At 40.5% G+C, this 72,089-nt stretch overlaps 2 long non-coding RNA genes across 2 annotated transcripts; one reads left to right on the top strand and one right to left on the bottom strand.

Annotated features, from left to right (window-relative positions):
- Nucleotides 1–8,537: 8,537 nt before the first annotated feature.
- Nucleotides 8,538–13,212, top strand: LOC111839879 (uncharacterized). Its single transcript, XR_002837206.2, has 4 exons — nucleotides 8,538–8,816; nucleotides 9,204–9,296; nucleotides 11,727–11,823; nucleotides 12,082–13,212. It is a non-coding gene; the product is annotated as an uncharacterized lncRNA (long non-coding RNA).
- A 19,528-nt stretch (nucleotides 13,213–32,740) lies between these two features.
- LOC111839824 (uncharacterized) lies at nucleotides 32,741–53,261 on the bottom strand. The gene is made up of 2 exons (XR_002837196.2): nucleotides 53,127–53,261; nucleotides 32,741–33,519 (listed from the first exon to the last, which is right to left on the bottom strand). It is a non-coding gene; the product is annotated as an uncharacterized lncRNA (long non-coding RNA).
- Nucleotides 53,262–72,089: the final 18,828 nt, after the last annotated feature.

Below are 72,089 nucleotides of genomic sequence, written 5' to 3'. Positions count from 1 at the left end.
CCCCCCCCCCGGTCTTGGATGCGGGGGCTATGTGGTCTTGGACGCCTGTTCAAAGATGACCTTGCTCATAATGATCAACCCATGCGAACAAGTGCAACAGTGTCACGAACTGCAATACATTACAACACTGTTGTGCAGCAGGGTAGTGTGACGCAGCTACATCGAATGGAGAACCTGCTGAAACAAGCTGCATCACAACCTTCAGTTCTCCATCACTTTGTCTTTCTAACTCGGCTGACTGTAAAGATTTTCGTGATGTTATAGATATTATATACACAATAGGTGGCTGGGTGAGGCCAAAATGGATACAAGTTTATTGTTAAGACCCAAGATGAGCGAGCAGCTCTTGCGATGGTAGGTGTCCATGCCCTATACATCGGGACATTTGCTGTCCTAATAGTTCACGACTGATGCTCAGTCACACGCAGAAGCTGGTGGTTTGAAGGTTCAGGTGTGTCAATACCTGGGGAGTCGGAACTTTGGGGCTTCCTACTCCCCATGAACCAGGTGTGGACCCCCCCTGCAAAAGCAATTATTAGCTTGGGGATTTCCTCTTTTATTATTGTTTGTTCGTCTAAGACCATAATAAATGCCACTGCACCTTTATTTTTCACCATGAGCATTTATCCATCCCTCCGTCCATCAGAGGAAGGCTTAGCTGCTGGTCACATGCAGTATTCAGCATTGGCCCACAGTTTTACTCAACACGCTTTTGTTTCAGGAGCTACACCAAAGTAAAAACAGGCTGTGCCGTCTCACCTTAGAAAACTTTCACAAAAAAAGCTTAGGGCAGTGATTAGCTTTGCTTATTTACCTCCTGCATAGTGGGACTGGCATGTACAGCTGGCCCACCCCCACACCCAGACATTATTTATTTAGTTTTCCCCATAAGCGCTAAAACCCCATCAAATATGCAGTGTATTAATAAGATTATTCCTGTTTAAGTGTCCAGTGGAAGAGAGATACAGTAGTACAACCTGAACCATGACAGCCTAGAAATGAATGAGTAATTCATAATCATTCTGCTTAATTTCCTCTGCATTCAGACATGTGAATTACACTATTCATTTCATTTTAAAAAGCTTGGGCTAGTATTACATCGGGTCATTAAGTCAGCCTTGTTGACTGACAGTAGAATATCCTAATTGTGTTTGAACATAGACAGAATTTTGTATCCCATCTAACGGTTTATCATATGTTTGAGTTATTCACAAAATCTAAATATAATATCTAAAGATCAGAGAAATACTGGTTTTAAAAAAAAAACATCTGATACAGGACCACTGATGTAGGTTGGAGCAAAAACCTTTTTATTTTGTTATATATTAAGAAGTCACACTGCATCACTGGAGTAGTATTCAGATGCATTAAATATAACATAAACCTAATAAAATATTTCTAAAATATTTCAGTCCCTGCTGCTGCTGATTGTCCTCTGTGTTGTGTCAGTGACAGCAAAGGGACACAGGATGGGGTTCTGTGTTTTTTCCCCCTTCTCTGGCCAAGATTCCCCCCACATACTACGGCATATTACCATATCATAAGTCACTCTTGGTCAGATGCACTAACTTTCTAAGCGATTGCAGAAAACATCATCTATGACCTATTTAAGCATCACTTTGTAAAGTCACCATTACACAACACTACATTATTATTATTATTATTATTATTATTATCTTGCACAAAATGACATCTATTACAGTGCAGTCGTAGAAGATCTTTGCAATACTTCCTAACCTTTCAACATTCACAATACGACTAAGTACTTTAACTTTAACTTTTTTTCCCACTGTCATTATTATCTGAAAATAAGATGAATATAAGTTGGGAATTTGAAATATGCAGAGAGAGAGAAAGATAGAGATGTATTACAAATATAAAGGGTTATACAGACTCAGTACAATTCTATACTAGATTTTTTAAGAAAAAAAATTATTGAAATAATTAACATATATATTGATTTTAGTACAATTACAGGTTTGTCAAAACTGTCTCTCTCTGCAGTATTAATAGATCAGCAGCAATGTACTTCATTTTAACTTTGTTGTACTTCTATTATTTTAGGTGGTCTATTTCCCCACAGGGGATGTCGGCAAGGACAGTTGTGAAGAAAAAAGGAATAGAAGAAGATAGATCAACCAAAAGCAACCAGAACAGACACTTTGATCATAATAGTACAGCAGCAGAAAATGGCTCTGGGATTCACGTGCCCCCCTCAAAAGTACATTTGTGCAATTTTTATTTTTAAATACCTGCCTTTTTTGGCAAAAATGGAAGTTGAGTAAGTATCCTCAACACCAGTGGCAAAAAATAAACACCATTAAATACGACTCCTAATTTTTAAACGTTATATACAGACATGATGTAGCATGTAATCAAGACACATGTACCATGTACCATGAATTTAATTGTAAACATTTAGGTCAGCCATTTTACAGTTTTGCTGTTTGTCAGACAGCTCAGGGATAGGTTTGCACTTTTTCAGTGTGTGCTGCATGAGAAATGACAGTAACTGAGAACACAAGTAGATTTCTGTACTGTCTACATTATTGGTTAACTTATCAGATCGCCTTGTTATTAACACGAGACCAGCTCTGCAATAGTCCAGACCAGACTTAAATTTATCAGGTCAGCTACATGTTGGACTTGGGCATGGTTGTATCGAACCAGTTCCCCACTGTAGTAATGAGTTTTCCACCCGAGTAATGGACCTGGTTTTACACTGTCCTTCTCATTTAAGGCCATGAATTTCAGTCTAAGGTCAGAGCACACAATCTTGGGTTTCAATTAGCAAGGCCATTTCTATTGGAACTTTAATTTTAAAAAGTTAAATCTCCATTTGAATTTTCAAAAAATTCACATGTTCATCCTTGATTCCTTTGAGGTATAGTGTGTTTAGGCCTATTCATTTAGAGAATTAAAGGAAAAAACAACACTGAAATGTGGCATGCAGTAATATACGTTACACAGTCGTATAACCTTCATATAACTTTTAAATGCAGCTTCTCTCTGATGGGTTATGGCTGGAAACAGTAGATAAGGGAATATCCAATTTGTTCTCCTGTGAAAGTGGTATACATTGTGAATGTATCAGTGTGCTGCTTATAATGATTAGAACATGAGGCATCACGGTATTGTCATGCGATCGTATAATCTTAACAGACAGGCAGACCTTGACACGCTCTAATATGCCCCACAAATGCTATGCTGTTAAGGTGCTTAAGCACCTATGAAATGAGATTTTGTCTGACTTGAGTGTTCCCAGTATTAATACCAAGAATGTAAAAATGGTGCCCCTATAAAGACCCCTAAGTAAAGTTTATCCTGAGACAGGACCCCTGATTAGCTTGCCACTTAACAAAATCCCTCCACTGCTGTCTGTGAGGGTCACCACGGTTTCCAGAAACCCATTTCTGGAACGCTTGGTCTTAATGACGGTTGGAAAAGAACTGTACGATATTCTGCTGACCCCAGCTGAGAAAATCTGGCACCTACACATTGCTAAATCACACACAGCAATGGATAAACCGTAGTGATAAAAGTGTCAGGTGCTAATTGTGAGGTGGTCCTGGGCCAGATTCACCACTACTGACATTTCCATGTTGCGATCACGTTGCGCTTGCTTGGCGGCTAATTGCTACAGCGCTGTCACTCGCAGAGGGGCCCGGGCCTTGGCATTTGCATTTAACCTTTCGCATCTGTGGAAGGGGATGCCGGTGACACTCCCATGCACCCCCCCAGCACCAAACATTCTGCCAGACTTGTCTCATTAGCTACTAAACATTAATTAACTACCACGAGACTATCCAACTTTAAGCATTAGCATTACTGTGATAATTAACGGTAATTGTCATAACTTGAGTGCGATTTGTTATAATTGGCTGGGCAAGAAGCCTATGTCAGTGTGTCACAAACACTTTAACTGGAACACAAAGCATTTAAATAGTGACATTCATACATGTAAAAGATACACTTTCAATTCACACCCACACATATAACAAATGAAAATACTCCTTCATATATATAATGTAATTGTGCCCATAAGGTTCCTAGATTATTTTAAACTTTCTGTGACATGTTTTACCACATATTGTTGATAACTTTCATAATTTAAGTATTGACTCAACATGCATACATTGCTGTTACGGACGGTTCCAGTCTGACCCTGGTCCTCTCTCCTCTCCATTTGGCCAGCAGGCATTACTGGCCATTTTGCTTTTCCCCCCTGTCCATAGTACAATCCCTCTACCCTCATGTGTTTCACTGTTCCCTGGACTGCTGCATAGCCCAGACAGACCGGTCCAGAGTCTGTGAACTTGTGGGTTCTGGGTTTGCCGGCTGGCTTGACTAGTTTCTCTTGCTAGTGTTTATCAGTTTCCTGACTTTCCTCACATTTTACAATGTTTTCTCTCGGTCCTGTTTGCGTTTTGGTTTCTTTTAAATTGTTCCTAATTTGTGATTTTTGTTATTTGCTTTCTGCCTTTTTTTTTACACACGACTTGCCTGTATGTTATAATCCTAATGTTAGATTCCTAGTTTCCCTTTTACTCTCTTAGTTCCACCACTGTTTCCTCATGCCTCATGATAGGAGAACATTGCTAAACCTAAAATCCAGGAGCAACTCTTCTTAATTCCCACCTGTGGCCCACGACACACAGCTGACCCCGAATACATTTTAAAGACGGCTCCCTAATCAGGATCAGCTGGGTGGTCACTCAGCCCCAGGTGAAAACCAGGCCCATACTGACACCCTGCTTCACATCCACTTCATAATAAATATACATACAAACATACATGTAAACACTTCAGCTTGCATCATAGTTATAATGTATTAAAATCAAGCCGTTTTCTGTCCCCCTCTAAAATAAATTAAAAGTCTTTTTCTTTGGTAGTATTCTATATGAATAGAATAAGAAAAAGTCATATGAATAGAAAAAGTCATTGTGATACAAAGACAGCCTTGAACTGAGGGGATTTCTATACTCCAAGCAGTATACAGACCTGTGTCTGGTTTAATAAGCGTATCTCAGCAAAATCTTTGGAGAATAGAGTGTTTGCCTGTGAGTTAAAGCCTTTGAAAACCCACTTATAAAGTGGCAACAGTGATAAAGGAATTAATTTTGCCTGCTGTTTGTTTTATGTGATGTCGCCAAAATAGGAGTGTACTTTGAGATTACATGCATTTACTTGACCGTTTCAGGCGTGGCTTTTATTCAATGTCTTGTTCATACAATGAATCCAATGAACTCTTGTTTTAAGGCTTATAAATGATATCAAAAAAAAAAAAAAACAATTTCTCGCACATGACATTCACCATTGCTTGAAATTGTGTTTGAAATGTATATCTTATTTAATTTTTTTGAACATGGTGTAGTATCGCAGAGTGGTATCTAAAAGCATTTTACTCATGTCATGAAATGGAATCGCCAAGCGAAAGAAATAACTCCTTTAGATCTTTTACACACCTCAATAGACTGGAACTCATACCCACTGGAAGGAAATCCAGTCAGGGTGTAAATTTGACTTCAGATGCTGCCCAGAATGGATACCACCCTGTATGTTGTATAGATCACTACTGTAGCTGCACTGAGCTAATTTAGCTGAATTTGAACTTTGCTATGGTACATTAACATGTGTGCCACCCCTAAGGATACTTTGTACCGTGTCAGACTGCATTCAAGCTCACCAACATTTGAACTTCACTGAAATTCACTGCACTGGGGGAGGATGAAACAAGTCACGCGTGAATGCTGAATTCACATTGCCCGAAAATAGTCAACGAGAAGGCCCCATCTCAAGTTACGTGCTTCAAAAATAGTCAGTGTAGTGCGTCTTTCCTTGTCATATCTGAACACGTAGGATGCATGTCACGTCAACAGGTTGGTCACACATGAATGTGACTGCCTCTGAGTCACCTCTAACCCTATACCTATTGCATCATATCATGCATTCAGCCATAGATACTTTTCTGTTGCTTATCCAGAGATGCCCAGACCTCCCTCTCCCCAGCCACCTGCTCCAGGTTCTCTGGAGGGACGTCATAGTGTTGTCCCTAAAGCCAGTGTCATTAACCCGGGATTGGTCCACTAAGACCTCTGCCACCCTATCCACCAGACCCCCATGGCTCCCCCTGCAGGTGGTGGGGGGGATTGTATGTGATCATTGTCTTGTGTTAACTGTCTATGTATCTGCTGTTTATATAACAGCCAATGAGACTTGGCCAATAAGCCTGATTCCGATCTGTCATTGCCTCTTAGTGTCATCTGCACTGATGTGAACACCTGTGGTTGATCTAAATGCATATGTTCAGTCCGCATTACAAAGGAGAAAGTTTCATGCCATCTCACACGTCAGTATTAATTGCACCCTCCCCTCCTGCCTGCCTCTTGGTAGGAAACATAAGCATATTTAAATGCTGTCCTTCACGAAGGAGCTCTTTGCTCACAGAGGATGCTCTTCCCTTTGCTGTCAGATTCCATCAGCATTGCACCCATGTTTATGACTTACAAAGGTTATATGCATAATTCCTAAAGGTGATCCCAGGCTTTTCTTCAATACTGGACAAGATATTCAATATTCAGTATAAAACTCACAGCTACAGGAACAAATTATAAATTAGCCATGTCCTGTATCTACACTTGAATATTTAAGCCGCAGAAGAGTATCAATAAAAAAAAGGTTATGGGTAAGACAGAAGGGTGGAAAAAACAGGTAATTATTAGTTGTAGATTGTCATAAAACATATCATCTTCAGTAAGTCTTCCTGCCTTGCTTGAAAACTGTAACTATAGTGACCATCATACTGAACAAAAAATTGTTCATATTTTTATATCCCTTCATTCATCACCTGTGATTGATGATCCGGTACAGCAGTGTTTCCCAACCCAATTCTCAGAGACTCACAGACAGTCCACATTTTTGCTTCCTCCCAGCTCCCTGCCAGACATTCCACACTTTAGCCCAACCGGGAGCTGGGAAGGAGCGGAAACGTGGACCATCAGTCAGTCCCCAAGGACCAGATTGGGAAACTGCAATAGAGAATCAGGAGGAATCTGCAGCCTGAACACCTTGGGGGGGATAGTGGTCTATCTCATGGCAATATTTTCACATTTTCCTACCAACATGCTAGTCCTACCACTTATAAGTACCACCAAGGCAGTGATTATAGTCTACTAAACAAATGTCTGGCTAAAAACGTGCAACAGCAAGTAGGAAATGTAGCATTTAAGCAAATTTAACAGAGTTATGCAATTACATTATAGCCCTATGCTTGATATTTAACAGGAAGTAATTCTGTAATCGTGATGCAATTATTCATCCACACATATTCTGATGGTACCACTGCACATCAAGGCTAAAAGATAAGTCCAATGATACTGCTCTTGGGATCTGAACCTACAAATGTATGCATCCTTCCATTCATTTTTCATAACCACTTACCCAGTACAGGGTCACGGTGACCCTGCAGCCTATCCCAGGAAGCACAGGGCACGAGGCAGGGGACACCCTGGAAAAGACGTCAGTCCATCACAGGACACACACTCTCAGACACTACTGTTATTTTAGAGATACCTATTCACCTAACTACATGTCAATCTGCAGGAGGAACACAGGAAGAGCATGCAAACACACAGAGCTAAGGGCAGCACTTAAACCTCTGTATGTGGCCACTGTTACACCTCTAAAATGTATGTATAAGCTCTACATACAATCCCCTGATCTTGTGACTAGTTATCACAGTAGCCAATGAGTGAAGATCCATGAATTCAGGTTGAATAATGTGCTAGGAAAATTGCATACTCTGTAACCTGGAGGCTACCCGTTCCAAAAACCTCCCTCAACATTTTTGGACAAAATAAACAAAACAACTTTTCACTTGAAGAATTTCTTCCCACATGCAGTGACCCTACTAAGTGGAAGCTGGATTATTATTATTATTTCTTCTAATTATTATTATTATTATTAGTAGTAGTAGTACAGTAGTAGTAGTAGTAGTAGTAGTAGTGTTAATGATGACAACAACAATAAACAACATGCATCCATGTTTTACACATTCTCATATACTTGCCTCTTATACTGTACATTTACCTCTCTTACCAGTCTGTTATTTATGTGTATTATCTGATATTTTATGTTATGGCGGCACGGTATGGTGCAGGCAGAAATGACGTTGACGATCCACTAGCAGCTCCAAGACAAAAGAGGTTTATTAACAACAACAACAGAACACACTGGGAGGGGCACAAATTAAAGGACCACGAGGGGTCAAAAGCAAATTGGGAAAACAAGAGATAACGACAAGTAACAAAGGTGGTAAGCAGGGCAGCACCAGGAACAGAACTAAGAGAACAGGCAGAGTAACATTGGCACAGCACATAACAAAATGGCACGCTGGAGAACAGTTCAAGGCAGGGCAGAAAACTGAGGCAAACAAGGAACAGGTGTAAGACATAAAAAATTTACCAATCAACACAGGCCACAGGACAACAAGCCACAGAAAAGAACAATCAACAAGTACTGGCACAAGAACATGGACAACAGGTGGAACTAATAACAATTAAACACAGAAACTAGGGCGTTTTACAAATACCAAAAATTAGAAAACAGGGAATAAAACACTATTAACAGAATGCAAGGATAATTAAACAGAACCAGAAAGGAACAGAACAGAACACAAGCAGGGAAAATCTAGGACAGGAAAACTGATATAGAAAACAAACACTAGGAAAAACTATAATAAACAGAACAAGTAAGGCTGGCCTCAAACCCAAGACTGCAGGGCTACAGCTTTTGTGCTACACACTCAACCCCCAAAGGTATGCAGCAGTCCAAGGAGCAGGGGAACACCCAAAGGTTAGACAGGGGAGTTAAAAGGCGGGCTGGCCAGCGACACCTGCTGGCCAAACATGATAGAGACACGAAGGGTAGGGTCAGACAGATGCTGATTATGACAATTTTATCATTCTTTTTTTTGTTTACTCATTTGCATATTGGCTGTGAGATGTCTGACCATGCACCAGAACAAATTCCTCAGACATGTGATTCTGATTCTGAAAGGATTCAAGGAAAACACTGGTTCTGTTTAAACACCTTTGTCTCTTGGTAGTAGAAGGAGAAAATGAAAACAATTCCTCCATGATGGTGATGTATGGTATTTTTTTTTAAACATTTACCTCCTTGGCTTCTCCTCCCTTCCAGGCAAGTGGACTTCATCAAAAATCAGCCCACCATCATCAGCAAACTCCTTCCTTTGGGAAACTATGAGAGAGCAGCCACCATGCAGCTCAACAGGGCTGGTAAGGCCGATGGAGAGGCATTCTTTGCCTGGAGGGGTATTTTTAAAGAGAAATTGTAAGGTTTTTTTTTTTTTTTTTTTTTAAGTTTTTCAGTTTCTCCTTGACGTGACTTCATTGAGAACATTCCCATATTATGCATTATTATGCTTAGTCGCTTCATCCAAAATTGATTTATACCAGTTAAAATGTTACAATATAATCAATTTCACAACCAATTCACTGTAGTTGAATCAGTTGTTTGAATCAGTCTGCCAGATGGATGCCACAAAATCTCAAAGATATTTCTTAATATTAATATAATGTTTAAAAGAACACTGGTCATTTACTGTAGTCCTCATCTAGTATCTCTTGGACACTTGGTATGATAATGGCCTGATTAAAGCAGTATTTCCCAGTCTGGTCCTTGGGGATGCCTAGGCAGTCTGCGTATTCGCTCCCTCCCAGTTCCCTGCCAGACAGTCCATATTTTTGCTCCCTAAAACATAGACTGTATGGGGGTCCCCAAGGACTGGGTTGGGAATCTATTGATTAAAGGATTCTCCATTCTCCTACTTTACGGTTTGCCACTTTTTTTCTCTCAGATCAGGTGCTTTGTTCACTTTACCCACTTTGGCCTTTGCTTTGGACGTCATTGATTAAGTCAGGTCTTACGGGCTGGATAATCGCTTGTGCTTGTGGAAAGTATAAAAGAAACTGCCTGCTGCCAATCCAGTGAGGTACACACCTTTCTCGTATGTTTATTGTGGTATAGTAACTATTATTTTTATAAGACTAGAATCTCCATCGGAATGGTTAAAATCCAGCTTTGTGGAGACTGAAAACAAACGCGCATGAAGTGTGCCTTATCTCAGGCCTTATCAAGTGAAGTCCTGCAGGTTCTTAATCACTCCTCAATTTCCCAGTTTCCGCTTTGCCTCCATTATTTCACATGTCTTAATATGCCCCTGTTTCCATCTTCGGAGGGTTATGGATGAGTCCTAGCTGGCTCTCGAGCCGCATGAAGAGGTGCCATATGTTGAGCATTGGAAAGACTGGGGCAGCATTGCAGCTTGAGAAGAGCACTAATCTATTCGGGTCAAGTTGCCAATAAGCTTCAGAGATCCAATGCAATTTCACAACAATGTTGAAACCACTGCATAAATATGACAGATGCATATGCGGTTATTGTAATATAAGTTGACTGCTATTGCATTGCTGTGCTTTAAAGTTTAATTATCAGGATAAGCAAAATGTGCTGTTCCATACTTGGATGATTATGTTCATCGGTATGTAATGAATCCTCCAAAGTAATTAGCCTGCTTATTGCATTCTTGCAGAAAATGAATATTTGTTTTCAGCCGGAAATCAGCCCCTGCAAAACGCAGTTTTTCTTTTACTTTACTGTGAATGATCTAGTCATCCTGGTCCAAGAAAAATAAAAACTGTAGTGGATTTTATCCCCAGAGTTTTACTATGTTCTTGCTATCAAACAAAATAAAATTGGCTTGGGGGGCACAGACAACTACTTTCTTGTTTATAATCTTTCTGTCCTTTCTTGTTATGCACACATCATCTTGATCTATGCCCTGTTCTGAACAAAGCACAGCTGGCTATATGTTTTATTCCCATACAACAAAGCACACCAGTCTGAGAGAGCTCATGATCCTGTGCTTTACTTATGTAGAAAGAAGGTCATAATGTCTTTTTGAGGAAAAGTCTCACTTTAAAATGCTCTAAAGCCTTGTATATTTCATATTCTTACTTTTGTCATACATTCCATGTGTTTCATTTGTCAAGGATTGCCTGGTAAGGGCTAATATGGCAGAAAGTTCAAAAGTCCTGTCTATCAATATTGGGGCATTTAATAATGATGGAGACTATGACAGAGTAGCCTTCCTTTGGCTCTGTAAGCCCCATTGTCCTTATTCCACATCCGTTTGCATGGGCACTTTCCACTCCTGCAGCTTACCCTTGGTGTAGGACGAAACAGAGTGTCTCTAGCTCACAAAACCAACTTTCCATGAACCATTTTGAGCCTGCCTGGTAGCCTTGCCATGGGACAATGCAATTATCCCCTGCCGCAGATAATCACCATCATTTCACAAGGCACAATATCCGTGCACGTGTGCAAACCAGGTGCATGCAGGATTACAGTCAACACAGTTAAAGACCTCCATCTTCTTATTTTTTGTGTCATGAAGGATTTTCTCCCCCAGTTTAATGGTGGGGTCTGGCTGTAAACCTGCAGGATCATTCCCAAGGTCTAGGTTTGAAAATCAAGACCATGCTTCTCACATCACCTGCCTAGCCCAGTAGTAATGGGTATATGATTTACAGACATAATCCGTGGTACATTGCTGTAAGCTTACCTGACGTTCCAAAGAGTATTTTTGGCTTCTAAATTCCCCTCCTGTCTCGTATTAACAAAGGCTCTTGTCAACTTTTATTAAGACAGTGTGAAAAGGAGCTCGTTCTTCACCTCCAACTCTTATCAATTAGGCCAAGAGAAAATGTCACCCTGGCAATGCCTGGACCGCCTGGAGCAGACGTGAGTTTGCCGTTTGTCACCTTCCCCGAGTATAAAACATGTCAACAACGCTCTCTGTAGCTCTCCATCCCTACTTTCAAATAGGTCTCTGGAGGACCTGTATATGCTGCTGTTCCCTCCCCAAAATGTCAAAGTACTCTGTTGCTACATTAAATCTGTCCTTTTTTTCCTTTCTTGCCTAACTTGTAGGACGCTTGCCGAGTGTGTCGTCCAAAAGAAAAAAAAAAAAAAAACTAATATTTTTTTCTTTTTTTGTAGGACCTAAAGTGACTTGTAGCAGCTACTGTCAAGGACACTTCAGATGTGCATATCACCAGAAAATGACAGGACAAAGAACTGTTTTTGTCATGTCTGTTGTGTATCTGAGGGAGAATCTCTAATTGATCTATTTCTAGTGTTTATAGCAACAAGCCAATCTTGCTCATGATCAGCCAATATTATTATCAAGCAGGTGTTAGCTCAGTGGTTTCTCTAGTTGAAATTAAATAGTTTTGGATGTTTTAGGAAAAGCGACAGTGGACAGCTAAGCGGAGAAGTAAAACCAAAATCATTTGAAATGTTTTGGAAAGTGGCTGCTTTGAGTGACGTCATTGTGCAGAATTCATGGTGACAGCATTCAGACCAGAGCGATCTGTCATGACACCAAAGGAGGTGGAGAAACAGCTTTCAAACTAGGGGAGAGAAGACAGTAAATGTGGCAGCTGGAGGATTTAAGTACAGAGACTGCAGGTCAAAATGTGAATCAGAATCAGAATTAGAATGTGTGTACATTTTTATATGTGCAGATTTTATTAGTTTATTACACAGATTTTTTTAATGTGTATTAAAAAGAACAGAAAATAGGAATGCCCTAATGTGTATAAACTTTCTCATTTCCGTGTTTGTGACCTGGGCTGCACAGACTTCCACAGCTGGCGGACCAGGAAATCGGCACCACATGTGATATTTGTTGACGTTGGTCCCACTTTCTAGCTTCCCTGTCCAGGATCCTCTTTTTGGTTTTATAGTCCTTTGTGCTTCAGCCAACCTGTCTGGGAACCATCCATCTGATCAGCAGCTCCAAGTCCCGTTACCTATTTCCTGTGCTGTGGTGTCCTCTGATCTCAGGGACCAGTGGGCAGGTGACCTGGCATTGTGGATGGACGGCCCAGCTCAGGTGCTCCATCTTGGATTCTGTCTGTGAAAGCCAAGAAACATGTTTTCAACCTAGTGCCCTGGGTCCGTGTTGAGCCAGGATACTACATTCTGAATCATGAAAATAGTCAGAAATGCATGTTTGGGTTTCCGCATATTTTCTTGCATATTTCAGTTGCCTCAATCATCAATCAGGTCTTATCTTGCAAATGTAGAGATGTTGCTGTTTGCCCTCAGGCAGGTTATTACTATTATGTTGTGTTTACAAGTTTCTTCAAAATAATCAAAAATGTAAGCAAATATTGCAAGGAATAAATCTTCTGTCCGAGCACAAAGACTCAATTTGAAGTAATTTATTTCTTGTATCGATTTTTATGTTCATACTGCATACATTCCTCAAAGGACCCTTTACGCCTGTCTTCCATAAAGCTTTATTGAGTCCCTTTAAAAGAAGAAGAATAGGGACTTTATTACTTTTGAAAAAAAAATGGTGACACTAGAATGCATCAAAACTGTCTTTTACCATTCAGGTACATGAAGAAAAAACTATATTTTAATCCACTTAATTTAACCAATTGATATGTTTTTTATCTTAATAATATATATACCTGAAATCTAACTGAATGGAAAATAAAGATGGGAAAGTGAGTGTGATAGTGCTTCATGTTACACCCACTGCATGCATGTGCCACTTGTTTTGCGTGATAAGGCTGATTCATACACAGAGATCCTGCTCACATCACCAGTTTGTCTCCATCTGTCTGAATTAATTATGACACATCATAGATAACTGTGAGTTTAGCCATTGTAAGCTGAGCTTTATTTTCTTTTACTGAAAGTAAAGTCCTAGAACGATTAAATAAAGAATCTTTCTGCTTTAAGGTACTCTGCCAGCAGCCTGCCTTGAATCCTAATCATGGCAGCACTAGTGTGGAGAATTTCAATAAATATTTGAATAACCCAATCTTTAAGTGCCCTATCTATAGTTTAGTTTTTTTTCTCCCCAAAAGAACACATGGGCTTTTGTGTTGATCAAGGTCTTTCAGCAAGCATGTTTCTGCACTGGATGATAATAAATAAAGCACTTATTCGCTTCAATCAAAGGAGAAAATTGAGTTTGCCAGGCACAGCACACAATGCAGTCTACACAGAAGGTCATACCTGGGGACAACGAGTGCAAATTGTATTGTTAGAGCCACATTGCAATGAAAGTTCCTTCAGAACAACAGAGAGGTCTGCTCGTTTACAGAAACATGCAAGGCTGACTAATCTGCTCTTTTATCCTGTCTGTTGTCTTGTACTCTTACAGGGTTATGTCCTTTAAAATAATTCACCAGTTACTCTTCACCAGTATTGTTGTGAACAGACAAGAATGTGAATGCATATAATGTGCAATGCCATCAACACTTTCACCTCACTGTTAGCAATGCATACAGTAAGTGCTTGCAGAATGTAACCCTTTAAATCTGTCAATAGATCCCAATTACTCAGACAATGAATTGCATAATGGGAAATGAGTGGGAGACTGGCAAGTCTACATCAATGTCCACTACCTTTCACACAATAGGGCTGATCAGCTGAGCCAAGGTTCAAGGCTGACCACAGTCCTTTACTGGCTGAGTGGTTTCTGATGAATGGATGAACCTACATAACTGTCACTTCAATTGAACTTGCAAATCTTACTCACAGCTATAGCTTATATATGTTATTCTTTCACACTGCTGGATTTTACTGAAACAATTCCGGTTGCTTGAGGTACTGTATAGCATCAGGGTAACTCCATTTTCTCCACTTGTTTCGCTCCTTGATTTTGAATTGTCGTACGATACTGCCAGTGTGCTACAGGATCTGTCAGGGTTTCCGTCCATTTATGGCTTCTGCTGAAGGGGCTGTTGTGAAAACTTTCCACTACAATGTGGATGAAGGCAGGCACCCATATATCTTCGCAGACACATGCAGGGGTCAAGAGAGCACAACATGTCTTTGTTTAAGAATGCAAAGAGGAAAAAAGCACTTTGTACACCTTGGGGTCAAGCTATTATACAGTGAAAGAGTGAAATGGTGCTAGATGGTAGTTGGGCCAAGAAAATGGCCAGTACTTCAACACCTTTGGTAGGAAGCCACTCAATCCCACTTTTCTGGATTAGCAAAGGAACATTGTTCCCTAGAGTACTTGTGACACGCTTCAGAGTGGACAGACGACTTCCTGATCTGCTGGCTTCTTGGCATGGGAAAAACGAGCCACTTCTAGATCTGTTGCCTTGCTTGTTTACTTTCTCTGTAGATATCATAATACTTAAATCATGGCTCATCTAGATCCACATATCACAGATGTTGTGTGAAGTATCACATTTTCCATCAAATAAACACGTCTGGTAGGAATATGACATCAAATATGTCATCAAAACTGATCAAATAATTATTTTTAATCATATTAAACTGGTCGGTTTCACATGACTAAAACTAACCAAAACTACAATAATGCAAATTGTATGCAAACTGGAGAGATTCGTTTTCAAAATTATTGGGAGTACATTTTGAATCAACAAATGTATTGGGATACCTGGCCATTACATGTCATGGAACTTTTATGACATTCCATTCTAAATCCATAGGCAACCATAGGGAGTTGGTCTCCCATTTGCAGCTATAACAGCTGCCACTCTTCTGGCAGGCTTTCCACAAGACTTTGGAGTGTATCTGTGGGAGTATTTGCCTGTTAATTCAGGAGAGCATTTGTGAGGTCAGGCACTGATGTTGGATGTGAAGGTCTGGCTCACAGTCTCTCTGGTTCATTCCAAAGCACTGGGGCACAGTCATGATGAAACAGAATAGGACCTTCCCTATATTATTTGGAAGCATAGAATTATCAAAAATGTCTTGGTTTGCTGAAACATAAAGAGTTTCCCTTCACTGGAACTAAGCGGCCTAGCATGACCCCCGAAAAACAACCTCATATCATTATCCCTCCTCCACCAAACATTGGCACAATGCAGTCAGGCAGGTAACGTTCTCCCGGCATCCGCCAAACCCAGACTCGTCCATCAGACTGCCAGACAGAGAAGCCTGATTTGTTTCTCCACAGAACACGTTTCCACTGCCCCAGAGTTCAGTAAGTATGTGGTCTGCCACTTTGTGGCTGAGTTTCTGTTGTTCCTAAATGCTTGTACTTATATGTCATTTAGTTGACTGTGGAATAGCTACTGCGGTAGAAATTTCATGAGCTAACATATTGCAAAGGTGGTATCCGTGCTTGAATTCCCTGAGCTCTTCAGAATGACCCATTTTTGCACAAACGTCTGTAAACCTGACTGCATGGCTAGGTGCTTGATTTTATACACCTGTGGCAATGATTTCAATGATGAATTCAATGATTAACAAGTGTGTCCCAATACTTTTGTCCATACAGTATATCAGTCAAAATCTGGGAGAAAGTGTTAGAATGTATTTAAATATATGTGAAGACCATATCCAGTACAGGTTCATGGTGAGCCTACAGCCTATCCCAGGAAGTCCAGCGATAGATGAGGCAGGAGACACCCTAGATGGGATGTCACTCCATTGCAGGGTTCACATCACATTCACATCACATTCACAGTCATACACTATGAGCAACTTCGAGTCCTCAGTGCACCAGACTTCATGTATTTGAATTGCAGGACTAAAGTGCATTACTCACTGGAAACCCCAGTTAATATGAGAAAGCATGCAGACTCCGCACACAGAGGTGGGGGGTGGAGAATAAAACCCCCAACCCTGGAGGTACGAGGCTACTGTGCTATTCAAAGCTGTGTGTGTCCCGGATGTTACCCTGCTTTGTGCCCTATGCCCCCCCCCCAAATCCCACCTACCATCTCCCCTGCTCCACCGCAACTTTGCACTGAATCAATGGTTGGAAGTTGGGTGGTATTTCTGAGACATCTAAAAGCATTAATACAATCCACTTCGTCCAGATTTGGTCCACGAAACCCAGCAGATGGTCCATCATGCATTATCATTTGTCCTTAATGCTTTTTGTAGATTGCCGTGTATCAGGAAGTCGGACAAAGGTCACTATGCTGGGTGACCAATTACAATTATTTATTTATTTATTGCACAAACTTTCTTTGAATCCCAGAAACTGCTCTTGGACATCTAACCAGTAGCAGTTTTTAAGACTTTCCATGGACTCTCAGGCTCCTGGGGTGGGGGTGGGGGGGGGGCTCTCTTTCATATTCCTACTTTGCCAATGCATAGTGACGCTTTTCATTATGGACCCATGAAATGTGAATTTTTCCCCATAGTTTTGCATGTTTAGCCAACTGAAAGAAATGATTTCTTCAATGCGCTTAGGCTTTGAAATAATATAGTATAATGTAGTGTAATGCAGTAGTAATATACTGCTTTTTAAACATTGCGCCTTTAATTCTAACAAGCTTCCAGCATTGCTAAAAAGTGTGGAAGTAGCACAGTGCTTCATCATACGTGACTTAAATAAGCTATTAAATATTTTATTGACCAGAATATTTTTGATGGTGATTTTTTATTGACATACAGTGATAATACTATTAATATCAATTGATTTTAATATTCTATGATAATCACTGAAACCATAGAGAGATTCCTGGACAGACTGAATGTTCAGAGATGAGCCTTGGTATTAATGAAATTCACTGTATCCTGCTGTCAGATTCTCGAAATGTCTCGTGTTTGCTGGCAAAAACCATTATGGTTAATTTATAGATTATTATCTTTTGCACTTGGTTCATCCAGTTCTACAAATACACTAATCAAAATGGATTTGGGAAGGCTGACATCCTCAAATTAGGGGCAAAAATTGTGACTTCTGGATAACGCACACCGTGACACTAACACACTCAGGGACAACATCACTTCCTGTTTCTGTTCCGTATGCGTGGCACATCCTCACTGCCATCTGTTATTTGTTATTTTTCACCTCTATCTCTCTCCCACTATCATTTCCTTCGCTTGAAACCTCAGTCATTTCTCAAGAGCTGCCTTTGCAGGCACGCAGATTCTCCGTGTTTCCTCAGAAAGGGCAGCGCATGTTCTCTGACCAGCCTACGGCTGCAGAAGTGCTGCAATCTGGCACAACCGACTGGCGGCTTTCAATTAGAAGCGAATGGGCTGCATGATACCTTTGCAGAATGGCAGCCAATTTGCCAGTGGTTTGTGCCATGAAGACTAATAGAGCCCCATCTCCATCCACCACGTTATTTTTATGGGCTGTTTTTTTTAGCACTTGTGTGGAACATCTTGGTGTGGTTTGTCTCAGCGGGGCTGAGGCGATATCGTGCTTACTGGAGCGGCCACCGCGAGGCGAGGCACCACTTTGCTAGATGGAGTGCATTATCCTTTTTGCAGCATGGGTAATTGAACAACAAAACTCATTTCAGCCACCACTGGCCAATGTCCACTCTTGGCGCTATAAGGCAAAAAAAGAGATTCAGGAGAACATTTTTTTTCTCTCTCTCATCTACAGAATGTTACCACCAGGGGTGAACAGAGAAATTCTGGGCCCCGTGACAAAATGTCAGCTTGACCCCCTGCTGTCCAATTTTACATATAATTTAACATATTCAGGGGCTACTGTCAAGTGCTGGGGCACCTGAATCTGCCAGAGCATCCAAGCCCCTGCTTACCACCACAGAACACACAAGGCAAGTTTCACAGAAATGTCATGATAGCAAAGATGCAGATTTGGCTTCTTGGCATTTTAAGGATCCAGACATTTTTTGTAATGGTTTGTCTTATTTAGGGTTGTGGGGGGTCTGGAGCCTATAGGCGCAAGGCAGGGAACAACCCAGGATGGGCTCCCAACCCATCACAGGGCCACTCAAACACAATTCACTCACACATTCACACCTGTGGGCAGCTTGGTGACTCCAATCCACCTCAGCGTGTTTCTGTATTGTGGGAGGAAACTGGAATGCCTGAGGAAAATCCCACAACCACATGGGGAGAACATGCAAACTCCACACTCATGGAACCTGGGTGGAGGCTCAAACGCTGGCCCCAGAGATATGAGGCCACTGAACTAACTACTGTACTACTGTAGACCTCCTCAATTTAAGGATATTTGATGATATTTTTCCATCAGTAACAGATTCCATGAAGAATTCAATTTGTTTTTATTACTGTTTAATTTCTTAGATTGCATAAACCAGAGGTTTTCATCCTTTTTTGTACCCAGGGTTATCAAACAAAAATAGATTGGAGGTTAGAACTCGCTATCACGAACGAAAACTAAGGACCAAGGCAATTTAATGCTTCTTTTTATTTTTTTCATTTTCTTTGGTTGGGTGGGAATCTTTGACATTTTTTGGCTCCAGCCCATTTGATGAAAATGCTGGTATTTCATCAATTTTTGAAGCGTCTCTGTGGGCTTCCTGCAACTGTTCTATGGTTGAAAATGCCTGACTTAAAATTTTGTATGAGGAGGCTAAGGAGGTTAGAACCTATCCTTGTGAGAAAGGTAGCGTTACACGTGCATATGGTGCCATTCAAAAGTCTGCACACACCTACTGAGACTCATTTATCTTTCAGCGAGACAACAACGCTAAACACGCTTTGAGGTTATGTAAGTGCTGTATTATCTTGTCAAGAAGGAAAGAGATGGAGTGATGACAGATGACCTGGCACCCACAATCCCTCCATCTAAACCCTATAGAGCTGGTTTGGGACGAGACGGATCATAAAGTAAAAATGAGGAACTTGTGGAAACTCCTTCAGGAGCACTGGAGAAGCATTGCAGGTGGCTACATCTGGAAACTGATGAAAAAATCACCAAAAAGTCTGCAAAGCTGTCATCAAAGCAAAGGGGGACTATTGTGAAGAGTCTAAAATTCGAGAAAATTTATCTCAGTTGTAGCAATATTTCATGTGCATTACTTCATTTCTTTCAGGCCTTTTATTATACCCTGAATAACATAGTTAAGATAGTAACAGATGCATTGAAAGCAGGTATGTCCAGACTTTTGACTGCAGCAGAGGTGGGATTCATAACTACACTGATACGTATTTTACACATAAATAAGCTTCAACTAACTTTAAATCTTGTTAACATGCAATACTTGTACAACCTAGTATATTATAAGGGAAAATTGGACTGGAATACAAACGCAGTTTTGGCTTAACAGTAAGAAGCTGTTTGAGCCCAATTAACTTAAATGCTTCCTCTTCCATATGGGCCTTTTAAAATGGAACTGCCCCAGAATACGCTGCCCTGCATTACCGGCTATGCAGGATTATCAGCACTGTGCAGCTCATATTCAGACAGTCAGCTGCTGTGGTCATTATAACCCCTGCATTGTGGCTGGTCTTGTTATTAACCTTAAAGAGATGGCAATTTATCAAAGAAATTGCAATGCGTGGGTTACTGAATATCGGGCGTGTATCATTTTAAGGACTATCTTTATACCTGTCATTATCATCCAAATCATCTTTATATGTATTGGAAGTATGGAAATGTGTCAGAATTGACTTGGCTTTTAATACAGGGCATTACTTTACATATCGCATGTGAATGGCCTTGGTATCAGGCTTAAGACATAAACTGTTCCCCTCCAAAGCATTCGTCCCACAGCTTCTCTTCTCATCGCTGAGCTATTTCAGCTATGTAGCAACATTCAGTGACACTGATTGAATTTTGTTTCCTTTCAATTTGGCTATCGTTCGTGGCTCTTCAGCACGATGTTGTGGAATTCAGCAAGGACACCATGTAAATGAGCAAAATGCAAGCATCCCCACAGAGGTGAAATTAGAAGATGTCGCTTCTACAGAACGATTTCATTTGTATCCAATTTCTTGATGGATGAAGTCATTTTCTTTCCTTTTGTTTTGACAAAGCAGCTAACTGAAGCGCTGTGTGTGCTCTGCTGATTTGGGAAGGACTGCTTGTGGTGAAAAAGTTTTCTGCAGTATGAATTAACCCTGTACTGTTACTCAGTGGAGGTATAAAAGAATGGATATTTAAAAAAATGGTGCAACAAAATTCTGTGTAAAAATAAGCATTATAGTAAAAGGTGAGAAGTATCCATATTCCATGCTGGACCAAGTAGAAGGCAAGTCCCTTTACAAACAACAACAACAAATTTATTTTTGTATAGCGCATTATCACAACATTACATCGTCTCAAAGCGCTTTACAGCATCCCCACCCAAAGCCCCCAGTGAGTAAGCCATAGGCGACAGTGGCAAGGAAAAACTCCCTAGAAGGAAGAAACCTTGGGAGGGACCAGACTGAAAGGGGGAGCCCATCCTCCTGCGGCCGGCAGGGAGAGTCAAATCGGAGAGATGGCTAAGTGCCGAGTCATACTGTCAAAACAATAAAATTTGAGACACAAACGGGGAGCAAGGGGGAGATGACAAGCCGGTGCCAACGCTCCCTCCAAACGCCAGGCAACCAGAAGGCAGGCAGCGGGTCATACATGGAAGATGACACAGGTAGAACGGCGAGCTGGATGCAGGGACGTCATCGGTAGCCAATCTCCAGTCAGTTGCACCTGGGTGGGATGAAGTTCTTGCACTTCACAATGCTGAGAAGGTGGGATGCAGTCATTGACTGGATTAAGTACTTTGTTGGGGTATCAAAAATTTATGTTTTCATTTGTACCTGGATGATTTTGTCCAATGTTTTATATTTTTTTTAAAGGTGACTTGAAATTTCACTTAAATTTTTCACACTAGATCTCTTCTGGTGTGTTCCAGCATGTCAAGGGTACCTAACAAATTCTCTAAGATCCATAAAACTGGGAGAAATATACAGAAATACAATGGTGGACTCACTCCCTGCTTAGGATGAGCAGTTGGAAAGTGGATGGATGGATGATATTCCATGTATACAGTGTGAAATCACGGACAGATGCATGATATTTATATTACTGAGATGGAATAGCCAAGAAATTAATCTCTGTGATCTCACGGATTGACGGAATTATCCTCAAGAACTATAGTCTGTCTGTATCCAACTTCTCTGTGATCACTCCAGGCAGACCCCAGCTGTTTAGAATAATGATATATACATGGACAGAGAATATGAGATATTAGAAAAGAAAGAGTGTAGGAGAGTTCAGGTTTCAGGTTACTCAATGCATTGCATAAGACAATCCATCCATTTTAAAAATTTGATTAACTTTGGTGGATATACATATCAAGTGCAACTGCAAAGCATTCCGCGCACAGTATGGGAATTCTCTGCTAACAAAACATTAAACTCAACTCTTCAGCTAGTCCACAACTATGAGTACAAGCAGGTAGAATTCTTGGCTAAATCCTTCAGGGGGGACTGTATAAAATTAGGAAATATCAGTCATTGTTTTGGTCATCAATGTTTTAAGTTCAAATAAAAGGCAGACTGCCCACAGGATTGTTCCGGAAAATTTACTGGGTGATACAGTGCACAGGGTCCATCTTAACTTTCTTAATATCAGTCACCGTGCCAATATCACAGTGATGGTTCACGAATTGGGCGTTTCTGCTCATTAATGTTTTAAACATTTTCATTGTCTTGCCTGTTTTCCTTCCATCATAAAATTGGACGTTCACAGAGCACGCCAGCACTGGGTCTGTAAATCTAGTTTGTGAGTAGCCATGTGCTATAGCAATGTTTGAGGTGTTTCATAAGACATGACAGAAGGCCCTGTGAAGCAAATGCAAGCTAAGGATTAGAAACAAAATAGGAGAATGATCTCTCAGTTGGGCACTGGGTTTTAACGTAGACCTAGATTGATTAGTTGCACCTAGCTAGGTCTGGGTACGACCCACTTTTGCCTCCAGAATTGCTTCAAGGGAAGACCAGTTGTGTGCTCAGAGAAGACTTTCTCTACCCCACTTTTATACAGAGCTGCTGTTTTTGCATTCACGGCCTTCCTGTCAGCTTTAACAAGTCTGGCCATTCTCCTCTGACTTTTCTCATTAGCAAAGTGTTTTCAGCCACAAAAAAATCGCCATGGACTGGAATTGGCTCATCACAGCATTCTCAATAAAATCTAGATCCTGTAGTGTGTGAAAATCCCCAGAGTGTGACTGTTTCCGAGATGCTGGAGGCATGGCATGAGGTGCCAACAATAACAACATTTTCAAAATTGCCTAGAACGACGTGTCTTTGTCATTCTGAAGTTTAGCCACACAGTAAGTGAACCCCTTAACCCTGTCTGCATGCTGTATACGAGTTTCAGTCACTACTTTGAGTTAACAGATTTTTTGCATTAGTCAGTCAACGCCATTTAGGTCATATATATATATATATATATACACACACACATATACTCTATTTATATAGTTCTACAGCTGCCCTCATGTGGAACTTGAACCAGCAATCTTAAACAAATGCCTTTTTGAAATATTTTAAAAGATCTAAATAATATAAAAAAAACCTTAGTACACGTAGATGTAATATATCTAAAAGTTGCTCTCAAATGGAGAAAATAGGACAACAGGCATAACTGGAACTTAGGTGGGCATTCATTTAAGGTGGAATTGCACCTTTTCCCCAAAGGGTAAATGGTACTGTAACTGCAGTTTTCAATAAATGTCCCTCAATTGTGTCTGTAGCCTCAGAGAACAGACATCTGGACATAACTGCTAGGTAATTAGATGACCTAATGAGCAAGTCAGCGCCATCCTGTTTGTACACTCTCGATATTACTGTATATTTTATTCTAAATTTGGATTTTCAGGGCACATACCTTTACCGTTAACTTAATACACCTGAAATGTTTCATTTTCATATTCCTATAGATTACCCATTAGTTGACAGATTAAACATGCCACTTAACAACCAAAACTTCCTGAGTTTCTAGCCCTCAAATGAAAACATAGCTCATTGCAATGTGAATAAAATCTATTAGGTTTCACACTGAAACATACTGAAAAAATGTTTCGCTGTTTATTATTTAAGGGGAAAATGTAAGCCTCATCCTATCTTATTATCTTTCACATTCTGTCTCTCGCTGGAGAGAGAACAGCATACCGCCAGAACCAGCTGGAACCAGCCAAGGTGATGTGCATGAAGACAGACATGCACCTTTTTATGGATCCTGACCCTTTGCCTGGAATTTTGATGCCTATCACCATTCAATGAAAAACACAGCTTGGTTTTTAACGCCGGCCCACTTTCTTACCGTTTCTAAGGGCGACCCAAAAACAATGCAAAACTCAAAATATTCGTCTATTTTACAACACATCAACAATTTTTTATGACATTTTAACTTTATTTTAGTTTGCTGTCATAAATGTCTCAGAAACACAAATCTAGAGCACCATTTTCATATTTATATACATATATGTAGTCTAATAAGGGATATCTATAAATAGCATTCTGTACATTTTGTGCCTACAAAATTTTGACAAAAAATTGCTGATCTCAGCACCAAACCAGCCTTATGTCTTCAAGTAAGGAAATAGATTCAGTTCTTGAAGGGTCATGGCAATAATACTGAGAGAATATCAAACCTAAAACTGGGTATAGAGTCTAGAGAATGGATATATATTTGAAGTATAATCGCAAGCAAGGCGTGTTGGTTTATTTGTATGAAATGCCTCAGTTTTGCTATGTCCTAAGTTTTGCTATGTAAAATTTGCACTACATAGTTTATCTTTTTCTTCAAACCCTTTTGCATCACATTCATTTAGCAGATGCTTTTGTCTAAAATGACGTACAGAAGAGGCGAAGGGCGCATTACAAACTGAACTCTGAACACTAGCATGGTCACTCTGTGCTGGAAGGCTTAGAGCCACAAGCTCCCGGTTTCCACATTATTACACGCTTGCATGAGTCAGAGAGAATGAAATGGCCCAAACAACAAATAACGATCAGCTCCTCCCCCTTGCCCCCCACCGCCAAGCTTGTGGGCGATTGCTCCCTCTGTTTGCTGTGCGTTAATAAATTATTAATGCCATAGCCATAAACCACCGTTGTTACCAAGGATTTATTTATTTATTCTAGGACTACCAATTTTTTTTTTCTGCACCAACCCTCTTCAAAGCAACCCACCTCATCTTTAATCCGGAGCGACTGAGAATTGCAAACGAGACGCCACACTCTGACACACAACGGGAATAGAGGAAATTACTAGAGACCGCTTAGGCGGTTGGGAACAGAATCGCTTTATCTTTGGGAAATAGTTTGAGTGACCTGGGTACAAAAAGGGAGATTAAATATGATGATCCGTATTGCTGAATGTACAAATAATAAGCTGTGTGGTGCAGCCCCCCCTGCCCCCACCCCCCATGCCCGACAACCACCCCCATCGCTGGCCATTCACTTTTTGTCACCCTGTCAGTCTCTCAAGACAAATCCAGCTTAACCTCTAACTGTGCCAGTTACATACTGGGACGGGGCATTGGGGGTGTTGGGAATTAATCAAAGCTGTTATAAACAGTACAGGAGCTGCCCCCGTGGGGTTTAGAAATTAATGTGCAATTAATGACCACCCCCCCCCCCCCCAGCCAGCGATCCTGATTTCTGAGAGCAGGGCCCCCAGAGCCATTAGCGGTGTTGCATTTTCCGGCGTGTTCTAATTAATTGCGACATCTGTCTGCCACATCACCGCTAGTGTCAGAGGTGCATGAGAGGGGCGAGAGGAGAATGGGCTTGGAGACTGGCCCTGCCCACAAAATGAGGCAGGTTACTGGGCTGCATGCTCTGCAAGAAGTGTCACGTGCTTCTGACTTAAAACTTTAGAAGGTGACACTGATGCACCCCCATTTTCAAAAAAAAAAATCTGCTGCTATCATGTTGATACAGATGATGATGTATGAAGCAGAATTCCAGGAGAACAGAGCACTGGGTCAGCATCGTGTGCCTCTGAACGTGAAAGTGCAGAGCCTACAAAAAGCTGAGATTCAGCTACTGGGTCTAAAGACCTCAGGAGCAACCTGATGGCTGCAACCCTTCTCATACATTGTTTAGCGGACACTGTTTAACGTTTTAAATAATTTCTTCCAGCCTTAGATTTCACTTTGGATGCTTAATTTCCACCCTCTTCATGCACTGCATTTGGTGACGAAATCCAAATCCTCCTAAACAAATGTCTCATAAACAAACAAACAAACTAATTAATTAATTAATGGAAGAGTATATACAATAAATATAATATATACATGTATACATAGGGATAAGTGGTTTTTTTGCATTTGTAGAGCCGACATACAAGTATAATCAGGCTGGTTATTTAGATGAATTCGATTTTATATATTCCAGTGTCTTTTCTCAGACTTCTGCATTTGTTTGTCTGTTCCACAAGGGTGGCTTGGTTGGATTTCTTTTATCCTTTTCCCACCTGATTCTTGATGTTCCAGCATGTGTATAGACCTTCCTGCCCTGCCCATAAACATCACCAGCCCCTAATGGCAGACTGCACCCACAGCAGTGGCCTTTTTTGGATTTAAACAAATATGACCCAGCCCCTGAACGCTGACCAAGCCCGTATCAGTTTTTCCCTCTTTGCTAATGCCGAAACATCTGCTTTTTTTTTTTTCTTTTTGCAAGAAACTCAATCTTCCACAAAGATGGGACATGGTATCTGTAAGATAGGATGGGGAAATTTATTTGGAGTCCTTGGGGAATAACGATATATCCTGAGATGGAGTGGGTCCCATGCAAAATTTGCCCACATTTGCTCTGTGCTGCCTGGGATACGCCCTTGATCCCCCAGTGACCCTGATCAGGATAAGCGGTTGGATGGATGGAAAGATGGATGGGATAAAATGGCTTGGTGAGTTGAACCAACATACAACTGTTTTTCTCTCTAATAATCAGGAAGCCAGCAGGTTCCAGTCATTGCATTTTTACCTATAAACCGAGCTTGCTTTGTAAAACTGATCAGAGAAGAATACAGGGTCTTTACCAAAGCTCCCCCTCTCCAAATCATTTGTGACTCACTAAGGTTGACATTGTTCCTTCCCACTGCTTTTGTTAAATCTAGAAGCACTTTGTTCAGCCCATCTCCAGGCCACTCCACCCTGCCCTTTCTTCCCATCTCTCTAACCTTCTGTTCACAGTCTTACTTGAAACACCTGTTACGTTTATCACTTGCCAAGTTTGTGTTCTACAACTGGTCCCAGCAAGGGGATCCCTCTCACTGTACTGGGAGGTGTGATCTCCTGTACCTGTTTATCAGCAGGAATGCACAGTGTGAAATCATTGCATTAAACATTTTTAAAGCTTAATGACATGAGTGGCATTACTTATCCTGTTAAACCGATGAAGCCTAATGTCATTGTCCTGCAGAATATAAAATGTCCAAAAGTGTACATTTGCTTGGTAGTAAAAAGGATTATTCATGACTTTTTGAACAAATGTCATTTTACTTGTAATGGGCTCTGAAATTTTAATCATTCCTGGGTGTTCAGTGTTCTTTTTCCTGTGCTGATAAATCCAGCAGTTCTCATTGAAGGGCTACTGAAATATAAGACATAAGGCAGCATTCAGAAACGCCATCAAATTAAATTAATATCTCTGCTTTACTGCCAAGAAGCAAAGACTGTGGCGAATGTAGGCTTATCTGTCAAAATTTCATACTTTCCCTGTTGATATAATGAATATAAAAGGTACCAACGCAATATGGAATTAACTACTGGGGCTTTATTTTATAGTAGTTGGTGCTGTGACTTTTTGATTATTATTTCCATTCCTTTCAAACCAAGAAAATGGATAATAGTGGTAGTGTTTCCAGAAGCCTCTGCAGCTGAATTACTGAACCACGTGACACTGGGAATGAGGAAATAGTGCCTAGCTTGTGATCTTGTTCTTTCTGCATTTTGGAAGGATTTTCTCTTAGAGGCACAGGAGATGAAACATATAGGGAAGAGGGAGAAAAAACAGCTTTCACCAAAAAACACTCAGTATTTCGGTTTTGTGCTGCAGTCCTTGGCTTTCTTTGGCTTTGGCATTTGGATACACAACTATCGAGGCATGGAGTTGCTGGAAAAGCCGAAAGGACACAATCACGTAAAGAATTGAAAAACTGGAAATGAATCTATATTGGAATCACTGAGAACAGGAAGGTCTCCTCCCAAGATGCAATGTGGTTCCACCTCTAGCAGTTTCTCACCTTATCGCGTAACTGAATGACAAGTGGAATTAAAATACAGCCTGATGGAGCTGACACCATGCTGATACATCGCTTAGACAATGAAAGCAGGTGGTGACACTGCCAAACTATTCATATTTTCACAAAATTTTCCCACCCATGTGTTCCGTGTTACCCTGCCAAATGCTTAATGCAATGATGCTATGGTTTGTCGAACAAATACAAGCTACATGAGTATTTAGCAGTGTTTAAATAATTACACTGTTTGATGTGTTAGTAGGGTTGGCTTCCACTGGGGTGGACACCTGTCAAAATCAGATTCATTTGGGATCTGTGCACTGAAAGGTGTGATTAGATCCGTTTAGTTATGCTTCACTCTCAGCAGCACTGCTTTACAATATGTATCAATCGCTCAACATCCGTTGGCCTCAGTGCAGCAGATGGACATTAATAAGTAAAATTACATTTGGAAGGACACTCTATCTTCACATTGCACTTCCATTATCGTTTTGCAGCTAATTCATAATTAGCATCTGTTATCACTGTGTCCCCCCCATACGTACCGACTGGTTTTGACAATATTTTGTTTTCACATTTGTTCTGTAGATTGTGTCAGGACCTGTCATGCTTCCTCTATCTCTGTTTATCCACTGTAAATATGTTTAAGAGCATCAGCGGAACATCCACCCAACGCTGTGTCAGGTTCAATTTCCTATTGCACTGGTTCTCTACCTTCATCCTACTGTAGTTCCTTTGGAACAAACCCTGGACAATTTGAGTATATCAGGGTGCAGTAGAACAACAACAAACAAACAGGCACTACAGAAACCCCGTTCCCAGGCCAAAACTGTGCTTATGAGATTAAACACATCAGGGCCAATGCTCTGGTTTCTGTGAGCAGACAGTTCCAAAATGAAATACAAATTGCACAAATTGGCATAAATGCAAGAGCTGAATATCATTTTGAATAAAAGCATCTTGTAAGCAAAAATGGAAATATAATAATTTCACTAAAATTAATGATAATGTGTTCTCCAATGTTCAATGCACATTTAACCTATGCTAGTGAATTTTAGATTTTGAGTGGATTTTGAGTAAAACGATGCAAAGTGGCTGAATTTGCACCTTTGTGGTATATATTGTTTGATTTCAGTCATATAACTCTACTACCAGAGTAGGGCCAAGTTAGGTGGTGCTAGCATTATACGTGGGCCAAGATCTGAGATAAAGGAAACAAAAATAATCATTTCACTGTAACTCACTGCTCTATATCCAGATGGAGGGGCAAGAACAAACGGAGAAGAAGTTAAAAAGACAATCTTTCTATAATAAAAGCAAATTGCAGAATTACCACTTTCAATGACAACTGAAAAGACCGGTACAAGACAGTAAGAAAATCTCATCCCCAAAAGTAAAGAAAGTATGTGTGGTGTAAATTGTTCTCTACTCGGGTAGATTTTATAAGACTGATAATCAGCAGTTCCAGATCTGAATCCTGTATCGAAGAGCAGGTGGACTGATTTACCACTGCATTCCAAGGCTGGACTGATTTACCACTGCATTCCAAGGCTGGACTGATTTACCACTGCATTCCAAGGCTGGACTGACTTACCACTGCATTCCAAGGCTGGACTGATTTACCACTGCATTCCAAGGCTGGACTGATTTACCACTGCATTCCAAGGCTGGACTGACTTACCACTGCATTCCAAGGCTGGACTGATTTACCACTGCATTCCAAGGCTGGACTGATTTACCACTGCATTCCAAGGCTGGACTGATTTACCACTGCATTCCAAGGCTGGACTGATTTACCACTGCATTCCAAGGCTGGACTGACTTACCACTGCATTCCAAGGCTGGACTGATTTACCACTGCATTCCAAGGCTGGACTGACTTACCACTGCATTCCAAGGCTGGACTGATTTACCACTGCATTCCAAGGCTGGACTGACTTACCACTGCATTCTAAGGCTGAGACAATGTGCCCTTGTTCCAGTGCCAAGGCATAGCAGAGGTTGCGCACCTACAGTAGAATTCTCAGGACCAGCACGCCATCAGTTTTCGATATCCGAAAAAAAACAAACAAATCTGTAGTACATACAGTAAACAATTCAAGTAATTCATTTCTAATGAGACGTCATTCATTTTCCAAACGGTTCAAGGTTAAATTGTTCTGAGTACTTGTATCATATCAAAAAATAACTTATTTTGCCATTAATAATTATTACAAAATAGTCATACGAAATCAGCGTAAATCCAAAATAGTGCAACAAATATTCATTTACAGTACTTTAAAATCGCTAACAATCCATTTCTATGCACTGCACAAAGTAAGTAATAGTAAAATAAAATATATTTGTATGACTGTTTTCTGTGGTCCTAGGAGCTATGTTGTCAGGGGCTATTGCCCCTGGTACGGTCTCCCAAGGCAAATTGATCCTAAGTGAATGGCCAGACAAAGTCCAATTCACAGAGACCCCCATGAAGATTAAGATAAAGGATCATGTGACACCATGGTGAGAGGTTCAGGACAGGTGTGAGTCTACTCATAGCCCCCTAGTTCAGTGCTAGTACATTGGAGCTTACCCCAGCGACCATATGGGTTGCCTTCCTTTGACTTCAAGACGGAGGATGGGCTCTGACTGTTGCCTGTGCTTATGCACCGAACGCCAATTCAGAGCATCCAGCCTTCTTGGAGACCTTACCTGGGGTGCAGGAAGGCCCCACCTCTATAGACTCCATTGTTTTACTTTGGGACTTTAACCCTTACGTGGGTAACGACAGTGAAACCTGGAAGGATGTGATTCGGAGGAATGGCCTGCCCGATCTGAACCCAAGTGGTGTGCAAAACCACAGTTAGTCCATAACAAACATAACTTATGTTCGAACATAAGGGTGTTCATAAGTGCGCCTGGCAGCAGAGAACCCAAGACCGCAAATTGGTGAATGATTTTGTAATTGTATCATTGGATCTGCATCCACATGTTTTGGCTACTCAGGTGAAGAGAAGAGTTGAGCTGTCAACTAATCACACCACCTGGTGGTTGGATCAGATGACAAGGGAAATGCTAGATAGATCTGGTAGACCCCAACACATAATGAGGGTGTGCTGGGAGTGTCTGGCAGAGGCCCTTCCTGTGAAGTGTTCAACTTGCAGCTTCTCTTGCATCCCGAGTGAGGCTGGGGACATTGAGCCTGAATAGGCGACGTTCTGTGCCGCCATTGCTGAAGCAGCTGTGCGGAGGTGTGGAACCGTAAGGTTGTTGGCACCTGTCGTAATGGCGGTCCACAAATCCAGGGGTGGACAACAGTGGTAAAGGGAGCTGTCAGGGTTCCAAGTTTAGTTAGCTTGTCGGACAGGTACTGGTGGGCTAAGCAGAATGTGGCTTTGGCAGTTGCAAAACCAAAAACTCGGGTGTGGGAGGAGTTTGGTGAGGCCATGGAAAATGACCTTCGGTCGGCCTCAAAAAGATTCTGGCAAACATCAGGCAATTCAGGAGGGGGAAGCAAGGCTACAGCAGGGAGGGAGTGCTGTTGACCTCAAATGGGGATATAGTCAGGTGGTAGAAGGCATACTTTGAGGACCTCTGAATCCTACTGACAAACCTTCCTTGGAGGAAGTAGATCTGGGAAGACTTAGAGGAGGACTCACCAATCACTAGGGCTAAGGCCACTGAAGTAGTCAAAAAACTCTTTGGTTAATTAAAAAATTAAAAAAAAAAACTCTTCGGTGGTAAGGCTCTGGGAGTGGATGAGATTCCCCCTGAGTTTCTGAATGCTCTTGATGTTGTTGGGCTGTCTTGGCACTGTTACAGGTCCTGTATAACCCGAGCGAGTTTGGTTCACATTGCCAGCAGGAAGTAAGACTCTTTCCCGGTGGGTGTTGAACTCCACCAGGGCTGCCCTTTATCACAGATATGTTTCATAACTTATGGACAGAATTTCTAGCCGTAGCCAAGGGGCAGAGGGGGATCCTGTTCAGTGACCTCAGGATTGCGTCATTGCTTTTTGCGGATGATCTGGTTAGGTGTTTTCGGCATGTCCAACCGGGAGGAGGCCCCAGGGCAAACCCAGGATATGCTGGAGAGGATATATCTCTCAGCAGTCCTGAGAACGCCTTGGTATGCCTCCGGAAGAGCTAGAGGAGGTTGCTGGGGAGAGGGAGGTCTGGGCATCCCTGCTTAGACTGCTGCTCCTGTAACTCAGGGTCCCAGATAAGCGGTGGAAAATGAATGAATAAATGAACTGTTTTCCAACTTTTTTCTCTGATTGGGTTTACACATGAACTTTCACCCAGACATCACTTTCTAAGCCCCATTAATATGGTTGAAACCACATAATGTTCAACTCACTGGAGTTCAGGCAATTCTCTGGCAATAATAAACATCTGCTTCCCACAGTGGCAAAGTAAATTAAAAGCAAACAATATGAATCAAAATCAAACAAAATTTAATTAAACTTTACATAAATCTGCTCTATTAAAGTATTTCTTTCTCTAAAATTCATGAAGCAACTATCCTTCCCAATTCCAGTTGAAACTGTCCCTTAACACATATTGTGTCAAATGATATGGGTGAATTTCAAACTGAGCTTAATTAGTGAACTTGCTTGGGTTAGTTGTCTTGTGTTTTTTTTAGTATATGTCATACACTCCCACTGCCCCCAGCCCACTGGCCTAAGAGAAGAGCTGTCTGTCACACATGGTGGTGTCACGACGTGAAAGGAGGAACACTCCAAATGCAGCCTTCCAGGACTCAAAGGATTTATTTATTAAATCAAAATAGCCACCAATTAAAATAAAAGGACCGCAAGAGGTCAAAGAGAATGCATGGTGGAATAACTAGGCAGAAACAGGGCAATCAGACACCTGGGGCGCACGACAGGGGCCAGAACTACAAACACTAAGCATGCTTAACATTCACAACAGCTATAATAACTGAACTGAAGAACAGGGCAAGGGCAGGCATCTATAAACACAGATAACAAGAGAGACAGGTGTGAGCGATTAACACATTAGGGATGGAGACAATTAAATATAGTGGGGAAATACGAGATGGTCAGTGACATCTGGTGGCCAAATAGGAACATGACAGGGCTGACAGGGCCAGATCCTGACAGAGGGGATGTCCAAGCTGAGTGTCCGTCATAAAAGTCTTGCACATCAAGCTTTATAACCTAACCATTTATTGGCCGTGCTTCAGTATAAGTTTAGCAGCACACAAGTTTAGTAGCAAAGCTTAGTTTATGGGTGTGAATGCTTGACTCCATTTCCATGGTTACAAATATCTCAAATAAAATTGTCCCCGAGTTGTTTGGTAGATTCAGGCATCAGGCGTCCAGAGGCGGGACCCAGAGCCCCCGTCAATCAATTTTAATTTGCCCGAACTGATGATGCATGTATCCCCGAGACTGATTTGACACTGATGGAAGAAAATGACTTTCTCTTTATCGATGTTGCCCATGGACGGCGTCACGCTTCTCATGCAGCTCAAGGGAAAGGTCAGTTTGATTGAAGATTTGTCTCCTGGAGAAAAGAAAAGCAGTGAAAGCCAGGCGAAGTCAGAGGACTTTTACGTGCTACTTGGTATGCTCACATTCTCACTGCACACAGGGGAAGGTGACTTATGTGGGTTGCTAATTCTCAGTGCCCAATTTATTAGGTACACCTAGCTAGTACACACTCTTGCTTCAAGAACAACTTCAAGAGTAAATAGGTATTACATTCAGAGAAGCCTTTCTCTACACCATTGTTGAAATGAGATGATCTTTTTGCACTTGTAGCCTTCCTGTTAGCTTTAACAAGTCTGACCATTCTCTTTCATTGACAGGGCATTTTTGGAGAAAGAACTGAGGCTAACTGGATATAATTTTTTTGCTTTATTGCACCATTTTCGATGCCATACTGTGTGAAAATCCCATGAAGGTGGCTGTGCCTGAAATGCTGGAACCATGTCTGATACTGTCAATCACACCAACATCAAAATCACTTAGATCACACACCTTAGCTATTCTAGTGGTTAGTCAAACAGTAAGCAAACCTCTTGACCCTGCCTAAGAGCCATGCATATTCAGTTTCAGCCAATTTGCCAGGTTTGGGCAATTTCTCTGTTCTCAAAAGATGGAAAAAAATCCACCAAATGTTCTATATGTGCATTTTAATGCATGCTTTACTGAGTATTCTTCTCTTATGATCTTGCTTTTATATCACTCAGGATGGAAAAATCTCCAGCATCTCTTGATGTGTGAAGGATCTATGTTCTCTGCCCAGCCTCGACTTGTAGCTGCCTGGTTTTCCTTTGGGAAGGAGTCACCTCACCTCATGGTGTAAGTGTAAATCAGTTGCTAATTGAAAGCTTACTATAAACCCTACAGTGTCCTGGCCTCCTGCAGCTGGAATTGTCTCCTTATGTCATGCAGTTCTCTTATCCAGCTTGTATGGAAATTACCACCCTGACCTTGAATGCTAATTAATTCCTTGGGCCCCTATCTTGGCATGTAACTTTTTCAGTGCAGGTTTATAATAAGGGCACGCCTTCCCATTCCCTTCACCACAGGATAGCTTAAAATGCTACAGCTCACTTGCGCTCCTACCCCCAAGTAATATGAAAGCACGATATACTTGTGCTTGTACGTTTGTTATTATATATTAATGATTTTCGGAGAAAAAAAAAACTTTATTCTCAACCTTGAAACACTTGTTTGAATACATACAATCAAAATGTTTAGATTTTAAAAAAATCGAAATTAATACTTCTGATTAAGTGCAAGGAAACACACCACATTTATTCTTGTTAAACCTGATTATTAATTATAATTATGAGTACAAGTTAGTTAGGCATTGTCCCTCTAGCCAAAGGAAAGGGGGGGGGGGTTCATTCCACAATGGACAGTGCATTAAAATGTCCTTTGCGGAGAGCTGTCTGATATGACCATGGCAACTAATCTCCCATGTGATTTCCACATCCGCCACAGGTGGGCTACATTTCATAAGCATCGTCTCCTATGCGTGCTTACGTCCACATTCCTTTTGCCGATTATCATTTCACATTACAAAGCTGCTATCACTATAATTGGTATGCAAATCCAAGGCAACTGGTAATATATTAGAAAATAATTATAGCCATGAATAAAACAATGTAAACCTAAAATTAAAATAAATGAATTAAATATTAAGCTGGCGATAGATCACATAAATATTTAAGCCTAACAAAAAAAAAGTTTTGGAGACAAAAAAGCAAAACTAAGGCCTAATGAAAAGCAATATATTTTTATTTGTACCATTCAAGGATCATGATGAGAGACTGAAGAATTACATTAAAAGGAGGCAAAGTGCTTCATGAGGGCATGTGAATCCTGCATGATGTATGCTTTGGATATAGGGAGGTGCATTCTGCTTAATACAGTCACGGAGATTCTAGCTGTCATTTCATTGTTCATTACCAGCTAAAGTCACGTGATGCAAGCCTGCGCTGGATACTGGTTATTGCTCAAGCTATGCTCAATGGTAGCTTCAGACTTTGCCACTGAAATGTCAGTGAGACATAAAGAATTGGAACCCTGCAAATGCAGAGCCCACATGTGAATCCCTGGCCAGAATGCAGGGTGGCAGTGCTGTTTTGCCTTGGGACAAGGTTTTCTCCTGATGCTCCCCTGTACTGGGACAGATAACCGAGGAACACAATCATAGTGGTGGCAGGTTTTAATTCATGCACAGACAAGGAAGCAGTTCTCTCACTCTATAGCCTTAAGGTGGGACGTGTTACCCTAATATAGATTTAAAAGCTGAAAACATGAATATTTTACGTCCTCCCACACACACACCACAGAAAGGCCACAGGACACCCTGGTGCCTGGCAGCACTTAGTAACTTAGTAACATTTCCAAGGGAAACACGTCTTTTTTTACTATTTTTGACTTGGAGATAACAATGTGTTAAGGACCAAAGGCATCTCTTCTGTGAGATGGACGGAAATGTTTGTGGGACAAATTCAGGTTACACTTTACCTAAGGCCACATTTTTAGTAATTTATAAACACATTCATAACAAATAATACTGCATTCATAAAGCATTATAAACATGGCTATAAATATTTTAAAAAGGTATGACACATGAGTAGTATGCATTATGAATGCTTTATGAAGTGCTCAAATATAATGCACTATAGATATCTTTATAATGCAGGGTGCCTTGTACTGCATTATAAAGGTGTCTATAATGCAATACAGGTGATAGCGTCATAAGGCAGTCATAATACATAAGAAACATGGCTATAATGTGTCATATGCTTTTTAAATAAATATTTATAGATATGTTTATAATGCTTTATGAATACTGTTAAATTAATAAAACCATGGCCTTAAGTAAAATCCATGACTTCATTTTGGAAATATGATTTTATTCCATGGAGCAGAAGAAAAGAAGAGAGCAGTTATCAGTTACATATGCTGTGACTGATCTCCTGTGTATCGTCAAGTCATTCGATGGAGCTCATAATGGAGGCCCCCCCTCGGGGCCGTGGTGCTTTTTTACTATTAGCCTCTTTTACAGTTTTCTACAACTTCTATACTGTCCCCCCAATAAAGTGGCTAAAGTTGCATTAAAGGCCAACAAAGGAGATGCAAAGAGTCAGCGCTAATGCATTATTATACATCATGCGGGCAGTAATTACGTGTTATGTGGGTCAGCACTCTTCATTAGCAAAATTATTATGTTATTATGGTAATATCAGCCTCAGCATATATGACTTCTCCACAGAACAAAGTAGAATTAGCCCACATTTCATCCACTTCTGCTTTAAAGCTTGCTTTGGTGTTATGGGTAATCTGCTGCATAATGTGGTCTTCATCCATAGCTTTTACATATTCTGATCTTGTGGCACACAGTAGTTTAAAGATGTCCTTAAGTGCATTAGTAATAATCTCAGGTGTTAATCAGGTGATTATCTAATGCGTTTCTGAAGTCCTCTGTGAGAAGAGCTGTTCCGTTCTTCAAAGCTACTCCAGTGGGCAACACTCCAGTGCTGAAAACTGCCTCTCGTCAACAGTAAACCAAGGTGCCCATTGTCACATTGAGTGGTTCCCATTGATGTTTGTGACAGTCTCTGACATTGCGACAAATTCGGGCAGGTATGAAAAAGATGGTTTGATTTTTCAATCCCTTGAGGCTGTAGGGAAGAGTGACACAGCCAAGACTGCTGATAATTGTATTGTCTTGTCCCCTGTCCCAACCAACCTTCTTGGGAACAACTAAATACAGTAAGAAACTTTAGTAATCATGGGAGAGTCGCTTACTCTTAATTATGTTCATTTGTTTGAAGCTGATAAACAACAGATAATAGTACAGTGGTACCTCGGTTCTCAAACTCACTAGAACTCAAATTTCTTGAAAGTCGAACAAACCAGTTTGACCTAGAACTCGATCTGAATATCAGAAGTCGAACCGTGAACGCTGACCTAATATAAATTGTACACGCCAGGAAATGAGTCATAGCACAATGCAATTCTTACTTGAATGCCTTCTTCACAGACTAGACGATTAACAACTTACGTGTACTATTAGAGCATTTATGTCATTTATTTAAACTTTATTTTACCAGGCAAATTAACTGAAAACCAGTTCTCACGGCAACGGCCACTCACCATACCTACCTTACATACCATACCTTAGCCTGGGCAAGAAACCTGCTGCTATTCGGATGTGCAATGTTCACACAGTAATTTACCTGTGTAAATTACCACTTAACAATATTTATTGTATTTATATATATTGTATTTCTGCTTCTGTATTTATCATGGTGTACATAGCACAGAGTCTCTTATAACTTTATTTTTAGTTCTTATTCTTATATCTGATATTCTTTTCTTTTATGTTCTTGTCCTGTGTCTATGTGTGACCGTCTGTAGTAACATGAGCAATTTCCTCCGGGATAAATAAAGTTTTTCTGATTCTGATTCTGATTCTGATTCACTCACTGATATTCGGGAGAAATAGCAGATTACACACTGGAACTGCCTGGGATACAAACGTCATGCGTGTAACTAAACTCTTCAGCCAATAAGGGCAAAGGTGTGTCGTCACGGAGGCGGTTCCAGTTCGTGCAGCCAGGTGAGAGGTCGCAATGCATCTAACCGTAATGCATTGCGTCAGGATCAGAATGCGTTGCTTTAAGCCAGCGCTGTAAGCAAGTCGAACGCACCCAATGACCGGACTGGGGAAACAAACTGAAACGTGGACTTAATACAGAGGACTAATGACAACAACCAGAAACAGCTGATCACATGGGGATCCCACACGAGGTTAACGAGGGGGCGTGGCACACGGAAGGAGCAGACGATCGTGGCAGGACAGGGGTAATGTTGGGATAAGATCTTTATCATTTTGGAAGCCATTAAGAAAAAAATGCTCTTCTTGTTTTATCCTGTTCATTTTGTGTTTAATTGCTAAAAAAAAAAAAAAAAAAAAAACATATTTAGGTGTAATTTTGGGGGGCCGGGAACCAATTAATTGGTTTTCCATTATTTCTTATGGGAAAAATTTGATCAGAACTCGAACTTCTTACGATTCGATCCGGAGTCCGGAACGGATTAAGTTCGAGAACCGAGGTACCACTGTAATTTTAAACCAGGCTTTTCACATGGAGAACAAGGAGAGGAGAAGGATAAGAAGAAGGTGGAGGAGGTGAAGAAGAGAAAAGGGGAGAAGAACCTGAATTTGCTGCAAATGCATTTCAGAATTACAGTAGTAACACAGAGTAGTTGCACTGTCCTATTAAAACAATATAAGTGTGGTTTTTGGGAAATAAATGGTGTCAAAACTGGTAGGATCAATTATTGTTTAATGCTTAACCTGAATGGTAAGTAACAGTCCTTGCAGATACCTAAAAATTGCAATCAGGTGAGAAAGAAAAGAAATTTTGAGTGAATCTCTAAAGAATATGCTTTTTTCCTGATTAAAAATTAGGACATAAGACCAGGCTCATGGAGAGACAACGGTCCAAACCGAATGACCAAAAGGAAATGGAAACAAAGAAAGAGAATCACCAAAAGATGCTGAGATGTTTGATGAAGATCTGCCTTTCTCATTACTAAGACAGATAAGAGTAATCTCAGCATGGACACGACTTTGACAGGTGGCCTTAGACAGTGATTGGGGGGGTAGGTTCTGGTTGGGGCTTGTGTGTGGAGGGGGGGGCATTCACTATTGGTAAATCAGAGGAAATCAAACCAAGGACAAAGCATGCAATAGAAGATGCTCACTGCCACAATATGCCATGCATCCTAATTTCATCCTTGTCCAAAACAATGACAGCAAATCTCCCTTTCAATGCATCTAGAAAAAAATCTTACATTATAGAGCAAAGGTGTACACCAGTTTGCCTCACCTTGAAAAGATTAATTTGTCCATAGGTTGGGGCACGCTTGTAACGGCACTTAATTCTAAAAAGTTCTTTTTCATTATGTCCTAATGTTCATTGTATTACTGACTACAAATTACCTCAGCCCTAGTAAAAATCATTCTGATTCATCATGGGATTAGCCTCCTCTTTATAGCAAATTTGGTATTATATATATTACCTCATCTACGCTAGAATAATGGACAGTGGCTCACTCACTCACGCTCACTCATTCACTCACTCACTCTCGCTCACTCACTTCAGCACTACGGACAGCTCCTCTCTCTTACCTTCAGCAATAGTCTGTATTACTCATTCACTCAAATCCCGGAGATGGCTTATTTTACAGGTTCACTCAGGGTCCACGGACAGAGTGCCACCTTACAATTTAACTCTGGCACCGTGGACAGAGCCCTATCCATCCATCCATCCTTCCATTTTCTGAAACTGCTTGTCTTAATCAGGGTTGTGGGGGGTCCAGAGCCTATCCTGGAGATTATGGCCATAAGGCGACAGAACCCTACCTTACGCTTTGACTCTGCCACCATGGAAAGAGACCTACCTTACGCTTTGACTCTGCCACCATGGAAAGAGACCTACCTTACGCTTTGACTCTGCCACCATGGAAAGAGACCTACCTTACGCTTTGACTCTGCCACCATGGAAAGAGACCTACCTTATGCAGAGCCTTACCTTGCGTGAAGCCACCGTGGACAAAGCCTTACCTTGTGCTTTAACTCTGCCACCATGGAAAGAGACCTACCTTGCACTTTTACTCTGCCACCATGGAAAGAGACCTACCTTGCACTTTTACTCTGCCACCATGGAAAGAGACCTACCTTGCACTTTTCCTCTGCCACCATGGAAAGAGACCTACCTTGCACTTTAACTCTGCCACCATGGAAAGAGACCTACCTTACGCTTTGACTCTGCCACCATGGATAGAGGCCTACCTTGTACTTTAACTCTGCCACCATGGATAGCGGCCTACCTTGTACTTTAACTCTACCATCATGGACAGAGCCTTACCTTATGCTTTAACTCAGCTAGCATAGACAGCAAATTGCCCCCACAAGCCCCACCCCAAGTTTGAAGTACAGCCCATATTTCAAGACTCAAAAACCATGTTCATGACTCCCTCAGCTATGCCTTCACAACACTGGGCTGGGGGGTGGGGGTTTGGAGGGGCATACACAGGGGGCTTTAAAGGATGGAGCCACGTAACCAAGCTTCTTTAGGGCAGTTTCTATAAAACAGTGCTTTTTAAATATTTCAACAGATTCAACCTAACAAAAAGCTATTCCCTAAATGTTCTTTTACTAGGCTGGAATTAGCACATTAAGCAAAACACGGTTCATGAATTCCGCAGATGTGAGTCACACTTACGCTTACACACTTTTTTGGGGTCAGTGTAACTTAAGCCTATACAAGTTGATATCTAGTTTATGGAAAGGAGTCCCACAGTCCCAGTTCTCTATTGCTAGCCTTTGTAAACAAAATTCAAAATATATTATAAAAGTGGTTGGTCTTAAAATCATGTTATTTTGTTGCATGGTCCATTAACTGCTGTTACAATACACAAGATAATTCCTTCTTTTTATGTACCTTCTTGCCAACCAAGTGACATTGTCTCCTGACTTTTCCACCATAGTTTAAACTTGGCACTGGAATAAAACGCTCAACGTGTATCAGTATGGCAAAGTCCTCTGGGAGCTTTCACTGAAAGGCCTATTTAAGCCCATTTCTGCAAACACTCCTCTGTAGTCCCATAAACAGGAGCAATGACCGTTTACAAGGCAAACTATGGCCCCAGAGAAGTTTTCCAGTGTTATTCTTCCGTTACGTGATTGCTGGTGTCTTGCTAATGAGAGCAGAGTGACCACGGTAGTGGGGGGCCATGATGTCGTCCCGCCCAGCCTCTTTTTACGAGCAGATAGGGAAAGAGCTATTGCTAAAATAGATCATGTAAAATTAGCCACATACGCTGCTGTCAACCTAGACGTCCTCACTTAATCTTGGACTGTTGGCCGACTGTTGCCTTTGCAGGTCAAATGACCTCCGTAAATCAAGCTTGGGGGTAAGTATCCCTCTGTGCAGAAGCTGGCAGGTTCTTAGGAGAATACCAGTGGGGAATAGGCAGCAATCAGGCTGTCTGGGAATTGAACCTGCCTATGAAGCCCAATGTGGGAAAATAACCTAATCTCTTTCTTAAAGATTAAACCATAAAAAGAGATTGATCAGCTTCCAGGAATAATCCTAGATTGAGACGCAGAAAGATTTAAGTTTCAGAAATTTGCTTGATTTGGTGCGCTGACCTGCACACCCTGGTGCAGATGAGCATCATATTCTCTTTGTTTTCCTTGGCCCTGCACTTCAGCTTTTACCTGAAGCTACTGGGGATGGTGTCATCGCACCTGTCAGGTCTTGTAGTTGTTATAGAAGGACTTGGAAGTTAAGTTTGTCCCAAAGGGAAGCTATTCACAGGCCAATAGTAAACGTGCAACACTGAGCCATTTATGAAACCTTACACATACTTATATTAACTCCCCCAAATCTGTGGGTGATACGTTCCAAGAACTACCGCAGGTAGCCAAAACTATGGATGACAGTGAACCTGCAGATCCCATATAGCATGATTTTCGTGTATATACATATGGTACATTTTAATTGATAACGCACTGTAACACATTATCAGCATTAAATACAGTAATAAAAAAGTGCATTGTACATTATTGGACAATACCATACAGTACTGTACTCTCCCTCTTGAAAGAAAGGGATTCTGACATTTTAGCCTAATTCTAAAGCAATTAAAAAATATCAAGTATCAATTAACAATAGAGCAATGAACATTTTTTATACCACTCAAATGACAAAGGAATAATGAAAAACATACTTTTTGCATTTGACATTAGCTTAGATAACCTTAGATAATTGAAACTGGGGTTACTGAAACCACGGATACAAGGGAGCTACTGCAATGCACACACTCCAGTGGCAAACAATATCAGCGGTTTAATCTGACATTACAATATGGGCAAAGCAAATGCAAAGGGGGAACATAAAGTACATGTAAGGAGAATGCTGTCAGTAGTTTTTTTGGGAGGAGGTGTGATATTAGAGAAAGAAATAAGGTGTTTGGCAATAACAGATTTTGGCTACGATGACTCCAATGCAACTTTAATCAGCTCTTTTGATGGGGGGCTTCGAAAATGATATAAGCAGCGATGGCAGGACAGCGAGGGTTTTAAGAAGCAGCAGTGTCCATTTGTCAATGGCATGTATATCGCGGGCTCACTTTATGATATCTCCCTGCCTATCATAAGGCACACCAGGAAGTGAGCCTCCTCGATTATGGAACAGCCGTAGCAATAAACTGGGATTTATGCAGCGCTTTTATCTGTTCGATTCCCTCGCCTGTCATTTTATGGGATGCCTGGACTATTGAGCCAAACATCAGCAGGGCAGCCTTGGGGTAGAGCCATGCGAATGAGTGTGAGATACAGGGGAAGGGAGAAGCTATCGAAGGGACATCTTGGAAGTTTAATGCAATGCAGAATGAGTCAACAGAAACAAAAATATATAAACATTAACCATTCCAAGGACACCTGTGTCTTCTAACAGCAAAAAGTATTTTACCCAATTGAGTTTTTTTTCACTGCAAGTTTCTGTGGAGGAGAGCAGCATATTGGAAAAAAAAAAAAAAAACATTTCTTTGGGAATATCTCAATGAATATTTAAGTAAAATAAGTCAAAATATTGTTCTGAAAAAAGCCTGTTACAGATGACAACAGATAAATATTCTCATGGTAAATCCCATATAATAAGTACTATGAGGAAAAAATGATGGATTTCAAAAACTACTTCAAAAGCATTCACTCCCACAACTCCTATCTCCTGGAAAACAAGAGTTTATTATAGAACAAGGATTCTCAAGTTCTTCGTAAATCCAAGAGAGAGTTCAGCATAATGGAAATTTCTCTGTTTCTTATGCTAAGATTGTACACTCTGGGAGAGAGATATGTCCGTGTCTTACTACACAAAAAGGCCTTAAAGCAAGTTCTTTCATACCGTCTTAGTCAGTTGTTCTTTCCCAAGGTCAGTCCTTGGAGTGTTTAGTGCCAAAGGGCCAAGCTAATCAATTGTTCTTTCACAACAAAAGAAGAACCATGGACTTAAATGTAGCACTTAGAACCTCTTCAACTGATGGAGTTTGACCAATGCAACCCAGTCGCCATTCATTTTCTTATAAAAATTACCTTGATGTTTCTTTGGAACAATATAATTACAAGGTTGTTGATTTTGCTTTTTCTATTCATGAGCGATGTTCTTTACCTGAAATTCTGCATGAAGAGTATTAACCTGTATATATAGTATTGAAATGCCTTGTATGTAGACTAATTTCCTGATAAACCAGATGTGACACTGTTAGCATTTTAAATAAAAACAGCTTCATCTTCATGCATCCATCAAGGTATATTTGCTATTATACTGATCTGCTACTCATACATTTACTATATGTTCTCACTGTATATCTAGCATCGTTCTTGAGTGGGGGGGGGGGGGGGGAGTTAAAGGGTCTGAAGAACAACTAAATACTGTAAGCAAATGGTGAAGACATTTATCAAGATTTAACATGATTTGAATTCAAATAAACAAATTACCCGATCTACATCAAAATACGTGTCACGTCTCGGGAAGGATGGAAACGGAGGCAGGCGTGGGGAAAACTAAAAGTTGCTTTATTTAAACAAAAACAAGCAAGACAAAAGGAAATGGACCGCAAGGGGTCAAAAGGGGGTAGGGAGAATCTGGAGAGACCACAGGACAAAGGGAAAGCTGGGGAGCACATGCAGGCAGTAACATCAATGACTGGACTGGGGAGATGACAAGGAGGCACGCTACAAATGACTACATTATTATTTTTAATTATATGATAATTATTATGATAATTACAGTATATTACAAGCAGATGTTGTATTATATAATATATAATATTTAACTACAGTGGTACCTCGGTTCTCGAACTTAATCCGTTCCCGACTCCGGATCGAATCCTAAAAAGTTCGAGTTCTGATTGAATTTTTCCCATAAGAAATAATGGAAAACCAATTAATTGGTTCCCGGCCCCCCAAAATTACACCTGAATATGTGGGTTTTTTTTTTAAGCATTTAAACACAAAATGAACAGGATAGAACAAGAAGAGAATTTTTTTCTTAATGGCTTCCAAAACTATAAAGATCTTATCTCAACATTACCCCTATCCAGCCCCGATCATCTGCTCCTTCCGTGTGCCACGCCCCATCGTTAACCTCGTGTGGGATCCCCATGTGACCAGCTGTTTCTGGTTGTTGTCATTAGTCCTCTGTATTAAGTCCGCATTTCAGTTTGTTTCCCCAGTTCACTCATTGGGTGCGTTCGACTTGCTTACAGCGCTGGCTTAAACGGTTACATGCATTGCGACCTCTCACCCGGCTGCACAAACTGGAACCGCCTCCGTGACAACACACCTTTGCCCTTATTGACTGAAGAGTTTAGTTACACGCATGACGTTTGTATCCCAGGCAGTTCCGATGCGTATTTCTGCCGAATATCACATAATGCAGTGAGAACTGGTTTTCAGTTAATTTACCTGGTAAAATAAAGTTTAAATAAATGACATAAATGCTCTAAAAATACACGTAAGTTAGTAGTTTAATTATTGTTAGTTACTGTAATGTTGCGTTGCTTTATTTGGTTAAATCGTCCAGTCTGTGAAGAAGGCATTCAAGTAAGTATTGCATTGTAGTCTGTACATGACAATAAAAACTTTCGAATCCGGTCCATTGTTTATTTTTATTATTACTCTGTATTCGTTAATTTGTTCATGAGTAGCAAACTTTTAGGTTGTAACTTTTTGGTGAGCAATGGCTAACAAAATGATATAAAGTACAGTGTATTGCCTGATACAGTATTTTCAATAAAATAGCATTATCACCAGCAAGCGCTGCTACTACAGCAAATGGGAGGTTGACACTGAAGCTTTACCTTTTATTTCTGCTCAGAGACGTGCCGTGTAACTCATTTCCTGGCGCGTACAATTTATATTAGGCATGATGGATCCATGTTCTCATTCTGTTTACGGCAAATTCTGACTCTACCATTTGAATGTCTCAACAGAAATCGAGACTCATCAGACCAGGCAACATTTTTCCAGTCTTCAACTGTCCAATTTTGGTGAGCTTGTGCAAATTGTAGCCCCTTTTTCCTATTTGTAGTGGAGATGAGTGGTACCCGGTGGGGTCTTCTGCTGTTGTAGCCCATCCGCCTCAAGGTTGTGCGTGTTGTGGCTTCACAAATGCTTTGCTGCATACCTCAGTTGTAACGAGTGGTTATTTCAGTCAAAGTTGCTCTTCTATCAGCTTGAATCAGTCGGCCCATTCTCCTCTGACCTCTAGCATCAACAAGGCATTTTCGCCCACAGGACTGCCGCATACTGGATGTTTTTCCCTTTGCACACCATTCTTTGTAAACCCTAGAAATGGTTGTGCGTGAAAATCCCAGTAACTGAGCAGATTGTGAAATACTCAGACCGGCCCGTCTGACACCAACAACCATGCCACGCTCAAAATTGCTTAAATCACCTTTCTTTCCCATTCTGACATTCAGTTACCTTTTATTTCCGCTCAGAGACATGCCGTGTAACTCATTTCCTGGCGCGTACAATTTATATTAGGTCAGCGTTCACGGTTCTGATATTCAGATCGAGTTCTAGGTCAAACTGGTTTGTTCGACTTTCAAGAAATTCGAGTTCTAGTGAGTTAGAAAACCGAGGTACCACTGTATATAATCAATATCAGATTCTATAGTTCTTGTTTAAATGTAGGAAATGCGAGGTGGTACTTTTCACATCAATTACAAAAATCATAACAGCATGTGCCCGGTAAAAGATAACTTAGATGTTTGTAAGATGGATGGATGGATGGATGAGAAAAATCCAACCGTTTACTGATGTAAATTTATTCTGATGACAAAAATCATCAGGAAATAATAATTTTCACAAAACCAAATGTCCCACAATTATTGACACACATAGAAATTCTTATGATCAAAATGCAACTGACATATTTTCTCCATTTTTCATTTTACATTTTTAAGTTGATCGGAGTGTGTAGGAACTTACAAGCAGTAACCCATGACTTTCATATCTCAGTGAGGTATAAATATGAGGCGACACAGAGGCCAAATTCCCTTGCTCATTCATCAACATAGGAAAGATAAGAGAGCACACCAATCAAATGAACGAGAAGTGTGTTGACCTTCATAAGTCTAGAAATGGTTATGTATAAAAAAGTTAAACTCAGCTTGAACTGTTACAAACTTGGCCTGGAAGAGGACCTAAATTTTCTTGTGTCCCTGTGCACAGTGAGGTGGATGGTATGAGAGGCACCATGGCAACAGGTTATTTGAAGGTATTTTCCAATGCGGAGTGTAAAGTGCAACTAACATTTATGATTGTGTCCAAGTCCATTTTGCTCTTTTAATGGCGGAAAAACCAGATTTCGTGACAGCGCAAAGAGCAAAAAGGTTATCTGAGGTGAATCAGAATGGCGCATAACCGGACCTTTACAAGGCAGCAGTGCATGGTCTATGGCGGATTGCTATTACAATGGTGCATTTGCCCAGCAAGCCAGATCACTTTTCGCCCGAGGAAACAGACGTGCTGGTGTGCGAGGTGAAAATGCAGGAGCGGGAGCACCATTGTTCCACTTCTAACAGCTCTCCTCTCACTTAGAGGACTCTGGCGTGGGATGAGGTAGCAGCGAGTTTGTCCTCATTTTCTGGCATCACCAGATCATCCGTGCAGTGCTGAAAGCAGTATAATGATGTCAGAAGACGGGGAAAATGGAAGCTTGCTATTTATTTATATCCAATATACATCCATCATGCATGACAATGTTACACAACATACTGTACAACATGCCACAAAGAATGCTGCGACCTTCTGAGGGCTGTATTCTAATGGTTCACCTGACTTACCTAAATCTCTGAAACACATTTACAGGAATCCAAATGTCTTTTCAATTACAGTACGTGCTTAATTCTGACAATGAACTCCAAAGATTTTTTAATGATACTGTACGGTGTGTTCTTCACTTAATACATATTGTTTTTCTTTTGGAGATTCATTAAATAGTATGATTACATGAAAGGACTCTATAATAAAACGTATACAAATTACATTAAAAAAAAAAAAAAACTAAACCTTTAGTGCACCTCGAAAGTATACGTGTGTCCGTAATGAGCGTCAAAAATGCACCGCTTAAATACTGTCAATAATGTGCCACTGACTTTAGATGAAGTTTTTGTTGGTCATTTCCCTGCCCTAAAATAGCAATGCACTAACAATCCGACCATTCAAGCCTCATTTAAAAAATACCACTCCATTTATGGGCATGAAGCAAGCGCAATATCATTTGCTATTTCAACGATGCACACAAAGGCATGAAAATGAGCAATTTGCTGGTCCGAAACTAACAAAAACACATTGTGTCACGTTTGCGCAAGGGCGTAACTTTGGCTGGAACATTGGGGGGGGTCGAGGTCTCCACCCATTACAAGGGAAACATGATTATTGGGGGGGTTATATTGGCTGTATCTGATTATTGGGGGGGGGGGGGGGGGTCATGACCCCCCTAACCCCCCTGGAAATTACACCCATGGGTTTGCACCAGTAGAAAATAGGGCTAAAGCACTTTCCTATCAGTTAATTACAAATGTAAACACTGGTGTTTGCTAAACACTACTGGATATTTGACTCGAACCGTGTTCTATGGTCAGATGAAACAAAAAGTAGACTTGTAGTCAAGACCGCCTAAACCAAGACCAAGACGCTACCAAGACCAGAGGGTATCGAGACCAAGACAAGACCAAGACCAAGTCCAAGACAGACCGAGTCAAGACCAAGACAAAGTCAAGACAAGACCAAGACCGAGACCGAAAAAAAAGAATCCCTTAACTTTTGTGTGCTGTTGAGGACTAACATGATGGGTACTGACTGGTCCCAAAGTCATCTGACAAAACAGCTAACACCTCCAACAACTGTCTAAAGAAAGGGAAATATGTAACTGATTTCAATTATACTTAATTTGTAGGTGAAATTGTAACATCAAATTGAAGATACGCAATTATAAACTTGAAATTGCATCATGTCCCATTGTAGTAGTACTAGCCAAATGACACTGTATGATATCAACTTCCCTGAAATGGATTAGGCCTGTTAAGTCAACACAACATGATGTGCAGATGTTATTTAAAAGTCAATGGTCACATTTATTTAGTCAACACCATTTTAAGTAAAATACTGTAATAAAACAATATAAAGACGTGCACACGTCACATGAATCAAATGCAAACTACAAATTCTATATAGTATATACCAATACAAACTGCACATCAAATTGTGCATTAATAAAAATAAGGACAAGTGCTTAAAAGATTCTGACATCTTGATGTCTGCAGTGGCATGTGATTACAACACACTGCCAAGGATATCAAGCCTGTTGTTCAGTCGGGCAAGAACAATAGAACACAGACATTATGGACAAATAACAGATTGATAAACTAATACAGTTAGATGAAATACTTAAAAACAGAGAGAGAGAGAACGAGAGCATCACTGTTAATAGGCATATTTTCAGAGAGGAGGGAGAGAGAGAAAACAGTTCACATTTTAAAATAGTGGTTGATTGCACTTCAGGAAAACTAAAGATTGCAACGTCTTATAGCCTGTGATGCTGGATCTAACGTTTAACTAGCGCTACACTTATTTTGCACATATAACACATATTTTGATTGGATGAGCACAATGAACACAACAAAATGCATGTAAATCATTGATTGGTTGCATCTGAATGGCGTGAAAGGCGAAATAATAATAATAATAATAATAATAATAATAATAATGTTGCATTATTGAAAGTTACGTTGTGTGTCACGGATACTTTTCGCTCCAAATCTCCCGACCACTATATCGATCTGCGAGAGCAAGACAAGACCGAGGGATCCGAGACCATTAAGACTGTGACAAGACCAAGACCACGTAAAAGTCTCGAGACAACCAACTCTAGCGATAAGATGGTCTCCAGCCTATTTTATAACACTATTATAACAGGCAAAGCACCTCAGGCAGAAACTCAACGTGTATTTGGTGCAAAAAGAAGGACAGCTACACTGAAAATAACCCGATTCCCCTGTTAAGTATAGTAGAGGTTGAGATGTTTTTCCTCCAAAGGCCCTGGGAACCTTGTTAGGGTCCAGGCATCATGGACTCCATGAAATAATTTTAAATCTAAATCTGATGCCACTGCCAAGAAACTAAGACTACATTGTCGCGGGATCTTCCAGCAGGACAGTGATTTGAAACATATGTCTAAATCACACAAAAAAAGTTAACACACAATCATACTTCTCCCTTGGTCTAAACACTGCTGAAACCCGGTGCGGTGAGCTGAAGAGGAACATGCACAGGAGAGGAACTAGGAAACTGGATGATGGTCTGGAAAGACTGTAAAGAGGACTGGTCTCAGATTCCCTGCTTTGTGTTCTCCAACCTTAGACTCAGTTTTATTTACAAAAAGAGGCTGTAATGCATGGAATGGTGTCAATAATTGTGCACATATAGTATGGTTTTGCTAAAAATACAAAAAAATTTGATGAGGGAATTTTTTTCTAAAATTTACATCCAATCCAGCTTTATTTGTAAAGCACTTTGAACAACCTTATGGACCAAAGTGCTGCACAAAGGAATAAATAAAAGAGAATAGTTCCATAATAAGTAAGACATTAAAACATAAAACACACTTAAAAATACAAACCAAGTAAAATAAATTAAATTAAAACCAAAACTTTAATTGTAAGTCCATCAATAAAGTAAATTAATAAAGAAAAGTCTAAGATTAAGATAAAATTTACTATTAAAATCAACATCTCACAAAGTGCAGAATCAGAATTTGAATCATTGATTGATATGAAAGACAAAAACAAATCAAGATCACAAGGAAAAAAATTATCAGTATTTTGGCAATCCTCACTAGCTATTTTTTACTCCTTGTAGGTTTTTTTTAACTCAAACCATAGCAGTTTCTTTTATTCCAAACATTTATTATGCAGGCACATTTACTGCCAAGATGAGACTGACTGCCACCCCACTTTGCTCATGGGACAGGCTGGTAGCTTACTAGTTAACCCCTTCAATATTAAAGACATCTGTGTGACAAGGCGTGCTTTTACTGAATGCCAGCTTAGATGTTCCTGCACTAAATAAGTCTCTGCATCGCTATGAATAGTTGAAGCAGAACAATGCTCACTGAAGCAAATATACATTTTAAACGGATAAATACAGGAAGCAGTATGCAAGCAAGTACGTTTTTTGGTTATTTGCGTAACCTTTACTTTCTTGATTTCAGCATTTTTACCCAATTTCAATTAAAAACAGATTCTTTGTACTATAGAAATGACAGGAAATTTGGGAATTTGTTTCAGTAATTATATCTCTAAGCAATGTTGTTGGACTGAATTTTCAGAATATGGTGAAACAAATTCAGCTGTCATGGCTAGTTCTGCTGCATACACTCATTCACAACCATGCTTTCATATGGTATAAATTTCCTCATAATTACACTAAATGCACATTGTTATTTGCTTTCATTATGGCTGTAATATGCAACAATTTTATGTATACCCCTTAATGTGCTGCTAAATTTAAATCATAATTGATCATGAGAGCATCAAACACAAAACTGTTTGTATTTTTCCCCATTATATTAGAAGTTACTTTATGTTATTTCCGCTGTAACAATAGCTATGATATAGTGAAAGTCAGTATAAAATTATTTGACTGGAATTGGTATTCCATCATTATATATTGTGTACGGTACACTATTACCACATAATTTGCAAGAAACTAGTAGTTTTCACAAGTTTCATCGGAAGTAATGCTGTAATGGTCTGAAAACACTATGCATTACAGTCAAGGTTTTCGCACAGCCCACTATGTTGTAACATCGAGCTAATAAAATATGCTACATCTATCCTACTAATCATCATTAAATCTAAAGCTCTATTACACATAAGCACTGGCAAAGGGTAAAATGACAATTAAACTAGATTTACACCCAAAAGGTGGAGTGGTGGCCCTGAGGCTAGGGATCTGTACCAACAATCTAAAGGTTGCTGGTTCAAATCCTGTGAATGCCAGGAGTGATCCTACTCCATTGGGCCCTTGAGCAAGGCCCTTAACCTGCAATTACTTCATCCTGGGTATAGCATTAATCTACATCCAGTCCTATAAGGAGGTCCTCCAACTTACAGGGGGAAAACTTGGAGGTTGGTGGCAGGATTGGCACTCCAGCCACTGGGAAAAACTCACACTGGTCCATTCAGACTAGTGTGGTGCTGAGGTATCACCTGCCATATGGCTGCACTCATGTTCTCATCCATGAGGTGGTGTAATGGGTGCAGCAATGCACTGTATCAGTGCGTGCTCCTTACCTTACACCCAGATTCATTTCAGAAATTATACAGAATTATTGAAGCTGAGGAATTCTACAGAAGGGGTTCAAGATGCCGCTTTGCCTCTGTACATAGCATTAAGAATTTGCACATAATAAAAATGCCCAAATAATACAGATTATCTTCAGAGCATGTCATTCTTTCTTTACCATTTACAGAAAGCTGTTGGAATTGGACATAAGTGGCCTATTGCAGGCACCATGATAAAAAAGCTATGTTGTTGCCTGTTTTAATAATGCTAATCTAATCTAATAGGCAACAAAAGGCAACTTTATTTATATGGCACAATTCAAAGTGCTTTACAGAGGCATAAGGATATATTTAAAATAAAAGTCATTAAAATGGCTAAATTATTGTGGCGCCGGGCAGACTGAGGCATCGTGAGAGTGGGGAATAAAGAGAAAGAGGCACGGACTTGCATGAAGCTGCATACTCTTTATGGTAGTCCTGAAAAGGACTGCACAACAAGCAGCGACAGCACAGAGACAACCAATGGCACAGAAATGCCAGGAGGTGACACAAAGGACACTAAGGCACACACTCAGTGTGTAATTACACAACGGGTAAGACACGTCAGGATCAGGCAAGGACCGAGTATAAACACGTGTAAGGGTACACGTGGCAGTCGGGTATACAAGCACTTATCAGGGGCTATTTACAATGGCTCACGAGCATGCCGGTACTGTATATTCAAAGCCAACCGACGCTACTGTACATTATTTTTAGCGCCTGGCCCAAAATAGCTAACATGTGGTGAAACTTCTGGCACAATGACGGCTGTGCACCAGTGATACCAAGCTAATAATAATGGTAGTAAAGGTGAGCAAAGCACCACAGAAACAAGTTCACGATACGGGAGAAGCTTCTGTACAGCCCTTTGTGGCCATTATTATTCATAGCAGTAACAGTTGTAGCTCTAGCTGTGATCGTAGTTAAATTCAGGATGATAAAAGCATATAATTGCTTAGGAATCTAGCTGTTTGTAGCTGATTGATTAAATAAATGAAAGGCTAAACTAGTGGCCTGTCCCAGGGGGATCTTTGATGTCTTATATTCCTGCCCTGTTCAAGCTGTCAGTCAAAGTCCTCCTGACAGATAGAAGCTTGCAGTCTGTGAGCTGCTCCCCCGTGTGACTCATGCGGGTGTCACCTTCTTCATTACATGAAAAGGAGGATAAATACTCACCTGTAATATCAGCATGTTCGCAGTAAAAGTCCATAAGTTGGGAAAGTTGTATTTCAGATGTTATGGAAATATCAGATCAAGTTCATTATTCAACAATGCAGTATAGACATGTGCAAATGGGTGAGACTTTCTTAGGCTGGGAAGCTCCCATGTCATATTTATACCCCAGTGAAACCGAGATCAATGAGCAAATACCGTTCACTTTTCAGTGGCCAATGAGCATATACAGTCCACTCTTCAGTGGCCAATGAGCATAAACTTTGCCTTATATGCACTTGGAATTCCAAGTCAACGTGTCGTAAAACCCAACCATGCCTTCAAGCTACACCCTGCACCTAGTCAGGATAACTAAATATAGTAAAAGTTCTGGCACAAACCACTTTCACAATCATATTGTTGCTACTTTAGCATACAGAGTAACAGCATAGTTTTATATGAGTGCTGCAAAATAACAGAATAGCCATTAATAGTTAATCTCACACTGGAAAACGAAAACAATAAGAATCAACATCTACTACTACTACATACAACATATTCCCTGTATTATGTTGAAATTGTTATTATTGGTTCATTTTGCGTAATTGACTTCATAAAGAGCATGAGCCAAGGTTAGTCACACCAGCAGTGCCAAGGGCTGCTAACTCAGTAAGGTGTGAGTAATGTTAGGGGCATATTTCTGCTAAATGTCTGCCTATGCGAAATCACACATGGGACTCTTTTTCAGGTTTGAAGTGGGGCGAAATCTGTCATTTCTGGAGATGGGAAAGTCAGCCTGGTCCCAGATGGTCTCCAGCCTATTTTATAACACTTAACAGGCAAAAGCACCTCGGGCAGAAACCATTGTTTTGCTACAGTCAGCTTAAATCATGGAGTTGAGGAAGCTGTACACAGTTGATTTGAGACGCTGCCAATATCAAACAGCTACCCCAGTTCGTCACAGTTGTACTTCGTTATTCTGTATAATGCACATGGTATGCTGAAGAGTTTACTATGCAGTATCTTTTATTCCAAGTGACAAAAAAAGCTTAAAATTGTATGGCTTGCCCTCTTGTAAAGCCAAACATTTCCATTTTTTACTATAACATGACTTTCAAGCTTAAGGCTTCCACCAGATATATCCACCTGATAATCAAGACACTTTTAAAGTATGGCTAAGATATTATTAAAAGGAGAAACATTTTTTTCCTTTTTAAATTGGGTTTTATTATTGAATTTTGTTGCTCAGGCAGTGGCACAGACCTTATCCATTGGTTGAGATGCTCAGTGGGGGTTTCAGACATGTCATAAAGGACTTCCTGGTCTATTGTGACTCATCTAATTGAATTTCCTAATTACTAACTTAAACTGATTTGAAATGAGGTTAAAATTACGTAAGTTGCAGGTGCTCCCTTGTGGATCGGATGAGGAAAGCTATAAAACTGCCAGGATGATAAAGACGGTTCTGCCTCGTCTGCAAAGGCGTTTAGAAGACATGTACTCACATTTTGGGGCGAGTCCTTGGTAAATTCACTTTCAATTTAATTTGACGTTTATTGTGTCAATTGTTCCCGGTAATATGTCATTTTACAATTGTGCTGAATTAGCCGAATAGTTACATCTAGTGAAATGACTCCAGAGTCAAAGCAGAGCAAAATTTAATCAAGGCTCATGGTGTGAAATCAGCGTGGGTCCCCCTTGAATGCCCAGTGCCATACGACCCAGGGCAAAGCAGCCATGCACTCGACTGTGAATGCAGTTGTCAAAACCATCCTCTTGGCAGGCAACAAAAAGAATTGAGCCTGATGTTATTAACTGTTGCATTGTCATCATGGCTGCCAGAATCTCCCAGCACTCCTGGCAAATCGGATGCCGTTGCATCACCCTAATCGTCTCAGAGATAATTAACAGGGAATCTAAAAAAAAAAGCTGTCCATGGGGAACACCCACTTAACTCAGATCCTGTCCTCTGTAGCACTTACCCTGCTCAGGTCTTCCAGTTGCATATATTCAGCTTAAGTGTTGCCAAGGGGTGTAGCACTGTACAGTATCAAACTGAATTTTTGTCCCACCCAAGAATTGAACATCTAAACCAAAGATGTTGCACGTGCAAGATGCCTTTTTTAGAGTCTCACCTTTGTAACTTCATTGACCCTTTAGATGGGGGGCAATCTCAGTGAGTAATAACTAGATCCATACATTGGGCTGATGGGGGAAGCTCCGTTGTCAAGGAGTTGTCAGGGATGCTTAAAAGTTAAACAGAAGATTAATGGGACTGTGGGCAAATGCCAGAGTACAGTGCCTCCACTGACAGGATTTTTGTCTTTGTTTCGCCCTAAAGGTTCTGCACGTCAGGGGCAATTAGGCATAAATGTAAGATTATCGATAATCTCAAAGTTTTTTGTCAGCCCTGATCTACGGAGGCTGACGGAGGCTGTCCAGCATTTAAGAAGTCCCTACTGAAGGCTCTAAAAACCATTACATATGGCTTTCCCCTTCATTAACAAACTCCATCCACATAGCACTCTCAGAATAATTGCCCCAAAATAAACCTTTTTTTGTCACAGTATAACGGAGTGGTTTGTTAGGATGGAGCAGGTTGTAAGCAGCTGCATGCGGCACCCAGAGAAAGTGCTTAATGTGGTGGGAACATCCTCCACCATTTGCAGCAGGCCAGTTACATTAATCTCTAGGACATTCTCCATTTTTAACATCTGGGAAATTAATGGCAAACAGTGAAGACGTCTTGTGATTTGTTTCCTTACTATCGTCGGATTAAACTTTGTTCGTACCTAGGAAATGGCGCAGGGCAACTCATGTCTTGTAGGTTTATTTTAAAAAGTCACTACCTGGCAGTAAATGAGATGTTCTAGTGTGGCCATTATTAAGTTAAAAAACATACTAAGGGGGAAAAAAATGTCATGGCAGGAATTTGGAATTTACTTTTTCAACACACTAGATAAATATGCATGTTATTCGATAACACTCATGTGTAACTGTGGAACCGTAGTACCTGATATAATACCTGGTAAGTGTTAGGCTGTGAGGCAACACGCAAGAATTTCATTGTATTTTAGTACATCTTACACTATACTCATTGTATTTTGATGCATCCTGTACTATTTTCATCAATATTTGAGGCATACTACTAATCTATTTACCAAATTGTGGACGTAAGTACGAAAAAGCTAGCATCCAGGCAAATGCTTATGACCGTCATCAAAAGCCTGGGTGATAATTACACACAGAATACTTAACTGGTTAGTTGAAACAAAATCTTGGTCTGGACTTTTACTTTCTGGACCTGAAATGTCTGCCTCTACATGTAATGTGATATAGTGCAGCCCTACTCTGCTGCCTTCTTACACGGATTAATTAGACATATTGACTTTTAGCTGATAAGAGTATGTGTTCATAAAAAGTGGCACTCCACTACGGCATGTACTACAGCAAGAAAATACACCATTACTGTCTGAGGACTTATTCAGTACAACTGCACATGCAGGAGAATTACTGTATATTGCAGGTGAACCTTTGGGGTTTTAGATCCGCACTTTCTGTGTGAAGTTAATGTAGAAGCAGGCCTAAAACATGAATGATTTACTTAAGTTTGGCTGCCCATGCATCCCTTTACAGAGGGTCTCCCAAAGTGAGAATGAAGCCTACCCGCATTCACATTCCTGTCCAAAATCATCCAGCCAAAATTAAACCATATTCACCAGCAGAAGATCATCATTCATCACTGAGGTCCTATACTTTAATATTTTAACCCTATTCATTGATATTATGCTAAAATGACCATTTATTCACCAGTGGATTGATGATTCATTTCCTGAGCATCCTGACTTGTGTTCCATCTGCGTTACCGCATGGACAAAAGGAAAGCGATGCTATGCAAAGGGCCATTTAACTCCCTAAACCTCTTTCTTAAAGCAACATGGCACTCTTTAACTTTAATAGAAAAGAGGCCAGTTTAATTTTCATACATAAAACCAATGCCAGAACACTGACTCTTTTCCCACATGGTTACATATAAATACATAATAAATGCATTATGAAGGTACAGTTAATGTGAAGCATTACCAAGTAATCTTAGGTTTACTCCAAGAATGCATTTATTTACTTAAAACCAAAAATGAAGAAGGTGATTAAGAGCTAAAACGTATTGTGCGTCATTGCAGTAACTTCAAGGCCATGGGCTTCATTCACATGACGTTTTCGGAGCCGGGAAAGTGGGAGATTGGCTTTGTCAGCATGACAATGGTCAATGCCCTCATATAAAAAATGTCTGCAAAAAAGAGGTCAAGTGACCATGGCCTAAAGTAAGCAAACAGAAGTGGGGCATATGCACTTTAAGATTCTAAGTTATAAGAAAATTAAATAATACAAAATAGAAGATGCATCTTAGAAAAATTCTTTTTCCCTTTGCAACATCTTTTCATGTCATTACTATTGGGCCAGCTGTCACTAGATGGTTGAATTAAGAATATATAATTACCCAGACTGCTTCTCAACAGCTGGAGAAGTACTGTGTTTGTTTGCTGTCAGAAATCAGGTTTGCTTCTGCTGTTTTGCTCAAGCCTTCTCTGCCTCCTTCAGCTCCCAGACGCTGTCTGACAGGCAATCCATCCAAAAAAACTGCCCCGTGCTCTTAATTACCATGGGCGGATCTGTTTTTTCTCTTGCTTTTTTTTCTGTAGATGTAATGTAAATGCAGATTTTTGTTTCAGTTGCCCATTCAGGCATATCATGGACGCTTTCTCAAAGTGAACTAATTTAATCCTGCCTGTGCGTTGACCAGGATTTTTATAAATTTTGTGGATTATCATTCATACAACCAAGTTTCCAAAATCAAGTTCCATTAGTCCAGATGGACTGACTGAAATTATGACTGTAACCTTGATATACACACATAACAGTAACAGGTAAAGGAAAATGCAATGTACAATATTTCACATACAGGCCAATAAAGTAGGACTTAACCGCTAATTATCTCAGGATAAATAGCCCATTCAATTTGGGATTTAAAAATCTTTTTTCCTTTACAGTCATAGATACATACAATTGTAATTTGGGCAGATTATATTGTAACTGAATGCAAATATGAAATTCCATTAAGGAAATATGAAATTCCATTAGGAATTCCTAACCCTAACCCTAACCCTAACCCTTTCCATGTTTTAAACACCTATCCTGGTTGAAGTCAGGGGAAATTCCAGTAATACGACAGTAATTTGTTCCATCTCAGTTATGGCAGTCCTGTTGCTCTTCCTTGTGAGGAAAGAAAGGCAATGCATGTTTTTTTACCAGTGAGTAGACTGAGAAAGTAGTTGTCATTTACGATTTCAATAACATTAACCTGATGATTGATAGACAGACTGACAGACAGACAGACAGATAGATAGATAGTCAGTCCACCAAGACAAATCTGTCAAATAACAGGTGATATTCACACACTGCAGGTCATGTAGTGCTGAACCGGAGAGCAACCTCTGGCGAGCCAGCACCGGAGACCCATCATTGGCGAGCCAGCACCGGAGACCCATCATTGGCGAGCCAGCACCAGAGACCCATCATTGGCGAGCCATCACCGGAGACCCATCATTGGCGAGCCAGCACCGGTTATTCAGCACTAGAGAGCTGCTGCTGGCAACCTGTCATCGGGGAGCCACCACCAGTCAGCTGGCACTGGAAAGCTGCTGCTGGCGACCCCTCATTGGGAAGTCACAACTGGTGAGCCCCCACTGGAGACCCGCTACTGGAGAGCTGCCGCCGGAGACCCCTCATCGGGGAGCCACAACCAGTGAGCCCCCACTGGAGACCCGCTACTGGAGAGTTGCCACCAGATACCTGCCACCAGGCAGCCAAAAGTGCGTTCTGTGGGCAGTGAGCAGCCATCCATCCATCCATCCATCCATCCATCCATCCTTTTTACAAGATAAATGGCTTAATAGATGACTGCGCTTCCACAACAAAAATTCATATATACATATAGAGGGCAGCTGCAAATGAATACTAAAGGGAATGTTTTTATTCTTTTTAATGTGTTGACTTTTTTTAAACACACTGAATCCTGCATGGAATATTTAAAGCATTCTTTTGCTAGTTGAAACTCTTAGAAATTAGTGCTTCCTTTGATCCGTGCTGCGTTTTGTGACTGCGTGTGTGCGTCAGAGCCCCGAAGGTTTTATGTAATGCCCAATTAAGGCTAGGGAGCGTGTGCCCTCTCCACAGCCTGGATAAGAGAGTCATCAAGAAAGGAAGTCTTTCTTCTCTGCTAGTCCACAAGCGATCCTCCCTCCAGCGACAGATTAATCTTAAACCCCCCCAAATCCAGGGGCCGCATTACTTGGAGGAACTTTCAGAGCTTCGTAAAGACGGACGATCTCTTACCGCTCCAGCCGGCGAGATCCTGCACATCTTAATGTTGACAGAGTCATCAAAATAGGCTGCATTATTAGACCTCTTGTAGAAGGTCTTACCAGGCTTAAGCATTAGTGCTCTATTGAAAGTCGCACACTGTTCTTCAGTCTAGATTTAGCATCCAAAGTATTTTTATACTTAACCTCACAATTATTGTAAATGGAGCACAGAGACTATGCCAGGCAGCATAGGGACTAAGAAGTACACCCAAGATTCAATGCCAATTTATCGCAGGGCACACATGTGCAGACGCTACTGACAATTCAGGGACCCTGGAGGGGCTGAAGGCAGAGACTCAGTGCCTTTGCAACACGGTCAGCTGGGGCATGAGCGCTGTGGCCTCATACACTCTTAGCTATTGATCTCTTTTTCACATGGCCCAGTGCAGATGCTTCAGATAACCAGGACTCTTTTGCATTAAAACCAGGGGAGAAAAATAGCTGTTAAAGGAGAATCCTGACTTAATGCAATACATATGGGTAGTGATTTATTTCACCAATCAATAGTGAGAGAGAGCAAAAACCAAGACTAGAAGATAAGCAACTGACTTATTGACTCAAACATCCCAGCTGGCATTTTTCCGAGAACACAGACAGCTTCGTAATATTACCTGGCGCTGACAATTAAGTAGTTAATTAGTTATTGCTAAGCTGAGTACACATGCTCAATTTGCAGTAGTCTGGATCGGTATTCTTATTTTTTTTCTTCAGCAGGCAAATCTTACATTTTAATAACCTTATAAGGGCTATATTGTCATTTCTGTACCTGCATTGTGGTATTAGCTAGTGTAGTCTACAGTATGTAGACTGAAACTCATGAGGATGTCAGAGTTAGTTCTAGGGGGCAGGCAGTAATATCCTTGGGGAAACGTGCTTAAAATTGCTGCTTTTGAATAAAATTTATTAAATTAGTTAAAAGTATTATTAGTAAGTTTTACTAGGCACAAAACTTTAAGCTATGTACAGCTGTGCTAGATAAAGGCATCTGTAGAACAGCTATGCTTTGTAGTGTAACCCTGTGATGCAGCACCACAGTGAACATCTAGGGCAGGGTAGGCAACCCTGATCTTGGAGTGCCAGTATCTAGCAAGTTTTTTATCTTACCTGATGAGTTTCTATCTGCCTGAGATCAGGTGCAGTTATCAGAGGCCAAGTAAGATAGAAAACCAGCTGGATACCGGCACTGTAGTATCAGGGTTACATGCGCCTGCTCTAGGGTCTTAGATGAAGTGAAATGTACACCATTTTACATTTTCATGAAGGGAGAATTCACTGGCTGGGAATACATTACAACGCCTGACCACTGTTTTCAAACTGTAAAATTAAAGTACAGTCGTCCCTCGCCATTTCACGCTTCAACTTTCGCGGCTTCACTCAATCGCGGTTTTTTCAAATACATTTATTCATTAAAAAGTTGATATACAGTGAAAATGATACAGCCCGCGCTCGGTTGTCTGAGTCAATTATACACCTCTGTATTACAATTAAAATTTAAATTACTGTACGTATGGACTGTAGGCCCATGTATTCCAGCACCCCCGCAAATCCTTCAATGCCAGGTGCAGCCGAATAATAAAGAAATAAAGAATCCTACTTCGCGGAAATTCATTTAACGCGGTACAGTCTGGAACGGATTAACCGCAATAAACGAGGGACGACTGTATTGAAAATGTGTGTTTAACCTAATGTAAGACATTAGGACACATTTAATGTTTTCTTTAGATTACAACTTCAGCTTGTAGACTCCTGGCAGCAGTTCTCAGAGTATTGTGACACCCAGGCTCCGGAATAGTGGGCAAGAAATGAGGCAGCATTGCCCTTACATGGACTTTCACAACAGCACAGACACAATAGCGACTCACAGTGTACCTATACCCCAGAACAATACAAGACAGGAAATAAGGGGAGGTCACATTACAACCAGCAGGTCGCACACACAGTGAGGAGCTACACATTGCAAAGAGACATGCTGGAATAAGGCAAGAATCATACACAAACACAGGTAAGGGCTCACACGACAATTGGATGCACAGCACAGCTATTTACCATGACAGCAGACAAGTTATTTACAATTTGCGCGGAGCATGCTGGGAGATGTTAATGACCACTGCTAGCGGAAGGCAGCTTGCCGATGCTACAGTATAAACTGTAATAGAATAGTGATACTTTATTGCTCTCTGTGAGACACACAGACACATATACTAATTGGGGGTCACAGTGCAGGATCAGCCAGCATGCAGTGCCTCTGGAGCTGGGGGTTAAGGGCCTTACTCAGGAGCCCAATGGTGGCATTAATCTGTTGGCCCTGGCATACAAACCACTGACCTTCTAATCAGGGGTGTGGAGTCCTAACCATTAAGCCACACACTACTCCCCCCCCCCCCCAGTAAAGCATTCCTGCAGTGGACACAAGGTAGAAAGTGGATGGATTTAACTAGACGGCTAGATATTTCCAGCACAGATACAGAAATTAGCCTTGACTTCTCATTGTGCATGATCATGATTTAAACCATCCAACTGGATGAACTGCATTACAGAAGACTCTACAACTGATCGCATTGTATTTGTCCCTCAAGCTGAACAGAAGTGAAATGTAGCAATTGAAGAAGAAACAAAAAGGAAGGGTCTAGCATGTTATTCTATAAATTACCATCTGAACAAGTTTGGAATGGTTGGCGTAAGGTGGTAGATTTGCAAGTTTCTGAAAACTGATGTTTTTTTGTTTGATCATTTTTTTCTCATATGCTTACATTACCAATAAAGCATTTCATGTTTTGCTTCTTGATCAAGGAACATTATAAACGTTTTCACTATCACAACACTGGCTGTTACTGTCTGATCAAAGACAATCAAAGACGAAATGAAATGATTTATGAATGAGGAGTTACGCTTATTTTTGGCTTTTTACTTCTTAAATGAAAGCACATGCATCATCAGTGGCATGTCATTCATACACCTCCTGATGCATTGCTATCTTTATAAGATTCTAATTGAATGGCCTGTTTTAATGCAGATAAATCAACAAATGTGCTTAGAACTCTTCAAATAAATGTGCTGTTATTGCACACCCACAGTATATATTAAATACATACGTACAACCATATGATGCATTGCCAGACAAGAATTAATTACGTTTCCTATTAAAAACTAGGACCACAAAAAAATGAACATGTCTGCCTTTGCATGTGAGCAGAGTCAAATAAAATGAAATCCAATTAAGACATTAAAACTGAGAACATTCACATCTATTGTCCCGATGGACTATAGATTTCGCCACATGCAATCAATTGCAAACAGTGAAAAAAACTAATAGATTTAACCATTTAATATTTCTTAATATCATTTTCCTCTTGGGGCTCAGGTGCCTTGTAAAATAAGAACATGGGTAATGTAATGGCTGGTTGCAATGAATTACTAATACATTGTTGGAAAGGTTAATGAGATAACATTCCTTAAGTCATTATTTTTAGTTATTACCCACAACTGTAAACATGGGCCATCATTTACACAAAGTATTACTGGCACATTGCTATGGATGGGTATCCAAGGTGCCCCTCTGCCCTACGCTGCCAGCAACAGGCTCCAGGAACCTCTGGACACATGGCTGGAAGATGAATAGATTAATTAGAAATGCAGATTTACCAAAAAATGGTTTACGCCACAGTAGCAGTCCGCAGTGTGGATCCATGAGGCTTGATGAGGTATTATCTGAAAGAGTTTCAGTGGTGCTCAGGGTTTCAGGTGGATCCATAGGCACAGCTCTCAATGCAACAGTGTGGAGCACAGGCAAGGGTCTCATAGGAACTGCAATTCATGAGATGGGACATTATTGCCAGCTGCGGGACAAATGCCTTCGGATTTCTGGGACTCCTGTAAAAGCTCTGTATCACAGATCTCAAAGTGGCATCGAATCTCAATGGAACAAGTGAAACAGATATTACTGCTGACCAAAGACAAAGAGAATGAAGGAATGAGATTCTAATCAAGATTTATGGCAACGTAGGTCTTCAGCTTCAAAGTAATAAGCGGACAACAACGCAACATCAATCAAAATGCAAATTTTCAGGAGCCCAGTGGTGGTTTATTGTACTGGCTCTCTTGAGCACTCAAAGGCACAGAAAATTATTTGCTACTTTCTTTCCGGTGCAGTACACTGCTTTTAATGTACTATCACACTTAAAAAAAAAACATGATACTTTGCACTGACATGCTTCCGATTACCTGTTGACTCGAATGACATGGCTTTTAACATGTAGCATAGGTTGACTTGCTCCTGCAAAAGTAACTAATGTCTTTGGACTTTTGGGACTATGAAAACTCTGCATCATGGATTTTAAGTCTGTGGGTGTTTGAAAAAGATTCTGGAATCTAGACAAATAAGCCGATGACGGTTAAACGTGCCAGTGACTGTATAACAGGCAAGGGATTGCAGAAGAGCCTAGGGACTATATACTGTAACAGGACAGAGACTACATATCGGGATGATGAGTATAAAATGTCACAATTATTGTCAATATACTGATCCCTTTCTGCAGTGGAGACCACTGAAATGTCATTGTAAATCATAATACTCAAATTCCTTCAGCTATTTCAAACAAAGCAAGGGATTAAAACCCCATTTCTGGGCAGAAATGTTCTCAAAGCCAGCTTAAAACCAGCATCTACATCACACAAGGACTGGACCAGGTGCCTCTCAGTCCTCCCTCAGTTTACCCTATTGAAAGTCCTCCCTTTCAATAATGTTCACATCACTCATGTGCTTTCGGTATTTTACTTCCATATGCACAGACATAGCACCTCTGCAAAACTGATAAGTTCTGGGGTATGGTATGACTCTGGGATCGATAAAGCACACTACACTCAGTATGAAAAAATGATCAATTGATTAATTTTTCATAGTCTGATTCAGAGAGTGGAGTGCTCAGTGAGGAAAAGGATTCTACTCTTTGTTTGGACCCAGAATAAACAGATCTCTTACAGATTTGTCACAGAGATGTCCGATAAAAAGGGAATTGTTATGGTCTGAGGTGGAACAGGAGCTGAAACTGGATACATAATCATAGTCTAGCCAGTAAATATTGTTATTTAGCTGAGTAAATGTTTATCTAGAGGGCATAAAATCTGTGTGTAGTACTATCTTTGGGTCATTACTTTATAAAATATAATGTATTAAATGAAGAACTTTAAATACTTTACTGCTATACTTTTCTGCTACAGTTAGCCTTTGGATGCTAAAGCCATTTCTCTGTTACAGATCTTTTGGATGTGGATTCACTCCCTGCCCCATATTAAGCTGAGAATGCTCTGCCCATCAAGCTTCGATGCCCGGAAGAAAAACCAGTGAATTTGAAAGAAGCAGGGTGGATGTTGATAGGCTTGTAACGAATGGCATGACGCGGAGACAGGCCATTAACTTCTTTGCCCTCAAATGCCAAAACTTTCCATTTTTATGTCAACATGCTCCCTGTAGACCCTGGAGAGGCGTGTATTTCTGGCGCAGGCAGCATGTGCAGGTGCGCATTTTCGTGTGTTATGAATGATAAATGATCACAAGCGAAGGAACATCAGCCCGACTCCCCAAGGTCTCAAACAGAATGGGATAACAACAGAATTAGCATCACAGGTCTGAATCAGTGTAAATGCACTGGTTTTGAGATATTTTCATATAGCCATGTACATTTTATGAAAATCATCTATTTTTCTCAAATATTTTTAAGGCACGAGATTTCCTACTTTCCCTCAAGAGACGATTCTATACAAGAAAGGTAAAGCTTATAGTATTGTTGACGGCTACATTTCTTTTCTCAAACTTTGTAAGGCTTCAATTACAAAGTAAAAAGTTTATATCAAACAATGATACTTTGAGTTTAAGTTAACAGGCCTGGCTTTTAACAAAGAGCATCGGTTAAAAAATACAAACAGGAATCAGCCATAATGGCGAAGGCATATTAGCCAGACCAGCACATGGGCAGCCAAGTTCCCCAACATCTAAAGTATAAATATTCTCTCTCCCTGCTTCTTCCAAGCTGCCCAGCTGGTTCTACTTATCATTAAGTGGGTAATTAGTCCAATCAGGACCAGGTGGGCTGTAATAACTGAGACGTGTGTTGGCTTGGAGCCGGTGATCCACCGGCATGGAAAAAAATCATCAAATTTCAGCCCCGTGCTATTGTTACATCCACTGTCAGCTCATTCATGGAATAACATATAAAACAGTCAATTCTAAATGTCTTTCTTTGTGATGTCATAATATTAGCAGTTCACTGCTGTATGCAGAAGAATTTCCCCCTGGGTTTAAAAAAAAAAAAAAAACCTTTTTTATTTTAAGGTTTCGGGATGCATTTTCTGTATATTTTATTAATTTCATGTGTCTTTCTGCGATAAAATATTTATAAGCTGTCTTGGTTTTTTGTTTTATGACATAACCTTCATGAATTTAATTAGTGCACTTTATAAGAGTTTGAAGTTTTTCTTTTTTTTTTTTTTTTCCTGAAGCCCGGTTGCGTTTTATACATGGAAGCCCGTCCATCCATCCATTCATCCATTTTCAGCAACTGCTTGTCTTGTTCAAGATCACGGGGTACATGAAAGTCCAAAGATAAACACGTCCAAAAACTAAAGTTTTAGGGATTAAATCAGAAAAATAATACAGATGTTTTTTTATCCATCTCTTATGATTTTAGTAAACTTTAGTAAATATATTTCTCATATAATTTACATATATAAAATGACATCATACCACCAAAATGTGGCCTGTGGATCGGGAGGCAGTTGAAGGCAAGAACCGATCCTTGGTTAACAACAATAACTTTAGGAACATGGAACATAACCTCTCTGGTGGAAAAGGAGCCTGAGCTGGTGTAGGAGGTAGAGAGATACGAACTAGATATAGACGTACAGCACGGGCTACGGAACCAAACTCCTGGAGAGGGGCTGGACTTTATTCCACTATGTTGTTGCCCTGGGTGAGAGGCACCGGGCAGGTATGGATTTATGTAAAGCTTCCTGATTCAGTGCCAGAACTTTGAAGTTTACCCCAGTGAGCGAAAGGGTTGGGGGATGGCCTCTGACTGAGGTCTGTGCTTAAGCTCTGAACATCAGTTCAGAGTATCTGGCCTTCTTAGAGACTTTGAGCGGGGTACTGGAAGGCTGGAGGGGTGTGATTGGGAGAAACGGCAACAGAACTGAACCTGAGTGCTGCTTTGTTATTGGACTTTTGTAGTAAGTATTTCCCCCTTTGGTTGAAATAACCTGAATGAGACATTTCCTATAACCATCGATCAATCTCTGACATCGACTGGCACTCTCCAATGCAGAATTCCTTAAGTTGTGTGATTGAAGGGTGTCTTGCATGCACTTCCGCTTCAAATCACCCCACAGCATCTCAATAGGATTCAGATCCAGGCTGTGGCTTGACCATTTCAGAACTCTGCATTTCCTTCTTGTAAGCCATTCCTTGGTAGATTTACTGGAATGTTTTGGGTCATTGTCATTTGCATGGTCCACCCCCGCTTCAGCTTCAACTTCTGGACAGATGTTTTCGCATTGTACTAATGCACCCTCTGATATGATGAAGAATTCATAGTAGATTCTATGATGGTGAGCTGACCAGGTTCTGCTACAGCAAAGCAGCCCAAACCATGACATTTCCACCCCCATGCTTCACAGCTGGTATGAGGTTCTTTTGCTCAAAAGCTGTCTTTGGTTTATGCCAAACATGTTGTCTGTTACTGTGGCCAAATAATTCAATTTCAGATTCATCTATCCAAAGCACGTTGTTCCAAATGTTCCGGTCTTTGTCTAGGTGGTCTCTGGCAAATTTCAGTGTTACCCAAATGTGTTTTTGACAGCAAGGGTTTTCTCCGTGTACAGCTCCCATGTAAATCAAACTTGTGCAGTCTCTTTCTGATGATAGATGCATGTACCTTGACATCAACTGTGGCAAGAACTTCCTGTATGACCCGTGATGACATTTTAGAATTTTTGGAGACTTCGTTCAGCATCTTGCAGTCTGCTCATGGGCTGAACTTGCTAGGACAATATTTTAAATGTTCCCCACTTGTAAATTATTTTCCAGACAGTGGAATGGCTGACTTCAAACTCTCTTGAGATCTTTTTCTATCCTTTCCAGACTCATATGCATCTACAATCTTCTTTCTGTAGGCCTCAGAGAGGTCTTTGGATCTCACCATGGTGATCCCACTCACTTCAACAATCAAGAGCAAACCAAACTAAATGTCTGTGGTTAAAAATCAGACAGGCTCCACCAAAAAGCTCTGTAATGATGTTCTAATCATTTTCACCTGATGTGGTGCACCTGAATCTAATTCTAGGAATTTTAATTAGTGATGAATGTGAGAGTGTCCTAACTTTTTCCTCATTGGAAATTAGTATCTTTCTTAATTTCTTTTTGTAAATAAGTGAATTTGTTTCTTGTTTTTGCATAGATTATGCAGTGACATTACCATCCATCCATTTTCCAAACTGCTTATCCTTCTGGGTTGTGGGGGGCCCGAAGCCTATCCGGGAAGCTACAGGCACGAGGAGGGGAACAACCCAGGACAGGAGGCAAGCCCATTGCAGGGCACACTCACACACCATTCACACCTACAGTGGGGAAAATAAGTATCTGTTACACTGCCGATTTTTCAAGTTTTCCCACTTACAAAGAATGGAGAGATCTGTAATTCTCATTGTAGGTACACCTCAACTGTGAGAGACAGAATCTAAAAAAAATCACATTGTATGATTTTTAAATAATTAAATTGCATTTTATTGCATGAAATGAGTATTTTATCAGACCTATTAGTTTGTCTTTAAGAAGCCCTCCTGTCCTTCACTCATTACCTGCATTAATTGCACCTGTTTGAACTCGTTACCTGTATAAAAGACACCTGTTCACACACTCAATCGGACAGCAAAGAGCTGTCTAAGGAAACCAGGGACAAAATTGTAGACCTGCACAATGCTGTCCACAGTGTGCTGTGAAGAAATATGCCTGAAGACAAGTCAACAAGAAAATTTATAGTTACCACTTTACAATAAGACTAACTTTATAAAGGGTTTATGAGTGGTTTATAATGAGGTTATTAGGCTGGAACACTTTGTAAATCATACACAAATATAAACAAGTTATAGCAGTGTTAATTTTTAATTGATCAGTTACTACCAAGGAATCATTATTGTAAAGTGGTACCAGTTTATATGCAACTGTATAACAAAATACTAAATAATTGAGTTACCATATTTTCATAGTGGCATCCATGTCATTGTTATGTAAAGAATAATAGATGTAAACTATAAATGTACATGGTTCATGCACATTATTGATATTTATATAAGGCATCTTAAAAAAGTATGTGCCTATTAAGGAAAGGATACAACATACATGGTAAGTTGTGGAATATATCATCAAATGAGGATCCACATACACAGAAACAGTACAATGACTCTAAATAGTTGTTTTGTGATGTATTGATTTTAAAAATGTCGCTATTTCTGTTACAAGGGGGTCGCAAGCTCTTCTTTTGCATAGTAGTAAGCTGGAATTGCTTCAGTAAGCATCCAGCTGTGTAAATAGGCATATAATTGCCAGCTACATATGTTGTAGGATGACAGCACCTGCTAAGTAATCTAATGTACTGTAATGTAATGTCACCAAACACTGCTTGACTAAGAGTAAGACTCGACAATGCAAATGCCCAGAGGGGACACTTTTCCACAACTTACTGTGTACAGACCTATTATTTTGGATCTGGGACCTGAATATGAAGGAATGATAGGGAGTTTATGGGTTTATTACAAACCATAAAGCATCCATCTCCCATAACCGCTGATCCAGTACAGGGTTGCAATGAGGGAAACAGGCATACCCTCCATTTCAGGGCACATGTTCACACACACAGTCACACAGCCAGAGCAAACCGGGGGAAATCGAAGCACCTGAAGGATGGGTTCATTAGTCTGTTCTAATTCTGTGCTAATTAGCAGGCTAAGTGGCCACTTGCTGAACGTTTAGAACATTCATCGTGTCATGGGTTTCAGAAACAAGCCTGACCTTACCTAGCCTTACCGAAGAGGACAGAACGATGGAAGAAAGTCGACAGTCAGGATACTTTTACATGATCAGGTTCCCGGATATCGTCATGGCGACGTCTCTGGGACTCCCACCCAACTGCTGCGCTGGCCGCCAGACAGGAGGCTCTCCATCAGTCACAGTACTAAAGGGACTGACAGTTGGATCCAGGCTCCACCTCTAATCAGCCATGGGTGGAATCTGTTGATTAAGAAGAATGAGAGAGACCTGAGGGAGTTGGTGCAGCATAAAAAAACAGACCCCATGGAAGCAGATGACCACGGCACGGGCTAGTGAGCCCTCCAGAGGGGAAAAGCTTGTCTGACCTCAGATGCCTGGGAATACAATGGCCACGACCTTTGGCCCATGTTGCCCTTTTTAATCACTGTTTTCTATCCCCCCTTACAAATGAGCTAAGCATGAAACAGGGAACTCGGACTTCATCCCCTATCCCTGGGCATCACCTCAGCGTGGCTACACTGGCACCTACCTCTCACCAGACATCAGAAACATCAACTCACTTTCACTTTTTAAATCTGCCCTCAAAACCCATCTTTTCAAATTAATTTTCTCTAATTTTCTATTTTGTTATTATTACAATTATTTTTATGAAACTTGTTTTATCCTATGTTCTCTGTATTTTATGGTTCTATGCTTTATTGTACAGTGTCCTTGGGTGCTAGAAAGGCACCTTTTAAATAAAATGTATTATTATTATTATTACTACCCAAGAACTTCTCCACCACACTCCCATACCAACATCCTGGGACGTTGTAATCTCCTTTGTTGAATCACATCATGTGATTTGCCTAGTAAACACTAGCCTCTTAAAGATAACTCATGTGAAGGATCAGTTGCTCATATGTACTTGAACTCTCATCACTCCATACTGGTGGAGAACGCGGGAATAAGCAACAGGATCATGCATGGCTCAGTATGTTCCACTAAGAAAATTTATTTTGTTCAGGCGTTATTCCTTCACAATTGCTTGTACAGAAACACCTTCACATTTGCACATTTGACATGCGCAGCAAGGGTGCGTCTAGTATACTGAGGACAGGGGCTTAGCCCACATGTTGGTAACATGTCCATCCCCCATACTCTGTTCTATCTTAGCAGCCTCTTTCCTTTGTGATCTCATTGAGAAAAGCAAGGTAGTCATGTAGTTCTAAAATATTCAAGACAGCTATTACCGCATAGAGTTGACAATGACAACGGCTCCGCTAGTTACACTGGCCTTCTTGATTTATTTCTGGCACAAGTTTTACTGAAGACAATAGCCAATGTGTTCTAAGGCTGCACAATGTATAATCTCAGCATCACCATCGCAATCTGCACATGTAATAATCACATCACAGAACGAGCAACGTCAAGTAAAGAAAATTAAATGAAACATGTCTTGCTACAGTTTCTTTACTGGTTTATACGAAACGAAAACTTGCACGGTTCTCATTTTCCATGATTAATCCATGGTTTGAGGGTTTTGGATACACAGTTTGTTGCATGCACAGCAAACCAGCAATCAGAATTAGGTCCAGGCGATGTGCGATATTAATAGAGACATCACGTGTTAATCACATGCATGTGCTCCGCAAGCCAATCATAATCATTTTCATCCTTGCTGTTTAAATCACTCCTAGATTATAGATAAATTGATTTATTTCTAACTCCTTTTCTATTTATAAACATTGCAATATTTATCACAAAAAAAACACTGCAATACCTAAAATTTTCCAATATAAAGCAGCCCTAGTCTGTTCAAACTCATTTGATCAAACGTTTAAAATGCTCTCCCTGTAGCCTGCTACAAGCAGGCTAATCCGCCTGATAGCAAATGATGCTGATCTGAGACGGATTAACTACAATGTAGTTAAATGATATGGTACTTAGGTTAACCGGGTTAATTATAATGTCAAATTTTACCTCTCATGTCCTAATAAGCATTTGAAAAACCTGGACATATCGGGGAATGTAGTCAGGGTAAGTGTGCATGTGTGTCTGTGAGACAGTTGAATGGTAACCCTGAAAAAGTAAGGAAAATGTGCACAGGGCTGGGAATGCAGAGGATCAGATTCAAGAACTGAAATGGTCAAATTCGTCGAAAGTATGTACTGTAATAGTAATGTTAACCTACAGCATGACCCCACCATACAAAAGGCCATGTAATCTATGGCCAAAAGGACAGACTTGGGCTACATAAAAATATCCAGGGTTTCTGCCCAATAGCCCTGTCCTAGGCACACCTGATCCGCGGTTTCGGTTATTCTTTAGTTGGCCATGAACAATTAAATGGGAATATTTTTGTAGCTTGCTGAAAGATTGCATAACCTCGCAGACGACACACAAGCCAAAACCAAAAATGATGGAAAATGATTTTGTTCACATTAAATTATATAATATATAAATTCTAGTAATGGATAGTATTTGTTAGCGTACATGCATACTATATCTTTAATATTGAAAGCCTTGGCTTGGGTATCACGCATCTTT

The sequence above is a fragment of the Paramormyrops kingsleyae genome, chromosome 8, assembly GCF_048594095.1.
Source record: "Paramormyrops kingsleyae isolate MSU_618 chromosome 8, PKINGS_0.4, whole genome shotgun sequence".
Taxonomy (NCBI): domain Eukaryota; kingdom Metazoa; phylum Chordata; class Actinopteri; order Osteoglossiformes; family Mormyridae; genus Paramormyrops; species Paramormyrops kingsleyae.
This window is presented reverse-complemented; position numbering and strand designations above follow the sequence as displayed.